This window comes from Nuphar pumila, chromosome 10 (genome assembly GCF_984573655.1).
Source record: "Nuphar pumila chromosome 10, dmNupPumi1.hap1.1, whole genome shotgun sequence".
In the NCBI taxonomy this organism is placed as follows: domain Eukaryota; kingdom Viridiplantae; phylum Streptophyta; class Magnoliopsida; order Nymphaeales; family Nymphaeaceae; genus Nuphar; species Nuphar pumila.
Window position 1 is genome coordinate 116,773,156 of NC_143258.1, and position 60,948 is coordinate 116,834,103.

At 35.4% G+C, this 60,948-nt stretch overlaps 2 protein-coding genes across 2 annotated transcripts; one reads left to right on the plus strand and one right to left on the minus strand.

Moving 5' to 3' along the window:
* Positions 1-12,104: 12,104 nt before the first annotated feature.
* LOC149828036 (NAC domain-containing protein 17-like) lies at positions 12,105-15,670 on the plus strand. Its single transcript, XM_090019826.1, has 6 exons — positions 12,105-12,279; positions 12,427-12,897; positions 13,002-13,279; positions 13,370-13,729; positions 14,421-14,979; positions 15,118-15,670. The coding sequence occupies exons 2-6, from the start codon at positions 12,684-12,686 to the stop codon at positions 15,546-15,548; spliced, it is 1,842 nt and encodes a 613-aa protein (XP_089875952.1). The 5' UTR covers positions 12,105-12,279; positions 12,427-12,683; the 3' UTR covers positions 15,549-15,670.
* Positions 15,671-44,128: 28,458 nt separating this feature from the next.
* On the minus strand, positions 44,129-45,236 carry LOC149828037 (uncharacterized). Its single transcript, XM_090018324.1, has 2 exons — positions 45,012-45,236; positions 44,129-44,591 (listed from the first exon to the last, which is right to left on the minus strand). Exons 1-2 carry the CDS (start codon positions 45,171-45,173, stop codon positions 44,460-44,462), a joined length of 294 nt encoding a protein of 97 aa, XP_089874450.1. The 5' UTR covers positions 45,174-45,236; the 3' UTR covers positions 44,129-44,459.
* Positions 45,237-60,948: the final 15,712 nt, after the last annotated feature.

The following is a 60,948-nucleotide window of genomic DNA, read 5'->3' on the forward strand; positions in this document are numbered from 1 at the left end:
GTGTATGCAAATCTCGAACTACGTAGGAGTTATGTATGTTGAGGTTTAATTGCTTTGTATTATGAAATGTGCATGTTCACGTATGCATGCATAGAACTCATGTTTTGTTTATGCATGCTTCGAGGTTCAATTTACGAAGTGCAATGTTCTTTGTGGCGATGATATGATGCGTAGGATAATATGCTTTTGTATGATATGATTTAAATGTCACGTGAAATGAAATTATGAATGCATGCGATAAATGTTTAAGTTCAATAGTGAATTTTGGTTTATGAAGCCTTATTGGTTAAATATGTGATTTTATAATTTTAATGCCAAATGAAGTGATGTATGATGTGATGCTTTGATTGTATACATGATTATGCTCATGTTGATGGCTATCGACCCTGAGAGTGACCAATTGTATTGATGCATGTATCACAATAGTTTTCACTGGATATGGTACTTGTTGAGGAACTGTTCCCAAAGGATTCTCTGTGAGGGTGTGCATGACTAGATCAGGTAATCAGGCTAGAGCGGTAAGTTTCTGTGAGGAAGTGCATTATCCAAGAGTGGGTAGCCCACAAAGATGGTATATTCCTGTAAGGAAGTGCATTGTCCAAGACCTGGTAGACCATCCGTCTAGGGTGGTAACTCTTTGTGAGGTCGTACATTTCCCAAACCAGGTGATCCGGCGTGGATTTTGTAAATCTTTATTATGAATAAATAAAATGTTATGATAAAGTGTGATGATCTTCTGAGTTGATTGAGATAGCCAGTTATGAATCTATAGATTTGACTTTTCTATTATAGCATGATTATATATTGAACTCAGATATGATAATCAGATCCTTATTGATTTTAAATCTTGATATGAGGTTATGATTGTGACGCTTATATTAGCGTATAGGTGAATAACACATCACACCTACAAATGACTAGTTTTGACTTATTAGGTGAATGATACATCATGCTTACATAGTTTTATTGCAAATGATTGCATTATGATTGTCTGAGTAAATATATCACACCTATGTATCATGATTGATGTGTATCATGAATATCTAACTAAATTACTTATAAGGTATGTATGTGTGTTTCACGTTGGAATGGTCAAATGTGATTTGACTTATTGTTTATAAGAATTATGAATGCATATGAAAATGATACAATGATCTGAATGTCTTATATATATATATTTATATATTTATGCGATGACTTGTATAACTTGAATGCATATAGATATTGCTTTATTACGTGAGTTAAGGTTGAATAGAATATTAAGTGATGAAATGCTTTTAAATGCTTTATGTTCGAATGCTTGAAATGAATGACTCATAGGATGTTGTTCCCTTGTCTATCACTTGACGATGGATGAATAATATATCTTTACCTTTAAATGCTTGATATGTTTTCTTTAAGTTTGAGTTTGGGTTGCTTTATCAGACTTTAGAGAGTCTGGCCTTATTTTATGGGGAACAAGTAATGCAAGTAAAGTATGATGAGTAGTTGGAGCGAAGGGTTGGTCGAGCTGCATCCTCGAGGGTCCACTCTTACCTTACGATCTTGGTATTCATGATCTTTTTGTTTTAAGTACTTGATCATGTAGAGACTAAAGTATTTTTTCATACTTTGATTTGAAATGAAATTAAAACTCTTCATATTTCAGTCTTATATTGTACGTGGTTTGAAATGTATATATCCCGTACATTTTTATTTGATTCTTATCTTTAGTGTAACCACGCCCAAAGTCTTAACCGTTTTTAAAAATTGATTCCGCATTATAAGATTTGATTTACTTATACTTATTAAAAAAAATTGGTCTCAAAATTTCAATATTTGAACTATAATTAAGGTTAAAATTTTTTGGGCGTTACAATTATAGTCCCACATCCGAGCTCAATTAACTTTCTATTATGTGTACATGCATATTCATTTCACAACTTTGTACACTTTTAACACCCAATGGGTTCTCTCAACCTCATGTTCATTTATAAGCAATCTCATGTGCATGTGTGCTTTTCACCCCTTATAGCACATCAACGTAATCATATGCAACATATCATATTCGTGCACTTATAGTACCATATTGATTTCTTAAACCACAAGCTCGTTAATCAACATCAATAAGTGCATGCATTCATGCATTTCATGTCTTATAGCACTACATACAATATATAACATCATGTTGCATATCAAGATATCATTATGAATATCAATATGATAACTACATATTAATTGCATGCTTACCATCAAGATAACATATTAATTTCATGACAACATATCAATTTCATTCTTAACATCATGACAACATATTAACATCATGATAACATATCAATTTCATGTTTAACATCATGACAATATGTTAACATTATGCTTAACATCATGATAATATATTAATATCATGTTTACATTAATTCATCACATGCATGATATTTAAAACAATTTTTTATGCACATAACTTCAACACAATCATGATATTTAGAACCAATTTTCTATGTACATAATCCCTTGACATATATCTTGCTAAAATCAAATTTTTTGGGTAACACAAGCATAACACAAACACATATATGTAATCAGATTTTTTATGCCTCAAAACCATAACACAAAAACGTATATAATCAGATTTTCTATGCATAAAAATATACCACAAAAACAATTTTTTTTTGTATACATAAGCACACCATAAAACATAATTTTCTATTTACATAAGAACAACATTAAAACATAAATTTTTGTGCATATAGGCACTCAATTAAGACAAATTTCTACACACATAGCACTCTATTAAAACAAAATTTTATGTGCATGTATGCAACCCATTGAAACAAAATTTTCTTTGCATATGAACACCCCATGTGTATAACTGTTCAGTTATACTCTGTCGGTCCCAAGCCTGGATAAAGAAGGAGGGTTGCGGTAGGCCAGTGACAACCAACATAAAAACTTAGTCATACCCTATGAATATGAACCAATATGAGAATTTCGTTGGGGCGTTCCCTACTAAGCAATGTGTTGTACTCTATAGGCCCGAAAGCAGTGATAAATGGGCAAGGGTTGCTAGGTCGTCGCCCAGAAGCGACGCATCACACCGGCGCCCGGGTGTGGTGTCAAACAGGCAAGGGTTCCCTCACTTTGTTGGACAGGTGAGGGTAAAGAAGTTAGTCCAAGACCATAAAATTAGGTTAGCCACTTGGAACATAGGGTCTTTAACTAGTAAGTTGGTAGAGTTAGTAGATGTTATGTGTAGGAGAAAGATTGATATTTTATGTCTACAAGAGACCAAATGGGTAGGTGAGAAAGCAAAAGTGATAGAACCTTGGGGATATAAGATTTGGTATACAGGAATAGGAATGGAGTAGGGATTGTTATGAGTCGTGAGTTTATAAATAATGTAGTTGAGGTTTGTAGGAAGGGTGATAGGATTTTACTTATTAAATTAGTATTAGGTACGGATATTATTAATATTATTAGTGTTTATGCACCTCAAGTAGGTTTAGATGATTCCATTAAGCATCAATTTTGGGAAGATTTAGATGGAGTAGTACAAGGGATATCTTATGGAGAAAAGCTTTTCATCGGCGGTGACCTTAATGGACATGTAGGCATTAGTAGGGATGGATTTGAGAGTATCCATGGAGGCTATGGTACAGGAGAAAGAAACGAAAGTGGAAAAAGGATTTTAGATTTTGGTTTGTCCTATGATATGATCTTAGCAAATACTTGGTTTAGGAAGAGGGAGTCTCACCTAGTAACATTTAAAAGTGTGGTTAATACGAGTCATATAGATTTTTTCCTACTTATAAAGAGAGATAGGGGTTGTTGCATCGATTGTAAGGTTATACCAGGAGAAAGTGTAGCTACACAATATATAGTCTTAATTTTATATCTTAGAATTAGACAATGTCACAAAAGGGATAGACATAGGATAGATCCTAGAATTAAGTTGTGGGCACTGAAATGAGCTAAACAAGAAATGTTTGTACAACAGTTAGTTAAGGAAGTTGATTGGTGTCTCGAGGAGGATTCAGAATCAATGTAGAATAAGATAGCGGGAGGCATGCGAAAGGTGGCTAAGGAGGTATTGGGTGAGTCTAAAGGCGGTGCACCGCTAGGTAAGGATACATCATGATGGAACAAGAATGTTAAATTAGCTATTAAGGTTAAAAGAGAGTGTTATAGAAATCTAAGTAAGAGTCATGATAATGAAAATTTGGAGAAGTATATGATAGCAAAGAAGGAAGCTCAAAAAGTAGTTTGAAACATGAGGGATAAGGTATATAAGGAGGTTTATGACAAGTTGGATACCAAAGAGGGCGAGAAGGATATTTATAGGCTTGCAAAGATGAGAGATAGGAAATTGAGGGATCTGGGTATAGTTAGATGTATCAAAGATGAAACACAAAGGGTTTTAGTCAAAGATGAGGAGATTAAGGAGAGATGGAAAGATTATTTTGATAAGCTATTTAATGGAAGTCATGCTCAGGATCATGGAGACTTCTTCATTCATTTTCATGAGATGAATCGTGACTTCATGCGCAAGATTCAAAAGAAAGAAATTGTAGAGGCTTTGAAGAAAATGAAATAAAAAAGGGTAGTTGGCCCAGATGGTATACCTATCGAGACTTGGAAATGCTTGGGAGAGAAAGATTTAAAATGGTTGATAAATCTTTTTAACAAGATTTGGCGGACAAATAAGATGCCTAATGAGTGAAGGAAGAGTACTTTGGTGATATACAAGATTGCACAAACTATCATGGTATAAAACTCATGAGTCATACTATGAAACTTTGGGAGAGTGTGATTGAGTCTAGGTTGATGAAGGTTGTCATGATATCGGAGAATCAATTTGGTTTTATGCCTGGAAGATCAACTATGGAAGCTATATATCTTCTTAGACAACTTATTGAGAGAAATAGAGAGAGGAACAAAGATTTACATATGGTTTTTATTGATTTGGAGAAGGCATACGATAGAGTACCTAGGGACGTTCTCTGGTGGACAATGATGAAGAAAGGTGTTTCTCTCAAGACATTAGTATAATGAAAGATATGTATGAAGGAGTAGTAACCAATGTCCGTACTTGTGGAGGGGTGACAACCAATTTTCCTATAACGGTTGGGTTACATCAAAGATCTGCTTTAAGCCCTTTCCTATTTGCTATAGTGATGGATGAGCTTACGAGATCAATTCAAGAAAATGTGTTGTGGTGTATGTTGTTTGCTGATGATATTGTTTTGATTGATGAGTCTAGAGATGGGGTTAATGCTAAGTTAAAATTATGGAGACAAACATTTGAAACAAGATTTTTAAGTTGAGTAAGAGTAAGACAGAATATATGAAATGTCGGTTTAGTAAGCAACGAAGTAGTGATGGGAGTTTAGTGAAGCTTGGTGAGCAAGAAATACCGATGGATGATTGTTTCAAATAATTGGGATCTATCATTCAAAAGTATGGAGAAATTGATGGAGATGTAAATCATAGGATAAAGGTTGGGTGGATGAAATGGAAAAATATAACTGGAGTATTGTGCGATCGTAGAATGTCATTGCAGTTGAAGGGAAAGTTTTATAGGACGACTATTAGGCTCGCTTTACTATATGGTACAGAATGTTGGGCTGCCAAGAGACATCATATTCAAAAAATGAGTGTTGCTGAGATGTGTATGCTTAGATGGATGTGTAGAAATACAATAAAAGATAAGATTCAAAACGAGGAGATACGTAAGAAGGTAGGCATTGCACCCATTGAAAATAAGATGAGAGAGAATCGTTTACGGTGGTTTGGACATATTCGGTGAAGGCCTAATGATGCTCCAGTTAGAAGGATGGAGAAATGGAAAAATGTATTAGTTAAAAGAGGTTGGGGTAGGCCTAGGAAGACATGGATGGAGATGATAGGAAAGGATATGAATGCTTTGAACCTCGCCGACGACATGCCTTTGGATAAAAATGATTGGAGGAGAAGGATTCATGTGGAAGACCCGAAATGATTTTCTTTTTTGGTTCATATCGCCGACCCCAATTGTTTTGGGATGAAGGCGTAGTTGTTGTTGTATATGATCCCTCCATTAAAATTAAAAATTTTGTGCATATATGCAACCCATTGAAACAAATTTTTCTTTAGATATGAAAATTCCATTAAAACTAAATTTCTATGCACATATGCAACTCATTAAAACAATTTTTTTTTTGCATATAAACACTCCATTAAAACTGAAATTTATGTGCACATATGCAACCTATTGAAACAAAATTTTATTTGCATATGAACACTCCATTGAAACTAAAATTTCAGTGCACATATCAACTCAATGAAACCCAATTTTCTTTATATATAAACACTCTATTAAAAAAATTTTGTGCACATATGCAACTCATTGAAATATAAATTTTTTTACATATAAATTATTCAGTTAAAATTAAAATTTTCATGCACATATGCACACCATTCATATTAAAAAATTTATGCATATATGTGCACTAGTCAAACTGAATTTTTTGTGCACATAATTGAAACTAAAATTTTAGTGAACATATGTACACTATTAAATTTGAATTTTTTGTGCATATATGCACATCCTCAAATATGAATTTTTTGTCCAGATAAACACATCCTCAAATCTGGAATTTTTGTGCACGTAAGTACACCATTAAATTTAAAATCTTTGTTTACATATGTACACTATTAAATATGAAAATTATGTGTATATATATATATATATATGTACATTTGCAAAACTGAATTTATGTGCACCAAAACACTTTATAAAATCAAATTTCATGTGCACTTAAACCTTTGTACAAACACTTTATAAAATCATATTTCATGTGCACATAAACCTATACACAAACACTTTATGTGCACATAAATGTCATGTTCAACACCCACAACTTTTCATATTTAAATAACATAAATTCAACATAATTATAAATTTAGATTTGCATGAATCACAAATCCAACACATACATATATATTCTAGATTTGAGAAAAACTTAAATCCAATGATAATATAAATCCAGATTTGCATAAATCACAATTTCAACACATGAATAAATTTTAGATTTGAGAAAAATTGAAATCTAACAACAATATAAATTCAGATTTGCATGAAATATCATTTCAACACGTGAATAAATTATAGATTTGAGAAAATCTCAAATATAACAATAATATAAATTCAGATTTGCATGGAACATCAATCCAACATATAAATAAATTTCAGATTTGATAAAAACTCAAATTTAACAACAATATAAATTCAGATTTGCATGAAATAGCATTCTAACACATGAATAAATTTCAGATTTGCGTAAAACATCAATTCTAATCACTTAAATAAATTTTAGATTTGAGAAAAACTCAAATCTACATAACCTAATTTCAAATTTTGGTATTTTAACACTATACTTACACACAATAGTTATAATGTACCCTACCTCACAAAAATCATTGAAATAAAGAATGCTTTAAAACGTTGAAAATAAGGTTTTACCAAAATCGTTGGAGATAGAGCTCTCACCAAAATCGTTAATGGAGTCCTTTAAAATCGCTAAACTTGAGTTTCTCAAAATTGTTGGAGATGAGGATGAATGAGAGATGTGAATTGAGGGAGTGAGAAGGGTGTTAAAGAGAGAGGGGAAATGGAAGAGAGATTAGAGGAATTGAGGGAGGTGAGAATATGTGAAAGGGAGGAGATAGAGAGAGAGAGGGGCAGCTAGAGAGGGATGCATTCACACATAACTTTCTTTCATTTTATAGGGTTGCCCTAGGCATGAGTCTCACTTTTTTTTTATTTTCACTTAAAGTCCCTTCTCATATTGGATATTCATTTTCAATAGATAAAATCCAAATCCAAATGGGCGTCTCATGCTTGGAGTTCTAGTAACAAGGTGATCTTGTAGGAGACCTACAAACATGAAGACTCAATCGAATTTGATATTTAAATAGTTGACTCGATAACCCTCAAAATGTAGATTATCGTAATGGTCTTTAATTTAATTGTATGTGTAAAACCTGTAAATTTTGGATATTATTAATAAATAAATAATTTATCTTTATCTTTGAGTTAGAAATGTGTTTCTATCATTTAAATCTTGTTTATTGGTGTTTAAATTCTCAATTACTCATTTCTGGCTAACAAGGGTAAAATTGGTATTTTTAAAATTATTTTAGATATTTAACAATCAATTATATTACTTTTGATCAAAAACATATTTTTAAGAGTTTTATAAAATATTTGTGTGATATCATTGAATTTTGAAATTTACTAGATGAATTTAACAAGTTAAAAATCTTAAATTTTAATTAAGCGGTATTTTGGTCATTTTAATTAAAGTACTATTTAAAAATTTAATCTATATTTTATAGCAACCAAATTTGGTGAGATGGAGATGTTGGTGTATGCAGTATTTTTTGCTTAGCAGTTAATATTTATTGGTGGTTCACCCTATCTTTCTAGATTTTTTGAGATTTCATATTTTTAGAGCTTTTGGCATTTTTGATCGCGCACCAAGTGTTTGGTGCATCGTTGCTTGAGCGGTCTTTACGAATTTTAAAACCCCTCAATCTTTTGGGTTTCGATTTGTTGTTCTTCACATTGTTAAAGTAAGTTTCCTTAACTGAACTTGTAGAGAACATGTTTATGCACTAATTGCATAAGCATAATATTGTGCTAAATACTTCACTGAATTACAAGTACAAGTTATGCACACACACCGCACAAGGTTGTGGGTATCTAGGGGTGCTATGGTTGCCTATATGTTTAACTGATTTGAGTCCAGGATATACTAAAAATGTTATACTTATGCTAAGTATCAAAATAATCATAAGCTAATGTAAATTGAATGTAATGTAATACGAAATACAAATCGGGTAAATGCTTGTGGTAAGTATGTGGTGCAAATGCATCACCCAATAAATTTATTTTTATTGTATGCAACACTTTTTTGCTCACACACATCATTTAGTTGTAGATATTTAGGACTGTTGCGATTGTAGTTCGGAGATCATGCTAAGCATGATTTGAATATATAGGAATATAAGTGATTTTCTTGTCGTAGTTTCAGAGATCATGCTTGTCAAGATTTTAGATAGCGAAATATGGAGTGTGTTTGTTGCAGGTACATGTTTGAGCATGCATTTATGTGAATGAATGTTGTATAAATTGATGTGTTTAACATGACCATATTGAATGGTAGTGTGAAATAATAATTATATAATCAAGCATGAAAGCATGAGCGATAGAATCATGTTCATGATAGGATTGTGCAAATATTGTTATGCATGGACTAATATGTATCGTGCTTTCATGAATGAACCATAATTTGTGTGAATGCTATTAATATATATATATATATATATTATTTATGAGACACATTATGCATGAAATGCTTACTTTGCATATTGATTCATGTGGTGAAACAATGCATATATAACTTAAATCCTGTGTGCATAACTCGAACTACGTAAGAGTTACATATGTTGAGATTTAGTTGATTCATATTATGAAATGCACATGTTCATGTATGCATGCATAGAACTCATGTTTTGTTTATGCATGCTTCGAGATTCAATTTACGAAATGCAATGTTTCTTGTGGCGATAATATGATGTGTAGGATAATATACTTCTGTATGATATAATTTAAATGCCACGTGATATGAAATTATAAATACATACGATAAATGTTTAAGTTCAATAGTAAACTATGGTTCATGGAACCATATTGGTTAAATGTGTAATTTTATGATTTAAGTGCCATATGAAATGATGTGATGCATATTAATTGTATACATGTTTGTGCCCGTGTTAGTGGCTATCGACTCTGTAAATGGTCAATTATATTGATGCATGTATGACAATAGTTTTCACTGGATATGGTACCCGTTAAGGAACTGTTCCCAAAGAATTCTCTGTGAGGGTGTGCATGACCAAATTAGGTAATCCGACTATAACGGTAAGACTCTGTGAGAAAGTGCATTGTCCAAAAGCAGGTAGCCTGCGAACACAATATATTCCTGTGAGAAAGTGCATTGTCTAAGACCAGACAGATCATCTGTTTAGGGCAGTAACTCCTTATGAGGTTATACATTTTTCAGATCAGACGATCTGGCGTGGATCTTGTGAATATTTATATGATTAAATGAAATGTTATGATGAATTATGATGATCTGCTGAGTTGATTAAGATAGCCAATTATGAATCTATAGATTTGGTTTTTCTGTTATAACATGATTATATACTGAACTCACATGTGAGAATCATATCCTTATTGATTTTAGATATTGATATGAGGTTATGATTGTGACGCATATGTTAGCGTATAGGTGAATGATTAATTTTGACTTATTAGGTGAATAATACATCATGCCTACATAGTTTCATTGCAAATGATTGCATTATGATTATCTGAATGAATATATCACACCTTTGTATCATGATTGATGTATATCATGAATATCTAACTAAATTACTTAGAAGGTTTATCCGTGTGTTTTACGCTAGAATGGTCAAATGTGATTTAACTTATTGTTTATAAGAATTATGAATGCATATAAAAATGATGCAATGATTTGAATGTCTTAAATGCAAATATATATTTATGTGATGACTTGTATGACTTGAATGCATATAGATTATGCTTTATTATGTGAGTTAAGGTTGAATAAAATATTAAATGATGAAATACTTTTAAATGTTTTATATTTGAATGATTGAAATGAATGACTCATAGGATGTTGTTCACTTGTCTATCACCTGATGGTTGACGATTGATGAATAATATATCATGTCTTTACCTTTAAATGCTTGATGTTTTTTTTTAAGTTTGAGTTTGGGTTGCTTGATGTTTTTTTTTAAGTTTGAGTTTGGGTTGCTTTACCAAACTTTAGCGAGTCTGAACTCATTTTATGTCCACTCTTACCTTGCGATCTTGGTATACATGATCTTTTCGTTTTAAGTACTTAATTATGTAGAGACTGAACTATTATTTTTATACTTTGATTTAAAATGAAATTAAAACTCTTCATATTTCAATCTTATATTGTACGTGGTTTGAAATGTGTATATCCCATACATTTTGATTTGACTATTATTTTTAGTGTAACCTCGTTCAAAGTCTTAACTATTTTTTAAAATCATTTCTATATTATAAGATCTGATTTACTTATACTTATAAAAAAGAAATGATCTCAAATTTTTAATATTTGAACAATAATTAATGTTAAAATTTTGAAGGCATTACAGTACACACACAGATCAACCGAAAAAAATAGTCGACGCTGAAAAATACTGATTTTTGGCTTATAATTAGGCATGAACTTTGATCGATGATAGAATGCTCAAATCACCACCAATTTGGGCGTATAGGTAGTCGATCCCAATGCCCTTGAGATAAGGAACGTCAAGATCAACTACGATTTAATCGGTGAGCCACCAATCGATCAGAATGTTTGTTAGAACAATAATAACGATATTTAGGGCTTCCTATATCAAATCTTATTTATTTTAATTCCCCAAAAAAGTGTTGAGCTCACCCTTCATTTGAGCTTGGTTCCATTAGGTCCCGTTAACATATTTAGACTCAAATTAAAATTAAAATTTAAATATAAATTAAAATTTTAAAATCATATTGAACATATATTTTATTTTTTATTTATTTAATAATTATAAAAAAATTATATGTATTACACTTAGGGTTAAAAAAACAAATATATATATAAGAGATTTAAATGTTATTTTATAAAATATTAAAAAGATATTAATAATTTTACTAATATGGATCAAAGGCTGGTCAGTGTGAAGTGTGAGCAAGTCTAACCCTACTCCATCCACACGGGCTTTGATTTTCACCTCATCCTCGGTTCATTCTCCGTCCGGCTCCAAATTGGACGGAGTCACGGCTCCCGTGGATCCCCGGTCCGCTGCCATCCCTGGTTTTCGTCATAAAATTAAATAAAAAAAAGGCAGCTCAACTGCCACGAAGGGCGAGTCAGAGAAGCTACCTTGAAACTTCATGCTGAAGTTTAACCATGGTGGGTGGTAAGACTTGGGGTTAGGGTCTAGGGGCCTTACACTTTGAGCCTCTGGCTGTTATGTCCTGTTAACCATGGTTAAGAGGAGGCTTGGTCCTCAAGGAAGGGCATAAGGGGAGGGAGGCGCAGCCGCGCAAAGCAGACGAGGTGGCGGCGAGCGAGGTGGTGGTGCTGCTGCTGCTGCTGCTGGCCGTGGCTGTTGGGTTTTGCAGAGGGTGGGACGGGGGAGGCGATCTACCAACTGCTCCGGTCTTCAGGAAAGGTGCATACATCTTCTTCATCCTCTGCTTTTTCTTCGGGTTGTCTTTGTAATCGGGAGTCAGCCTGAGCGTAGTTCTCTTTTTCCGCTTCGGTTACAGCAAATAAGTCGTCTTCTGATTCGAGTTGTTTTTCGGTGTTTCCTGTGCAGGGGTTGGGTTACTTGGTTGGTTTCTATTTCCTTCCCCACACCTTTCTTGTTGTTGAGAGAGGAGGGGAACTGGGGATGGAAAAGTAGGGAGGATTTTTTAAAGCGAAGGGGATCTTCTCTCTGCGGTAGAGCAATCGGCCAGATTTAATCTTCCGATTTTTGGATCAACGCTCGACATCGATCGCCTTTCCCACTTGATTGATCTTCTCCGTGATTGGTTGGTGTCTTGCTTCCATCGGTTATCTGAATCGAGAGAGATGGTGATGCAAGTGAAAGAGTGCATCAGGGAGAGGGCGTCTTGGAATCGAATCGTGATGGACCCGGCTGAGTGGCCTCCTGGCTTCCGGTTCCATCCGACGGACGAGGAGCTCGTCCAGTACTATCTCAAGAGAAAGATCTGCAACCGGCGACTCAAGCTTGACGTTATCGCCGAGATCGATGTCTACAAATCTGAACCTTGGGACCTGCCTGGTAACATCTCCCACCAACTCTCCCCTTCTTCTTTCCCTGTTCCCTTTATTTTGAATGCTATTGTTTCTTTGTTGTGAATCGTTTCCCGCTTCTCGATCTCACAGATAAATGTCTGATAAGAAATGGCGACAGGCAGTGGTATTTCTTTAGCCCTAGGGACAGGAAGTATCCAAACGGTGCGAGATCAAACCGGGCCACAAAATCTGGCTACTGGAAGGCCACTGGGAAAGATCGGGTCATCTCTTTCAACTCTCGAACGGTTGGTATGAAGAAAACTCTGATTTACTATATTGGTCGTGCTCCCAAGGGCGAGCGCACCGACTGGGTGATGCATGAGTACACCATGGACGAGGAGGAGCTCAAGAACTGCAAGGCCGTTCAGGTAGTTTCTTTCTTTGCTTGGGATTCACCTGGCAGTGTTCTTTCGCATCTCAATGTGAATCTGACTAGTGTTTCTCCTTTCCTGTTGCAGCATTCTTTTGCTCTCTATAAGATTTACAGGAAGAGCGGTCCTGGACCTAAAAATGGGGAACAATATGGGGCGCCATTTAAAGAGGAAGAATGGCCAGAAGCGGAGGATGACAACATCAATGACACTGTTGAGCAATTGGGCGTGCTGGAGTGCAAATCTCCTGTTGTTACTGCTGCTGGTGGTCGTGGTGATGGTGGTGCTGAAAATTTCTGCCCTGTAGTAATACAGCAAAATTCATCAAATGGCATCTCTCCTGAAGACCAAGGTTGTGGTGACATTCTGCAGGACCTTCTGTGGTCGATGCTTGATGTACCTGACTTTGACAGTCAGAATCCTGCGGATAATTCTGTTCAATTGCAGGTATAATTAACTGTTTTTAAGCTTTGAATGGCTTGTGATCGTGCTTAGTTCTAGAAAGATGCATGTGTTTCTTTTGCGCTTTATCTAGCCTTCAATTCATTTTCCATCATCTGTTACAAGCAGATTGTGAACTCTGATGTTTTACGTTCAATTAAAAGTGATACGGATCATAAGATCATTTATTTTTAGGAGCAAGCAGCAAGCAATGTGCCTTGTATAATGGCCTAGATGGTTTCTTGTACCTTTTTCTTATCAGTTCTTTTCATCAATTCTTTAGCTTTTGTTTCTTCATAATAAGTATTGGTGGCTGTTTGATGCTTCGCTTCTTTGAATAGCCAGGCATCGAATAACGAACTCTTATCTGGAAGCAGTTTGTTTTTTCCCTACTAGCAACTTCCCTCAACCTTGATTATGTGTTTCATTGCTCTGTCTTGGTGAGACTGGTAAAAAAGGAAGAGGAACCAATTGAAACTAATTAGTGTGCTGGGTGTCATGCAAATCTTTTTGGCCGTTCTGAATGAAAACTAGATCGGTTGGTGAATGGGGGTCCTTCTGCCTCTTTCAGACTTCCAAGCTTTTTTGACGTTTGTGTTTGTGTGTGTGTTTTATGTTGAGGGGGTTATTCCCCGTCTTTGATGTTGTCGTCTTTCCTGGTATCTTGTTTATATTATGATTCCATCTCCATTTTCAGGTTGCTGCTGAAGAGAAGACTCATAGCTTTCCAATAGAGCAATCTTCTGTGGATGAGTCAGTTCAACCAAAGCCATGGCTTTTCAATGATCCAGGGAATGGTGCAGAGATTACTAGCTTCCATGTCAAAAATTCAGCTGCACAAAATCAGCAATTTTTGCAGAACCTGCCTGATGAACAGGATGACAAGGATTTCTTGGAACTGAATGATTTCATCGACGAACTGTGCTTGCCTCCCATTCCGAGTATTTTAGATGCTAACAATGATTATGTGCATGTTGGCGGGTTGGATGATGCTGATCTTTACTTTGATGCATCAGCATTTCTCAATGAAAATGGGTATTCTGATGATTCTCAGTTGGCGATCCCTCCTCCTGATCTCACAAGGGCAACCTATGCGTTAGAATCCTACGGGGGTGCCATCAACCATCAAATGGTTGGCGGGGTAGGCTATTGCGCTTCAGCCTCATTTGCTGGTGAAGGTCAGCAAGTTATGGATCAACAATTCAGCATGATGGCGCCACATGAGCAGAGTCATGTGGTTATGGCTCCTCCATCAGGTAGGCAGTGGGTTGCTTGATACCTTCCTTGTGATGCTTTTGAAACGCTGGGCACCTTGCCAAGTTCTGTTTCCACTTCCCATGGCGAGGACTTCTGTTCCCATTTCTCATGGCTGTCTTCTAAAAACTGATGTACAGGTTTAGTGTATGCTACTGCTACAATAATCAATCAAAACCAAGATACGGAGCCAGGAGGAGGCATGACCCCTAGTTCCACAGAATCATGGTACGACTCTGTTCTTTTAGGTTTGTTAGACTCAATCCCCACTCTCCCCGCGTCTGCATCGGAGCATCCCTTGCTGAAGCGTATGTCAAGCTTTCGGGCATCAAGCACTGCAGGAGCTGCTGCGTCATGTAGATGCATGGTGGATCCCTCGCTGAACTGCAGATGCTCGTGTGGTGGTGGTGCTGGGGGTGCTGTTGGTAGGCCTTTGTATCCTGGTGGCGGGCGAAGAGGCCTTTTCTTTATTTCCTTTTTGGTGGCCATGGCGGCCATAGTATGGATATTCGTGATAGGTGCTGGCCTGAAGCTGTTTAAGCTAGTCTTCAACAGGTTCGTGACACCCTAGTTAATTCTTGCTGCTGCTGGTATTTCTTCTTCCTGTAATCTATGAAAGAGCTCTGTATATTTATTGAAGAACGTAAGAGTGACCTCTCGTTTTCTCTATTCAATAAAAAATTTCCTTGGGAATGCCCATTTTGTACAGCTTGTAGAACTAGATTATTGGCGCATGAACATGTATTGATATGTCAGGTGTCAATCTTTAGGAATATATGAAATCAGATTTTCTTGTAGTTGCTCTCTCTCTCTCTCTCTCTCTCTCTCTCTCGTGACACCATACTTAGCTGGGTCTTGGATAGAGTTTCAACATATAAACTCGATTCTTATTGTACAATTTGTGAACTATTGATTCTTAAATGTTATTAAAACAGAAAATAGTGTTACTGTAAACGATGAGATTTTTTTAGAAATCCCTACAAATTTTGAAATCCACCTAAATTCACATTTTCGGCTTTTAAAAGACTTTTTACCTTTTGTACGGGTGATCTTTTTTTTAGATATGTGAATTTCCTCTCAAATATCTACATATGTTTTTTTTTTTAAATATATTAATTTTCTTCTACACATATGTGGATGTCCTTTTGCTCGTGGCCCTTGTGGGATTTTATTAAAACTAGGCTTGCATATTTTGGGAACATTCACAACCATGAGTTGCGAAGGTTCTCAAAATGTATGCATCTTTTTTAACTAAATACTCACATTTGCAAATGTCTTGAGCTTTGCACACTAATGTCTTCACACATTTGCTAAAGGGTTTTATGTATGATATTTGCAAAAGTATCGTTAAAAGTAAAAAAAGCTTTTAATGATGCTTTAAAAGTGTTGTTAAAACCTTTGAGAGAAAATTCATATATTTAAGAAAAAATTCATATATTCACATATTTGAAAAAAAAATCACATATTTGGATATTTGAGAGGAAGTTTACATATCAGAAAGAAATTAGCATGAGCGTAAAAAGGTTATTTTACAGTAAAAAATTTGCTAATTTAAACATCCAGCAAATTTCGAACATTATAGAGCATATTGGGAGCATCATTTTGGCATACAATACTTACATCTGTAAGGTCTGATCTATGAAGAATACGACAGATTGTTAGAAACCTAGACCTCACAAATGTAAACTGAGCATTCGAATTGGATCGAGTGTTTTTTACTTTACAAACCATGGCGAACACTATTACAAGGACTAAGCAAAATCTGCAACAACGATATACTATTAAAAGGGTAAGGTGCATTAGAGGGGGTGCCAATCGTTGGGACTGATGAAACCGTTCAGAAGGTGTTGGGGCTTGGCTCATTTACCTTTAGACCCAGCTGGGGACGAGAACCTAAACGATCCCAAGCCGGCTCGTGCAGAATTTTGCATTGTTTTGTTAGGACGGAAAATTCGAAGACTTTTGTGTTTTCATTTTGAGAAGATTACAAAGAGCCGCTTAACTTTTTACTTATTTACAAAGACCTGCCTAACTTTTTTTATTTTACAAGTGAGCACCTAAATTAAGTAAATAATTCACAAAAAGCTGCCTGAGCTAACTCTGACCTTTTCACAATGGTCAGACCTTAGTTTGCTCAAGGTGAAAAAATAATCTTGTTATTTTCCAAGCCCTTTTTACCTTTTTTCTTTATTTTTTTATGAAGGGCGAGGAAACCACTCTTTGAAATCAAAGTCCTATTTGCGTGTGCCTTAATTATGATAGCTGTCCAGACTGTGTAACCCCGTGTCGCACTCTTTGCCCACAAAGATTTGTTGAGGAAGTGCTTATATCCATTGCCTTAGTTTTAGTACTCTGTAAGATCCTTTTTGTAGTATTAGAGGGTGGAAATGAGTTCATGAGTAAATTTTTTTTTTTTTAAATTTAAATTTGGATTCAATTAAGTATTTGAACTCGCATTACAAATATAAGTTTATGAATACAAAAAGGTAGGATTAGTTGCCCTTGGACTCAAGGGTAGGGCGATTTCATAATGGCGTGGAGTTAAGCAAAGTTGATACAATAAAGGCAAGGCTCCACTCTTGAAATCAAAGACCTGTTTGTGTGTGCCTTAATTATGATCTTGAAATCAAAGCGCTTCGGCAAAGGTTCCTCATCATAAAAAAAACGTCATAAAATTTACACAAATGCCTCAGCATTGCCCTTTAAATGCACAGAATTTTGTTGTGGAAATATATTTTTTTGGACAAAAATATTTCATTTGAATTTTCACATTTTTGTTAGCCTTTGCCTATAATTATTTATAATTTATAATTGTTTATTTTTTTCTAGATTTTCTTGATAAAATATTTTAAAGTTTCACTAGAAATTGAAGAGCAAGCAATGGCCGTTTCAAGCGATTGTCTATATGTAGCCCTAACTAAGACAGCTAGATGTTCTTGAACTCATCACAATTGGATCTTGTGGCAAGCATTCACAAGTTAGTCTTGCTTGTTCATGTGCATTTGTCAATGTTGATACCTTAGGATAGGTTTGATGGTTTGTTTAGGGTTGGACAAAATGAACAAATGATCCATCTCTCTCAAGTATTTGATTGTTTGTATATAGCATATACTTTTTAAAGTAGTATCTTGCTTTAGTTCTTGATTGAGCCTTTTTTGGACACTTCGGTGTTCACCCGCTCATCTCCTAACTATCATTGGATATATATGTTCAAATACGCAGTATATGCGTTCTTCAAAATGGTATCTCGCTTTAGTTCTTGGTTGAGCTCTTTAGAACACTTTGGTGTTCACCCGCTCGCCTCGTAACTATCGTTGGATGCAGATCTAGGTGTATATCTGCTGATTCTGCCGACGCGTCCTATATCGCACAAGCTATGTAATTTATCTTTGCCGTCGCGTCGTATGATGCCAAGGCTCCCTGCTTTCTGCAATTTCCGATTAATGCACTTCCGATTATACATTTACTTACGTCGTCGTGTTGAATAACACCAAGGCTCCTGCTTTCTGCAAATATATATGTAGAATATTTCATTCGGTTAAACACCCTGAACAATAGTATGTGCATTTCTTTATGTCGTCGTTGTATAAAGCACAAACTTCTGCTTATACTACTTATATGGCGCGTAAATGAGCGTTCAAATGGAGATCAACTCCAAATCGCCAATGTGATTCTCTTACCGCTCCTCGTTCAAGATTCTGCTTAACGAATGAATCCTTTATTGGAAAGGCTTCGCTTTTTGGCAAAATGCTCTTTACGTAAAGACTAAGTCAATTACGTATGGTCTGGCTATGGCCCAGGGTTCCTGCAACCTTGATGGATGCAAAGTACGCACAACGGTACGCATCCATTTCTCGAGTTAAGCGTAGCAATTTTCCGCTAAAGAAGAGAGATGCAGAAGAAATAGATAAAAGAAACACACGCTTTCTCCGTAAAAGAGAGGAAGTGCTGCTGAAATTTCTAAAGAAGCTAAGAATAGCTCAGAAAGAACGTAGCAGGATAATCTGTCATACAGTAGAGTGCTACCCAGTTCCTGGAATGCCTTCTACAACGTAGAAGGGTTCGTCCCACCGTTGTCGATAAAGCATGGGAGGTGCTGACGAAATGGTTGGCAGAAGAGCTATCGGAACCAGTGGAACGGCATAATGATGTCCGTTGATGGAACGATGTCAGAACGGCTCGTATCCCTGTGCCTACAAGAGCACCTTGCTCGTAAGGGCCGCTGAGCCGGAGTAGAGGTTGCGCCTTGGATAGGTTTGGACTCGTTGCGTGAAAATACGCCGAATAGCTGATCTATTTAGATTGAGTCATATGCATGCTCATTAAGAACGGTTACGCAACCAGACTCATAAGGGCCGAAGAGCCAGAGTGTGTTGTTTTCACCCAAAGAGGTGTGATGCTCGCGGTGGCCGCAGTGCCAAGAGTGATGTTCTGCATGCATATGAATAAGACTTAAGGTCGCACTTACCTCGCGGTTGAAAATCGTGTTAGGGGTACCCCCTCAGTTAATGACTGAGTTGGGGCGGACTGAATGGGGTCGGGTACATACTCCCGTAGTGCTGAAGCATGGGCTGCCTGAATGGCATGCTTATATCTGTCCAAGTAATTGTAAGACTGATAGACCCCTTCAGGAATTATGCTCACTGTGGAATGACAGTGATGGTACAGCCTTGAGTGACACGTACACGGACAACTTGAATAGTCATGGATAATGGGTTGGATTACTTCGTTTTGGATCGTATGACCCGATCTGACCAACCATATGAGTGTTCTAACATGTTTATTATGGATTTTAACTTCGTATATAGATATCGGATTGGATATAAAACCTAAAAAATGTTTTAAATTTAGGTAATGCAAAAAAATAAATCATAAAAGAATGAAAAACAATTTTTTCGACTCCTTGGAGATTAAAAAACTATGACATCAAAATAAAGAGTAAGTTTGATCCCCTATTTGTTGATATTTAGCTCTTGTAAAAGAGAGAAATTTTAAGAAATCCTCATAAATCACTATTCTTTACAAATAGTCTCTCTTCGCAACTATGAACTAGAAATAACAGATTTCTTCTCCACATTGCTCCCAAAACAACAAATCCAGAATACTTACAAAAAAATTCGGAAAGAAAATTTTTGCAAATCTCTACGTGAAACGGGATCTATGTGTTCTAGAGATAAAATTACCTATTTCTTTTTTTCAACCAAAACAATAGACCAGATTTTCCAAAAATCAGACAAGGCGAGCCACAGAAAACACAAAAAATCAGGATAATCTCAGATCCAGACCTGAAATCCCGATATCATATCCGAAGATGAGACCACATGTGGCAGCCACAATACACGTGAAGATGATGAACATAGTCAATTTTCGGCGTAGTTCTTCACCTCGCTGATGTTGACGAACCCACCACCGGCCATTTTCTATCCCTATGAGGAACTTTTCAGAAAAGCAAAACGGGAGAGAAAACGAAGCACAAAAAAGAAAAGAGTTCAATAAAGCAGAAAGAAGTAAGAACATGTCTAAGGGAGACTGCCTGAAGAGACGAGGAGAAAGAGAAGAGTGTTGAGGCGGGAAGAGGAGAGTGTTGCCTGAAGTCGAACGACCTGGCCACCCTCACCTCCGCCCCTTTGCCTGACCACCCTCACCTCCACCAGTCGCCCCTTTGGCCACATCATAGGAGAGAGAGTCAGGTGCGTCCATCAATGCATTTTTTTTATTTGTTCCCCTCGTCAGAGTTCGTTTTATAACAGGGGTCAAACAAAAATAACACATTTTTATGGATGCGGTGGATGGCATTCCGTGCATCCGCCACGTCCAACATTTGTTAAAATTAAAGTTCTTTTTGTGATTTTTGTCTTGCCCGACATATGAACATCAATTGCTGAACCAAGCAGGAGGTTGGGCGTGAGCGGAACCAGTTGTTGCTCCGACATTATGGCACCTTTTTTAACATGTGGCTAGGTGTGAATAGAACCACCATTGTACCAGCCCGTGTTCTGCATTCGCAGTTGAAATCGTGTGGGAGGCAAAGTTATACCATATACATTTTCTAAATCTGTCCATTGTTGCATGTTAAAATTTTAGTGCACCTTTTGTTAAAATCGTGTTGCTTGGAAATCTGTTCAAACTGAAATTGCTTGGACTATTTAACTCTAATATTTATAATTTTGTTCAGGAATTTGAGCAATAGAAATTTTTGTTGTGAGAAGTTGTTGTTGGATCATAAAAACTAAAACAGGATCAATAGCATGCTCTCAATAAACCGTTGAAATCAAAAACAAAAATCAAACTTAAAGCGGAAGCTATACCTGAATCCATAGCGTTATACTTGATCGTTGACGGGTATGATCTTTCAGAACCTATATATTTGGCTTTTTTTCCTTTTTCTAAACCTGATGAGAGGGACTGAATCTCTTTCTGACAATGGAGCGTCTAAGAAGGGAGAGAATCTGAGAAGGGAGGGCCTTAATATAAGGTTTGAAGACCATAACCTAATGTATTTAGAACTCTGTCTCAACTCAACCCATTATAGAGTTATAGACAGGGTAGGTCTCTCCACATAGTGTTTCATACCATTTGAGATACCACAGGGCCCATCCGGATTAGACCACATGAACCAGGCCTGAACCTAAGACAAACTTACGATGTGTGGCTCAACATATGTAGGCCCACACGATTTTCTAACAATCTCTCACTTGGGCCACATACATAACCTTATAATCACACATTGTAACCTTATGAGCTCAAAAACACTGTATTATCAATTGATATCTCTACCAATCTGGTTCACTGATCATGTCAACATAAAACCAAAGCGGTTTTCATTGCAAATAACGTAATTGGACCCATCAATGATCACGTATATTGACATAACCAGATGACATGGATCAAGTATGGATGTGAAGCATGGAAATTACATGCAATATGATCAAACATGCCTATTTCCAATTGGTCCTACTGAAAACTTTAGTGAGATCACAACATAATGAGTACAAAATGAAACTGAACCTTTAACTCTATGCCAAATTGGTAAAAAAAACTTTATTATATCATAGAATGTCCAAATATAAACTCCTACTAAACCAGCATATCATAAAATGATAAAACACCCATGCGACTAGTATGCTTGTGAAAGACCATGGGTGGCAAACCTTTAGTAAGCGGATCCACAATCATGGAGTTTGTGTCAATATGTTTTATCGATATCTAACCATTCTGTACTCATTCTTTAACAACAAGGAACTTAATGTCAATATGCTTTGACTTGGACGAGCTCCTGTTGTTATTGAAATATAACATTGTTGAATTATTGTCACAAAATAACTTTAGCGGTCTTTCAACATTATTCAAAATCCACAGCCCTGTGACAAAATTATGTAGCCATATCCCATGGTTGGATGCCTCATAACAAGCTACAAATTTTGTTGCCATGGTGGAAGAAGAAATGAGTGTATGCTTGGCACTCTTTAGGAAATAGCTCTTTCAGCTAACAGAAAAACATAGCCTGACGTGGATCTGTGACTGTCTTGGCATCCTGCAAAGTCAGAATCAAAATACCCAATGAACTCCAACTGATCTGACTTCCTGTATGTGAGCATGTAACCTTTTGTTATTTGTAAATACTGCATAACCCATTTGGTTGCTTTCCAATGATCCATACATGGGTTACTAATATATCTGCCTAATATCTCAACAATGTATGCTAAATCTGGACACGTACACACCTGAGCATACATGAGACTCCCCACAGTAGATGCATAGGGAATCTGTTTCATAGCCTTAGACTAGTGTTTGGGGCACTCAGCGAGACTAAACTTGTCTCCTTTAGCAACAGGAGTATCCCCTGGTTTATAATCCTTCATGCCATACCTTTTCAGAACCCTTTCGATATAGTTCTTTTGTGATAATCCAAGAATACCCCAAGAACGATCTCAATATATTTGAATCCTAATATAAAAGAGGCATCCCCAAGATCTTTCATTTTAAATTTCTTTGTCATAAATCTCCTGATTTCGTACAGTATGCCTATATCATTACTGGCAAGCAATATGTCATCCACATACAAAACCAGGAAAATAAATTTACTCCCATTAAACTTATAGTATATGCATTCATCAATCACATTCATCTCAAAACCAAACGAGAGGATAACTTGATGAAATTTATAATATCACTGACGGGAAGCTTGCTTAAGTCCGTAGATGGATTTCTTTAGTTTGCAAACCATCTTCTTGGCATCGCCTGAGATAAAATATTCTGGTTGGATCATGTATATTGTTTCATCGATGTCCTCATTAAGAAATACAATTTTAACATTCATCTGGTATAGCTCTAAGTCATAATGAGTCACAAGTGCCATCATAATCCTAAAAGCGTCTTTCATAGAAATCAAAGAGAAAGTCTTTGTTTAGTCAATGCCTTCTCTTTGAGTAAACCTGTTTGCAACAAGACGGGCCTTATATCTTTCCACATTACCCTTTGAATCCCTTTTGGTTTTAAATATCCTTTTGCAACTAATGAGTTTCACACCTTCAGGTAATGGGACAAGATCTCACACATCATTGTCATTCATGGATTTAATTTCTTCATGCATTCCTTTAATCCACTTTTGAAAGTTAGAACTTTGTGTGGCTTGATGGAGGTTGATTGGATCATCTTCCATTAGGCCAGTATCACCCTCATGTTCTTGTAGAAAGACAATATAATCACTCAAAAGTGTCCTTTTTTCTCTAGTGGATTTTCTTAATGGCACTGGTTCTTGAGGTGTTTCTTGAGGTTGTTGAGTTTGAACTTCAAAAGTAAAAGCTTGATTTTGCACAGAGAGATTTGAAACATTACCTTGATCCAAATTTGTGGAAACAATGTCAGGAATGAGAATCTGATCATTGCCATCCATAATTGTAGGAAGAGAAAGAGACTCTTCTTTAAAGGCAATGTCTTTTACTTTATCACTCCCCCCCAACTTAGTAGCCTCAAAGAAACAAGCATTTCCTGTTTCGAAAAAGGGCTTATTCGCAGGGTTATAAAACTTATATCCCCTGTACCTTTCAGAATACCCAACAAAATAGCAACTAACCGTTCTGGAATCCAGCTTCTTTTCATATGGCATGTACGGCCTAGCATCAACTGGACATCCCTAAATATGAAAATATTTTAAACTAGGCTTTCAGTCTGTCCATAATTTACATGGGGTCTTGATTACTGCTTTAGAGGGTACCCTGTTCAAAACATAGGTTGCAGTCTTTAATGCTTCACCCCAGAGAGACTCTGGTAGGGTAGAATGAAAAATCATACTCCTTACCATATCCTTAAGAGTCATGTTTCATCTTTCAGCAACACCATTCATTCTAGGAGTGCCTGACAAGGTATACAGAGAGACAATCCCACATTCCTCTAAGAATTTAGCAAAAGGCCCTGGACGTTGTTCACCTGATCCATCATATCTGTCATAGTACTCACCACCACGGTCAGATATGACGGCCTTAATTCTTTTCTCAAGTTGGTTTTCAACTTCGGCCTTATATGATTTGAATGCATCTAGGGACTGAGACTTTTCATGAATTAAATATAGGTACCCATAACGAGAATAGTCATCTATGAATGTAATAAAATATTATTGACCATTCTAAAAAGTTGTAAGGAAGGGTCCACAAATATCTGTATAAATTAGTTCTAAGACATTTGTTCTCCTTTCGGTACCTAATTTTCTTATGTTTGTTCGTTTATCTTTTATACACTCAACATAAACCTGAAAGTCAGTGAAATCAAGGGAACCAAGAATCTCATTTGACACAAGCCTTTCAATTCTTTGTTTAGAAATATGACCTAAGCATTTATGCCATAACAAAGCAGAATTCTCATTTGTTAATTTTTGTTTTGTACCACGAGAACCTCATTGTAAGGTTTCATTAAATGAGACAATAGTATCAAGCATATAAAGGTTATCAATTTTAGATAAAGAGCAGGTCCCAATAAGATTTGAATCAATAAACAACTTAAATTCATTATTTTCAAATAGACAAGAATAATCGTATTTGTCCAAAATGGAAATAGAAACTAAATTCCGCTTAAAAGATGGCATAATAAATGTTTCTTTCAAATTTAAAAAAATTTCAGTCTTTAATGACAACCTAAATGTCCCTATTGTCTCGACTTCAACTGTTTTGTCATCGCCCACATAGATAAATCTTTCAGTATCAATTGACAGTCGACAACTTAGGCAACCCTGTAAGGACACACTTATGTGAGTGGTAGCACCAGAATCCATGAACCAAGTGTGTTCGGACACAAAAGTCAAATTAACTTCAGAATAAACCAAAGTGAGGAGTGTACATTTCTTCTCACGCCAAGCATGATACTTGGTATAATCCTTCTTCATATGACCCTCTCCTTTGCAAAAGAAACAACTAGACTTTGGGTCCTGGTGTCTTTCTTGTTTCTTCTGTGATTGAGGGTCAACTGCAACTTCCTTAGTCCTTTCCTTTTCTTAAATTTGTTCTTAGAGGTTACTGTCAGATGAGCACTTCAGTCTTTTCTTTCTTCATCCTATCCTTTTCTTACACACAGTGTGAAATGAGCTCATTAAGAGTTCATTTTTTCTTCTGGCAGTTATAACTGACCTTAAACTGACTATATTGTGCAAAAAGAGATATCAAAACCAAGTGCACGAGTAAGTCCTCAGACGACTCTAACTTTAGTACCTTGAGTTTTGAAGCAAGATGAGACATCTCCATGGTGTACTCTTGAATGTTTCATTTACCCTTATACCTCATTGAAACAAGACTCGAAAGAAGAGTACTAGTCTCAGCCTTATCATTTTTCGCAAAACATTTTCCAATTTCTTCAAAGAAATATTTGGCATTGGCCTCTTCAAACATGGTGCCCTTGAAGGATTCTAGAATCACATATTTCATGATCATAAGACTCATGCAATTAGATCGATCTCACCGCTCAGAGTTCTTTTTATCCTCAGCAGAACTCTTATCCGTAAGAGCAGGTGATTGATCTTCTTGTAGTGCAAGATCCAAATTCATACAACCAAGCACAATCATTATATTTTCTTTTCAGTTCTTGAAATTTGAACCGCTCAAAATAGGGATAGAATTAATGTTGGCCGATCTCATAGAAGCAGGTATATTAACTCAATAAAGAACAAACAAGCTCACGATCAACATTCATATTCATATGCAATAACATAAAATGTACACATTTAAACAATGGTGAACCCCATCACAAGATACTCAGCACAACATTGATACATAGTCTTTGGACAGAAGTGTCAACTTGTAAGTGATACTCTCAATACAGTAATCAAAATATGGACAGTCAGTCCTGTCAAACAACAAACCTTTCTTTGGACCGACACGTTATTCACATGGAAAACCAAATGATTATCCTATATTTATTACTGAAAATATACATTTGGGTTCAAATAGTAATCTTCCTTTGGGCCGATCATTATTCGCATGAACCACAAACATATAAATATCATAATATTTCAAAATGAACTAACCTACACAACAGAGGTTACTTTGGCTAGTGCATGGTTCTGGCTAAATCCGGGTATAAGCTTGCACCGCTGGGTCGAGTTTGACCATACCCGACCCACATAATGGTGCATCTTGAGCTGATTCAGTCCCCTAAAACAAAATGGGAATTGAACCGGTTAACCTCCCCATGATCGAACAGGACTGAGCCGGTTCGACCTAACTGGTCATCTAACTCGGTTTGGGTCACATTAGAGGCCAGAGTCCAATAATGGGCATGACTGAACTAGTCCTACACAGTGTCCTGGTAAAAAGTTGTTGATCTGTCCCATGTCTAATGGCTGAACTGGCCTGGGACGGACAATCAAACCGGCAAAGAAAACAAACAGGCTGTCAAACCGGTTCCAACTAGAACATCTTAATGGGCACTGAACCGCCCTGTTCCAACTAAAGTTACTTGGAACTGAACCGGTCCCAGCAATGGTCGAGTCTACCAAATTTTTTTTTTTTTGAACCAAGCCAAAACACCTGAACCATTAACCGGACCGGCTCATCACCCTGTCCCATGCCTAATGGCTGAACCGGCCTGGGACGAGCAGCCTAACCGGTTTTCATAACATACAAAATCGATGGTGCACTGAACCATCCCCAAACGACGACACGCCTGGATCACTGTGATCCCTTAGGACTAAACCAGTTCGCTCACCTGATTCAACCACTCAAGGTCTAGAATGGACCCCGATACACACCGGTGAATGGCAGAACGTAATGCCAAAGAACAACCACCGGCGAAGGGATCGAAACCAGAACCTCACTGCCGCCGATAGAGGGTGAAAGTAAAACCCAATGATACCAAAAATGGCCTGAACGACCGACGAGCCAAGCATATCTGGCAATGGTCAAAATCGACCCTGGATGCCAGTGAACCCGAGTCTAAATAGGTATCCAACCTTTCACCGTCCGGCGACCTTGGCAGCGTGGTTCCGATCCGGCAGTGAGGTCGGATGAAACCCTTCTGGCAAAATCGGACAGGTGACACCCCATTCGGCTAACCCAAAAAAAATGGAGGAGGAGCCTCAACTGTCGTTAGTCAGATGATGAACCGGATGGCGGGACCTTCTCGACAAAGCAAGAAGAAGACGGGGAAGGGTCGATCCGCCCTCCCGTCGGGCCTTACGGAGAGAAAGGGCCCAACGACTTTGCCTCTGTCTGGTCAAACAAAAGAGGAAGGGCCTTTCGGCCCTTCCCATCCGATAAAGAAAAAAAAACCTTTTTTTATTGTCGAAAAAAGCCGAATAGCCCTACTGTTTGATTGGCAGTCATACGAAGGGCTTGATGGCCCTTCCTGCCTAGAAAACTAAATGAGATAGAGCCCTATGTCGCTTGGCGATGATCCACAATCATAATGGATCATCGTCGAGAAAATAAGGAAAAATACAAAACATATTAAATAATATATTTTCAACGATTCAACGAGAACATGCGCTCTAATACCATTTGTTGGATCATAAATCCACTAAAAACTAAAACAGGATTGATAGCATGCTCTCGACAAACCGTTGAAATAAAAAACAGAAATCAAACTTAAAGTGAAAGCTATACCTAAATTCATAGCGCTCTGGTTGATCGTTGACGGGTATGATCTTCCAGAACCTATATATTTGGCTTTTTTCTTTTCTCTAAACCTGATGAGAGAAACTAAATCTCTTTCTGACAATGGAGAGTCTGAGGAGGGAGAGCCTTAATATAAGGTTTGAAGACCATAACCTAATGTATTTAGAACTCTGTCTCAACTCAACCCATTATAGAGTTGTCGCCACGTAGTGTTCCATACCATTTGAGATACCACAGGGCCCATCCAAATTAGACCACATGAACCGGGCCTGAACTTAAGACAGACTTACAATGTGTGGCTCAGCATATATAGGCCCACACGATTTTCTAACAGTTGTTTAGTTTCTTGTGTGAGTCCTCCTCATGGGACACAAACTGCATTTGCGTACTTTCAAATTTGTGAGGCTGCATGTATTAGATTATTGGAACTGATTTCCTCATGAAGATTGGAATCCTTGAGAAGAATTTGATTTCATGCCTATTCAATGTTAAATCATGTGATTGTTCTGCGTTAGACCAGAATCATGTTCATTAGCCTAAACTAAATTTATTGTTCAGCGTATTACACATGTTTGCGTTAATGTGTTTCTTGAACCACTGAATCTGTAATTGCTAACATCTTATTGAGTGAATGATTGAATCAACTTGTGATTTCCTGTTTCCAAAAAAAACTGAAATTTGTTCTAAATTGACGGTTTCTATTTTCCTGTCAGCATTTCTTTGTCTGGTCTGAACCGAAACAGAACTCACTATTGCCCTGTTTATTTTGTTGTTAAACTATTTGTAGTTTCTGTTGTAGTCGTTGCATCCATAGTGTGTGAAGGAATGTTGTTTTTGCTGACAAAATGAATTTCAAAGCGCGAAAAATAGTTAAGTGGGAGACGCCCGAGCTGAATTCCAAGTAGTGTGGACTGTCATTTGTAGGTGTCAAAAGACTCAAAACCAACTTGTTAAGTTGCTCAAAACCGGAACCAACACCTACCGATATCGATATAGGTATGAAATTGGGTGTTAGTATCATTTATCGGGTCCCTTGGTGTCATGTATATAGACAACTATATATATATATATATATATATATGTTGATATACGTATATAGGTCCTAGTGAGTCCAGCATAGTTAGTGTTTTATTTTTCAATAAAAACAACAAAAATACTCTTCAAATTTTATTTTCCATTTAGGGTTAGTCGCTTCCACATAATACACTTGGCGTGTACGTGCATTCGCGAGACCAACATCACGTAGTCGGGTCAGGTCTTCACCAAAGAGCAATGGCTCCACGTGCGTCTGCATGCCCACACAAACACAGGATGTGTGGACACTAATCTGGTGCATCTTGCGGATGTAGAAACAATGTCTACCACTATTTTGTAAGAACAAAAAGTTTTGCACTGCCTTGTCCACTATTGTCTATGATACAAACACCCCTTTAGGGTTTGTTTGAATGACAACACCCAAAACCTAGTTAAAAACTCAGTTTTGGGTAAAAACGTGGTTAGTTTTTTAAAACAAAGAATAATCATATTTTATGAAAAAATTGATGTGTTTTCTAAAAACCCCACAATTTGCCAAAATCTGCCCGATGATCAAAACCACAAATGTTTGGTGTTTAAATAACCATTTTAACCTTTGCATGTGTGGACCTCCTGAGGATATGTGAATTTCCTCTGTAACTGATTTTACTATTGATTTTCAACTAAGACATTTAAGGATTCTATAAAAACACAAAAAAAAACTCGGCAAAAATATTTTTCCAACGATATTTGAATCGCTAGAAAAAGATGAACAAGCGCTATGAAACATCCCTGAGAGTGTTTTGAAAAAAGAAGAACATGCGTGGTTCCGCCAAGCCTGAATATTCTATGATATTTTCTGGCCAACTGTACCGAAAATCCAGAAAAAACAATAAAAATGACAGACAGATCAGCGTGTTAGTTTTTCAACGTCAGTAAGATCGCCTTGATCTCATGTGCATTTTGAGAGAAACGTCCTCTAGAAGATAAACTTTCGGATGTATCGCACTCTATAACTAAAAGGTAGATTCATACGCTTTTTTTTGCGGACCTCACCAAGTCCGCATAAAATATAATATCGTGTAGTTTTTTATGATTTTTAAAATCGGTAAATATAATTTTATATTATATATTTAATTAAAATGATAAAAATCATAAAAAAATATATTATTTTATAGGTGACGACAACTGGGTCTGGGTGTGGCCCAGAGCTTACTAACAAGACCTAATTAAGCCAATTATGATTTGAAATTTTTTTTTAACCTTTAAATTCAAGCAAAATTTAGGTTAAATTCAGGAAAAAATCGTAGTCGAAAATCAGGTATGTATATTGTTCAATGCACCTCATAATTCTGAGCATGTTGGTAACCTATTTTTTTGAAATCGGGTTACAATTGGCCCAAAAATCACATTTTTCAAAAATGACTTGCCTATATTTTTACCTTTTTTTGGATTGGATCGGACTGGATTTACTCTATTTGATCCAAGTTAATATGGATCTAGACCTAGTCCATGATCCATATTAACTATAATCTGGTCCAGATTAGATCCATATAGATTTGGATATGGATTTGAATCTTGGATGCAGATCTGAATCTGAAATCCATTCATGACAAATTTAAAACTTTACAATCAATTTAAAATTTAAATTGGGTAGGTAGAGTTCTACTTGGAGTAGAACTCTACTATAGGGAGACTTCCAGAGGGGGGCAACACCCTCTGAAATATTCTCAGAATATTATATCAAATAAAATATTAATTAATTAATAAAAAAAGAATAATCTAGGAGTTGATGTAGAGTTCTACAATGAGTAAACTCTACTTAAGAAAGGCTTTATCTAGAAGGAACATCTCCCTCTAGATTAATCCAAATAAAAATAAAATAAAAATAAAATAATAAAAAAATAAAATAGGAAGATAAGATATAAAAGGGGATAGTCTCCCCCTGTCTCTAGAAAATCATATTCTAGAGAGAGAGAGGGAAAGAGTTAGAGAGAACCCCAAACTTGTGTGGGGGAAGAGAGAAAGAAAAGAGAGAAAAAAAGAAAGAAAAGAGAGAAAAAGAGAAGAAATTTAGTTTTTTCATACATCTATAATTTCTTTCCGGTCTTTTTCTATGCTAGGATTAAGGTATGGGTTTTTCTCTAAATTCTTACAAGAAAAAGTAGGTATAAATCTAATTTTATGTGTAAGTTTAGATGAAAAGGGAAATCTAATTAAAAATATATATGTATACATATACAAAGTGATGATTTCATATAGGTATAGATATATATGATTATTTCTAAAGATTTTGATTCCCTTAGACTATGAAATCCTAAAATATCTATATTATTTATCCCCATAGATGCTGATTTTCTTGATTTAAGCATGCCATCGATTTTATTTATATGCATATTACCAAGTTCCTTGGTTCATGCATCAAAACTATGATCATGCAATAATTTTGGCTGATGCATCTGAAAATTTGCACTCAATATACATGTGTTGATGTTTTTGTTATCTTCAGTGATACATAGAAACTTAATTTTCATGTATTTGCCTGTCATTGAACTAAATTTTTGATGTTGTTATCAGATCTACCGCATAGCTATATGTATATGCAGATTTGGTACATATATGTAGCATACATATATGTATATGCAAATCTGGTATAGATCTATAGAATATATGTATATATGTAAAGATCTGGCCCAGATATGCTGATTTCTCTTATTAATTCAGATTTTTTATGGAGTCATGTACACTCACATAAGAATGTATTATTTTCTGATAAGATCGGCCAATATGTTATGTGTGAGCAGTCTGATCAGAACTGTCGATATGTTATGCGTGAGTAGTCTCATTAGACTTTCCAATATATTATGTGTGTGTGCAATCTGATCAAACTTGCCTTTTGATTGCGTGCGTACAATCTGATCAGACTTGCCTACATTTTGTGTGCGTACATTCTGATTAAACTTGCCTGTATGTATTGTGTGTGCAATCTGATCAGATTTGCCAATGTGTGTGCATGTGCAATCTGATCAGCATTGTCAAAATTTTGTGTAGGTGCAATCTGATCAGACTGTCGATAAGTTATGCATGTGCAATCTAATCAGACTGCTGATATGTTGTGTATGTAATCTGATTAAATTTGCCAATATTTTATAAAATGTGCAATCTGATCAAAGTATCGATATGTTGTGTATGCAATATGATCAGATTTGCCAATGTGTGTGCATGTGCAATCTGATAAGATTTGCTAATATTTTGTGTGTGTGCAGTCTGATCAGATTATCGATATATTGTGTGTGAGCAATCAGATCAAATTGGCAGATGTATAGTGTTCTTGCAATCTGATTAAATTTGCCAATGTTCTGTGAGTGAGCAATCTGATCAGATTTGTCGATGTCTATGTGCGTGCAATCTGATCAGATTTGATAATGTGTTTTATGTGTGCAATCTGATCAGATTTGTCAATGTGTGTATATATGTGCAATCTTATCATAGTCAATGTGTGCTTTGTTTTCAATCTGATCAGATTTGCTAGTGTGTTGGGTTTGCAATCTGATCAAATTTGCTAAGTGTATTGGGTTTGCTATATGATCAGATTTGCTAGTGGGTTATGTGCTTACAATCTGATCAGATTTGCTAGTGTGTTGGGTTTGCAATATGATCATATTTGATAGTGTGTTGTCTGTGAGCAATCTGATCAGATTTGCTGATAGAGTGTGTATGCAATCTGATATAACTGGAAAAGTTTCGCTTGTGTGCAAATCTGATCAGATATGTTAAATCCTAGATATTTATAAAGCTGACCATATTTGCTGAATTTCATGCTATGTAAATCTGAACAGGTTTATCACGTGCAGGTTGACATTCATGTTGGCTGCAAGCATATGTATTTGATTACATATTTGATTGGTTATGCATGCTCATGCAGTCAAATGACATGTTGCAAATGTGCATATCACACACATGAATTTAAAGTTTATTTTAATGTTTGCATAAATATGATCATATGCATGTTTGGGTGTTTATGCATAGAATTGATCATGATAATATGTATTGCAAGCATCTGTTCACATGTGTGTGTTGGGCTTTATATGCATTCATGTTGTGTATTTTAATGTACATTATGAACATGTTTTGAAACAATGAGTGTGTTGCATGTTCACTAAAATTTTGTAAATGATGTATAAGTCACTTTTGAGATGTGTTGGTGGTCAGATGTGAACCACTGCGGGCCGTGTAGGCTAGGAGAATGTGTTGCTCCAATTATTGTTGATTTTATTTATGCATTACAATATTTATTTCTGAAAATTATTGGTTTTTCAAAAGTTAATTGCTCTATTAAATTTGTTTGGGTCAGAGCCTGAAGTTAGTTTTGCATATGGATTTGCAAAAAGGTTCTTGTGTAAAAAAACTTGAAATTGTTTAAAAGATAAAAGACACCAAATAGTGTAATTAATATCTTCCTTAATGTTCTTTTCATAATGTGGGAATCTTGGATAGCGGTCCTAGGGGACCATGAGGATACTAAAACTCTGTGTGCGATTGTGCCCCTGAACCTGATTTTGTGGTTCACCTCTCGACCATAATTTTAGAGAGATTTCAACCACTTTGCCTGGAGAGTAGTGTTGTTGACTCAGCTATAGTTTTGGTATACCAGGAAAGTATCGCCAATGGTTGAGGATTTTCATTGATGTTTCAGCATTGAGGATTCTTAATGTTCCGATGGAAGGTGAGAATTTCTGATATCGGTCGAGGAACGTGTGAAACTTACCAATAAAATACAAATTATATGTTAAGTTACAACTGAGAACCTAACTTGGACTTTAGGAATTTGTGCCCGTTTTGAGTATCCACGGGTTTAAGAAAAGGTAAAAACTAAATTTGTGTGCATTTAATAGGGACATGCATGCAAAAGCAACTCTGATAAATAACTTAATAAGTTATTCATGTATGTATATTGAATCGTGCACATTTATTGTTCAACATTAATTCATGCATTCATGCTTATCCTGTTTTGCATGAAATTTGTTATTGCATGATATTTTCTTAAATGCTTGAATGATAATTTGTTTATGGTGAATTGTTATCATAATATTTCTTTGAAATTTATGCATGAATTTGGTTTATACTATTTCCTTTACTGTTTGGATTTTTTGAGAAATTCATACAAAGAACTTTGGTTCTTACCCGTTTCATAAAATTATTTTACAGCTCTGTATGCTCAGTGATGTCTTGGCTTGCTAGTTGGAGACAACGAACTTTATGACCGATGTTTGGTATTCTGATAGGATGGCTCTTATGTGATAGACAATTTTTGTTATGAGTCTATTGGACATTTATTTATTACTTAATAAAGTTTGATTTATTCTTTACATCAATGCACAGTTTAGTTTGTGGTTTGGTATATTAAATTTGTAAGACCTCGGATCATTGGGTTTGTTTTCATAATTGTTTAAAAAAAAGTCACTATTTTTACGAGGGTCAGATGGGGTCGTTACATAAACTATAAAAAATGACCACTATTTGTGAGGTTGAGGAAGTCGGCATATATTTTATGTGAGGATGAGAAAGTTCATGTATATTTTTTGCAAGCTTCGCGAGTTCTTCCTCATAAAATATATGTGGACTTCCTCATCTCGCCTATATTTTATGCAAACTTCCTCATCCTCACAAATATATATGATTCGGAACTCTGCAAAAAAAAAACTCACATAGTATTCATCCCAAACATATTCGATGTATCAAAAAAATTGCATATTTGTCAAAAAATCCACACGTATATAGAGATGAATGCATATATATCGTAAATTCACAAATATTTAGCTAGTATTTATGATGTTGTGACCTTCAATTTATGTAGAGGGTCACATATTTTTATGTGAATTCATGAAGTATATAAAGAATAAGTAGAAAATTTGTGATGGTGCGACATTCGGTCTAAGTGTAGGTTTGCACATATGTTTACGTGAATTCATGAAGTATATGTGGATTAGTAGGATATTTGTGATGATAGTGGTTTCAGTCGTCTAACCGAATGTGTGCAAATAAATTTATGTGATGTTCATACTATATATGTGACTTAGGTAGGATATTTGTGAGGTCTCTATAAGAAAACGTGATTGTACATTTAAGTGGGAGTTTTCTCTAGCCGATGAGTGGAGCAATATATCGCAAAACTCCATCATTCACACATGTGAAGGGTAAAAAGGTTCTCACAAATTTGGGTATTTGCTATTTTGGACATGGGAAGATTAGCAAAAATTTTGAGGCATTTGAGAAAGCGTGTCAATTTTCCCATATAGTCATTTTTCATTTCTAAAACTAGGTTTAGTGATCTGTTTTAGGTCCACCAAACCCAAGTTTTACAAAACCCCAATTTTTGCAAAACTATGTTTTAATATACCTCTTTATGTTGTTTACTATGCAAATTGCATTATTCAAAAATATCTAGTTAAAAGATTACCTTTGAATAGAAGCCACCCACCTTAATTATTAGTGAAGAATCATGGGCAAGAGATCTATGCTTCGGGCATGAGGGACTCATGAAAAATAAGCATTGGTGCATTGTTGGGTGTCCTCAGCTTGGTGGGCCATTTGGTGTGAGAGGAACTTCCACATATTTAATGAGAAAAAAATATGATGTGGCAATAGTACATTGAGTCACTAACAATAAACCCCTTTACTGATGCAACAATTGCACCAGTAAAAGCCTCACTGGTAAAGCTTTTACTAGCACAATTTATATTCGGCAATGAAAAACACTTTCGCTGGCGTAGCTTTTGTTCAAGTGAAACCAGTTTTCACTGGCTCAAAGTGAGAGCCAGTGAAACCTTTTTACTGGCGCAATATAAGCGCCTGTAAAAACTTTTTGTTGGTGCATTTTTAGCACCAGTAAAACATTTTCACTGGCTCAAATATGACGCCAGTGAAAACATTGTTTTCATGTGTGTAAGTTCTTCACTGGTGCTAGACTTGTGCGAATGAAAACATTTCATTGGAGCAAATTCAGCGCTAGTGAAATGTGTTTTATTGGTGCAATTCCTATGCCACTAAAGTTTACTTTCACTGATGCAGCTCTTGCACCAATGAAAAGTGCTAGCATGCCTGGAATAATTGTAGATCCAATGTATGATAGTCCTTCAATGTTTGACGAAGCACTTAAAGCAGAATGTGAGAAAACTCTAGAAGTGATGGAATGAACAGGAGGATCGCTCCTTAATCCTAGTGCAACTCTAAAGCCAAATTATCTAAGATAATTTATGAAAGCATAAAATAACAAAAAATAAAAGAAACTAGAAATAAACTGAAATTAATATCAAATATTTTGGAATCTTTATAACCTTACAAACTCATTAGACTTGTACTCCCCTTTATTATTTGACCTCAAGTATTTTTTTTGTTTGTTTCTACTTCTGCCTTCCACTGCTTGAATTTCAAGAATGTTTCTGCTTTGTTCTTTATGAAGTAGACCAAAACTTTTCTTGAGTAGTCATCTAAGAAAGTAATGAAATATTCAGCCCCACCATTAAATTTAACTGTTGCAGCCCCCTTATATATCTATATGCACAGTCTATGATGTCACATCTCGTATAATTTGCAATTTTGAAAGTCACCCTATAATGCTTTCTCAATACACAATATCTGTAGAAATCTAATTTGCATGACTTAAGACCATTTAACAAGTTTCTTTTATGAAGTTTCATCGTACCCCTTTCACTCATATGCCTGTCACATATGACAAAGAGTGGTCTAATATGCACTAACCTCTTTATTAATGGTCATAGCTTCACCTAAAACTGTGTTTCCTATCAACCTTTATAAGTTTTCTTTCATATGGCCTTTTATGACTATCAAAGCTCCTTTCATCACTTTAAGAACTTCATATGTTTCTACAATTTTGCAACCAATTTCATCTAAAACACCTAAAGAGATTAAACTTTTCTTACGTGTAAGCACATATCTTGCATCAATCAAGGTTCTTATCTTCCCATCAAACATCTCGATTTTTATTTTTCATATTCCTTTGATCTTACACACAACATCGTTACACATAAAAACACAGTCATCATCATAATCCCGATAGGTATCGAACCAATCACTGTGCGTGCATGTATGGTATGAACATCTAAAATCCAAAATCTAGTGCTATGATAATTGATTCATACCTTCATAAGCTGAAAGAAGATCTGCACCATCACCTTCATTTACGTTGGTTGCCAGACTTTGTTATGAGCTCTTACCTTTCTTCTTGATGTCCTCTTTGTGCTTCTTGCAGTCCATCTTCAACTGTCCCTCTTTCTTGCAGTAATAGCAACTAAATGTGTTTTTCTTTTTTACTTCGACTAGTTCCTAATTTCAAGACCACGTGACTTCGATCTCCTCTTTCTTGACCTGAATCACTTTTTGCTAAAAGCCCTTTTCCTTGAGGTCAGTCAGTGCCAGTTTTTTTTATCTCATTCGATAAAAGAGTTGCAGTAACCTCGTCCAACTCAATAGTCTCCTTGAATAAGAAAATAGTCACCATGTGATCATAGGATGGAGGAAGAGACACTAAAAATAACAAAACTCGATCTTTTTCTTCAATCTTTACATCAAGACTCAACAACCAAGTCAAGATCCTATTAAAGCCATTCAAGTGATCCTGCAAATTTGAGTCTTTCACCATATAAAGAGCATATATTTGCCTTTTCAAATAAAACCTATTAGTCAATGATTTCGTCATGTATAAACTCTCTAATTTCAAACATAACTTCGGGGTAGAATCTATTTTCATGACATTATATAAGACATTATCCGCAAGATTAAGTTGAATAGCACTAATCGCTCTTTCATATATGTGGTCTCAACATCATCACACATATCTTTGAGTTTGTTATCTTTCACATAAGGGGCTTTAACTAGCCCTTGTTGGGTTAAGAGATCTTTCACATTATGTTGTCATAACCCAAAATTCATTTCAATTTCTCAAATGTCATTCGTGCATCGCTTTCACCCACCTTTATTTTACCCATGTCATCATTGTATTTGTCATCTCTCATCGGTATGATATATTAATTATCATCAATATCATCTTATTCTCCACTACTATCACTAATTGATTGTTCATTTGCACAAACTAAGTCAAGATTCATCATAACTATCGCTTTCAACATATCCATGCATTCAACATTCTTACATTTCCAACATTCAAGATTAAACAATTATGCAAAAATACAATAATTGTACATGTATCACAAGCATAAATTAAAACTTACGCCTAACTTTATCACTGGCGTTGGCTTGCCAATATGGTTCTCTATCCTCTGCAGTGATCCTTTGATCGTGCACAACATCAATTGTTTGTTCTTCATTGTTTATACATCAAAGATCCATATTTTCTAAAGGACTAAGCTCGATCGATGGTGCTTGAAATACATATATGTCCTCCAAATGGTCTTCATCATTTCATTCATTAACTGTTACTTGTTCAACTCCCAAAGCAATAACTTTTTCTTCAATTTTGTAAGAAACTACGTAAACATCGTCACTAAATAATATGGATTATACATCATCGTCATCCACGACACTCATCCATAAATGTTTGCAATCTAATTTGGCATCTCTCTTATACTTAAGGATAATTGACTTTTTCATATATCTGATTTTAAAAAACATCAAAGCTACAAATTTCTTATAACTAAGATTTTTGGAGACTAGTATAGATCTTCAAGTAAGGTGATCATTTCTACAGTAATATAGTTTAACCCTTTCAGAGGTCATTGTTATATGTCTATAACAACTACACAACATATATCATTTATCTTCATGAACTAGCATGTGAGAAAAAGGATATTCATATATATATATATAACCATAAACATAGTAAAGCTTAAATGGCAAAAACAAAAAATATATACATATAAACATCTACACAACATGTCATTGTTAAATGGTGTTTCAAAAAATTTGTGTTTAAAAAATAATAGTTGGTTCAATAGTTAAATATGTGCTTACCAGAAAAAAAACACCATCGAAGATTCTGGAATACTTGATGATGAAGTCATGCTGAAATAGTTGCCAGAAAAGTCGCTGCAAGGAAGCGTGATGGAGACCACTGGTTGGAGACCGTTGGTTGGAGACAACAAATAACCCTAAAAATTTTGGGTTAGAGTGTTTTAGTTTATATACTAATGACATTCACACATAAATTATCTGCAAACTTTGTGAAATATGTGTGATGTTCTGAAGCTTGAGTTTGCATATAAAATTATTTGTGAACTTCATGACATATGTACAAACTTCGTAACATATGTGCGATGTTTCAAAGTTCAAGATTAATAGAAAGTTCGCACCACAAATAAATTTTATATGACCATAATGTTCATAAGAAAAAACATGTGAAACACCTTTTAAGTAGAAGAGTGAAGCGATATATCTAGCAAAGTTTGTGTGTTTCGTGCATGCGAGGGTTAAAAAGGTCATAGTAAAGTTGGGTATTTGTAATTTTGGACATCAGGAGAATAGCAAAAATTGTAAGGCATTTATAAAAATAAGTCATATTTTCAATATAGTATGATCATTTTCTGGGATTTAATCTCCGACCCTCGAAGGGAGAAAGTTCCAAAGCTAAAGGAAGATTTTATCGTGGAATTTAAGAGGCTTTGCGAAGGCATCTGCCCAAGCTTTAAAAACTTCATTCCTACTCATAGACTGGAGATGATGTTTATTATAGAGCCTTTGATCTCGTTCAACATATTTTATTCTTTCAAGCATAGGTATGTGAATTTTAATATTGTGCATGATACTTTAAATGAAGATGAGTGCATGTATATCATGTGTTTTTGGGACACGAAGACAGTTGAGTGTTCTCATATGCATGTGAACGATGGCTTTATTTGGTGTTCGGTGAGAGACAAGATTAAACATATCTCCTTCTTGGTGGCCAGTGTTTATTTGAGCAACTATTATGGAGTTCATCTGGTCCAATTTAATGTCCTGGTTGCTATTATGGAAGCTCATGTTCAGCCCTAGGTTATGATTGGAGATTTTAATTTTGTATGGAATGCTTCTGAAAAATCTGGAGATTTTAATTGTGTATTGAATGCTTCTGAAAAATCTGGTTTGCCTCTGAATTTTCATACAAGTGTGGCTGAGGTAAAGACTCGAACAAACTTCAAAATGCTGGCAGCTTGAGCACTAAACCATTGCAACAAGCAATTCTCTTCTTTCACCATACCATGCCAATTTGGACAAATTGGATCATGGGCCCAAGTTTGGCCCAATTATCTATCCAGTCAAGCTGAGCCATGCAGAAACGGGTTCAAGACCAATGACTGAGCCCAAGCCCTAGCAAAAGGAAAGAGGTCAGCATTTTAAGAGATTTAATTAGATCTTAATGGGCTTATTCCAAAAGTACTGCCGGACCACTAGACTTGCAAACTTGGTCATCATATGAGTCATCCCGGAATCGATTCTTGTTGAAGGCCATCAGCAGGCTTTGACAAAGAAAAGGATTCGGATCCATTGCAGATGCCATTAAAGTTACTTTTTCAAACAACAGCCAAAGGAAAATTTACAAATGCAGTAAGATCGAAATCCATATCCAATGTGACAACGGGACCTCTAGACTTGCGAACTCACCATCCATACAAGAGGTCTTGGATTCAAGTCTCATTGAAGGCATCACCTGGTTTCAAAAAGAAAAGGATCCCGATCCATTCTGGATGCCAGTTCACTGTAGGTATATTTTTAAACAGCAACAGCAAAAGGAAAAAAATCTGATCCTGGTTCACGAATTTGAATCCCGTGGCTCTATGTACTTCTAAGGGGTGTTTGATTGCATAGACAGGACTGTGTAGAACAAGCCTCACTGGACACTGCAGGTCGGACAAGGAGGTGTTCTGGACAAGAGTTTTCCTTTCCACTCCTTTTTTTTTTCTTTTTTTAGTTTTGGTCCCAAGTGCCCCAGACAACATTGCTTCAGGGGAAGGGGACACCTAAAAGGTGCCCCGCTAGTGTTCCAAGTGTCCCACACATCTACCATTTATGTCGGGTACGTGGAGCATGGACAGCAGTGACAGATGGTGCTGCTCTGTATAATCAAACACCCCCTACGCGTCAAGTTTGACATCATTTCCTCAAGGCCTGTTTGTTTCATATAGTTTTCATGGGAACTAGTTGAGTTGGCATCCCTTTACTTCAAAAGTGACAAGATGGCCAAATAGGCACCATTTTTCACACCACCTTTCTCTCTTTCTTTCTTTCTTTTTTTAAAGGGAAGCTGGGGTTAGGCAGACCCCACAGTCCCACCAGTTATTCAACTTACCACTGGGTTTTGAACCTGCAATTTCCCACCACAAGGAGATGTGCACTGACAGCTCCTACCAACAACGCAGAGCACCCGTCGGTACCACCTTCCTCTTTTCATGTATAAATCAAGTCATACCTCCCCGAAAAGACTTTCGCAGGACAGCTGAGCTGGCAAGAGTTTTTAGAAACATGTGCCCTTTTGCTTTGGTTTGAAAGACCATTTCCTTTGATGGAGTGATGGAATATATTGGCTGATGCAGATTCTGAAATTCTTAATCCTATATGAAAAATATAAAAAGTTGAAACATGTGTTTTATCTCTAAGGATGACAGATATAAAGAGGTTCTTGTCAGATCATAAATGACCCCACTAACATTCAACCATTCATATTCAGATGAAATTGAATCTTAGTGTCAACCGATCGTGGAATCCAAATTATGCGTTCATGTGCTAGACTCTCACCATACAAATCAAATATGATGGCATTAGGTGGAATCTGTGGGATCAGACTGATATCCAAGCAGAATAGCATGATCCCATTCTGGTCCAAATCAAATATGATCGAGGGCGAGCTCCATAAAACTTGGCTGATTTCTTGGTGACATCGATGGCACTTATCAGAAAAAAGATATACTGAAGAAATGTCAAACGCAGAGAGTGAAGAAAGGGACATCTTTAACTTGACCATGGGTTTTAAAACTCTTAAAAATACCTGAAAATGCCATGAAGATGACAATTAGACTCCACAAAATACTTCTTTGCTACCAAAGGGGGCTCTGCTTGTCTGGTAAGAGCAGCTAGTGCACTGTCACCTTGTGTTGGGGTGTTGCAGGTTCAAAACCCAATGGTACAGTTGTATAACTGGTAGGGGTCTGCCTATCCCCAGCTTGCCTTTCAAAAAAAAAACTTTGCTATCTTTAGTTGATTTAGGACTCTTTAACGTCTACAATCTACTTCCCTGTTTTAGTCCTCAAATCTAAGACTAAAAATTAATGAATCGAAAATTGGTACGCACTGTTTTTCTATATTTTCGTTTTAAAACATTCCATCAGTAATTCGCTCTTCCTCATTCTTCTCCAGAGTCAACTTCCATTTGCAAAGAATACACACTTCAAACAACTGACAGAATTTTACCTTTCTCTAATTATTTCTCATCTTGCATATATACCCAATCCACTGCAGCTAAGCCACCAAATTTCCTATATTGATGAAGAAGGTGAATGTTTAGAAGTTTCCGTGAGGACCAAAGTCCATGTTCGCTCATTAATCAAATCCCACATTTAGTATTCTTGCTAAATTTTTCTGATAAATACTCGAATGTGATTTTTCATACTAGAATACAATCTCATAAGTTTGCTAGATAAGTTGCTTGTCTTATTCCATAACAGTGAGAATATGTTCACAAATCATGATGCTTTTCCCATATTTGACCATAACATACTTGAGTTGAGTGTCATGTTCTTACCTTCGTGGCAAGACAGCTTTCTACTTCGCATACTTGCCTAACTTCTCGAATGACTTTTTCAAATTGTAACTTCTTTAATGCTTTATTTTTACGAACTCTTTAATAATGTTTACACAAAGCAAATCTGTGATATCAAAAACTATTTTTATGTTCAAAACCTTAATTTTCAGAAATTGTTTGCCTAATTCTTGTGAAAAATCTTGAAGAAAATTCGCAAGCCTTTGAATCACGAGATCAATAGGAAAAAAGATCACTTCACCGAGTAATTTTTATCTCCACAGAAAATTGGTATTGCCAACGAAGTCACTTGTCTATTGCACATTGTTAAATTCTTAGTAAGTATGGTTTCAGCACAAGTAGCTTCCAGTCCCTCTACGGTTCCATCTAAAATTTCAGCCCCAATTGTATTTCTCAAACAATTCATTATTCAAAATCTTGAAAGAAGAAAAATGTGCTAGTGGCTTGAAAATTGCAGAATAGTCTGTATTAAAGGTAGGCTAGACTGCATTATCTTCCCCATCTCATTACACAGAATGGAAAGAACATTTTTTTTTGGTGTCCAGAGTATGTCGGAATGTGAACATACAAATGTGAAATTCATGCTAACAATCAAGACCAGAATGTGCCACATTACCAGGAACAGAGAACAAGCGATTTTAAATCTTTCAATGTTAAAGTTGCAGAGTTCACTAACTGATAACCGAGAAAAATCAAAATGGATAAATATATTTTTGGAATTCAATGGTAGCAAGGTTTTATATCCATTCCCACCTTTTCTGGGTAAGTGTGTGTGTCCAAACACAGGATTGCATTCTGCAACAGATAGGTCTGACCAAAACACCCATTGGTTAACTCGGAGATGAACGTGATAAAGAAACAATATGTCTTGATTAATTAGAACCTGGAGACAAATTTCAAATCCACTGTTGCAGGTAAATGTATGCCCAAACCGATCCCACATGAGAATATCTCATGACATCAATGAGCAGAACGTGGCAACGGCTAGAACAGGGCATTAAACTTGGATAGAAATCATAGACCAAATAACTGCACAACGATGGGGATTAGATATGCCCTAATTGCCAGATGTTTGGCATTAAATGTAATAAGCATGATAAGGAATGTAGCTTCAACACAGCATAAGATGATCTTATCCATCGCATTCTATCATGCAAAGAAGGAGACGTGAGAAAGAATGCCCAAATCACAAACATAACCGGGAATGTGGATTCAACACAGCCTGAGATGATCCTACACATATTTTAACATGCAAAGAAAAAGATGTGAGAAAGGAATGTTCAAAACACATGGAATTTCATGCTATTATGTCACTAACAACGTGCCAATGTTTTATCAACATGCTCAAAGACAATTACCAACAAAGGGAATTAAAAAGGGATTAAAGTTCTGAATTCTCCACCATGAAAGAGTATTCACATTAGTTTTTCATGCACAGAATTACCCCTCATGCATCACTTGCAAATTCTGGATTAAAAAAAACAGCAAAGATAGAACATGATTTCTAAAGAAGCAATTCCACAACTATGATACAAAGTTCTGAGAGAAACAAAAACTCGGTAACAACAGAATCACCAGATTTAGATGCGTCGTTTGAACCTTAGTTCGTCTTAGGACCGGTGGTTGCCAGTGCTTCTGCTGTGGGAGGGACGTAAATCAAAGCCTTTTTCAATATCTCAGCAACAACCCAACGCTTTCTCTTGCTCAAAGGCCTTGAAGGATCAAGCCTTACCTGAAAAGCGTGATAAGAATAAAGAATACTCGTTTCTCACTTGATAGAACAGCCCAACAACAACAACAAAAGGAAAACCGCAAAGACCAAAAAAAAAAGAAATTCCGTTTGCTTCAATTCCTCTAGCACGGAAATGATGGCATCAGTGACTATTAACATGATGGTGACACCGCATTGTCAACGACTAAAGGAAAGAAACCAATTCCCGTCATATGAGGAAACCCCAGAAGCAAAAACAAGTACGTCCTAAAACTAAAACGATCAATTTTCTTCAATCATAGTAAAACAAGAACGGGGGTTGATTTTGGCGACGGTGGTCGCGATCAGAAGTAAATCAAATGCCCAAATTTTCCTTGTTAACCCATAAATTGCACATCTAAAACCTGAAGAAATCTCTATAAGAGAGAGTGTAATAACTACCCGATCGCCGATGTTGCAATCGTTGTTCTCGTCGTGGGCCATGAATTTGGAGGTCCGCTTGACGTATCTGTTGTAGAGCTTGTGGTGGAAGAGGTGATCCACCGCCACCACCACCGACTTCTGCATCTTGTTCGACATCACCACCCCCACCACCGGCTTCATTCTGGCCTCTCTCTCTCTCTCACTCTCTCTCTGAGAAGATGAGGAGGAAGAATGGAAGCTTGGAATTGCTCCAGTTTGGGGAAGAGGAGGACCAGAAGGGTTTAGGGTTTTGACAGGGGCCAAAGTGGGGTCCCGGATCCCAGTTAGGGGGGTGACTATGGGCTTACGGATCGGAGACTCGGATCCTATGGTATGGAGTAGATCCAAGGTAATCTAAACCGGTTTACATTGTGCCTACCTAAAAAGAACCGGGTTTGTGCCACTTTGACAAGGCACGGCTTTGTCCAGAATTTGAAGTTCTTTTTTTTATCTTGGATCCAAATCCGAATATAGATCTACTTCATGGCAATCAATCATTGAAGCAGACTAATGATGGATCCACTTCTTCGAATACGAGCATCCGCCAGTGAATCTTTCTTTAGCCCTACAGGTGTACTCAAACTTGGAGGAGCCTTTCCTCGGGAAGCTCCCCAAATTCAAGGCTCGTTTTGGTAGCGCATAAAAGTTATTGTTTCCATGGAAACATCTTTTCCATGAGCCTCGTAGATTCTCATGAAAGCATGGGAATATTCTTCCGCTAATAATGAGCTTACTTGTTGGAAAACAGGTAGGTCAGGATACTAAAGAATAACTTTTAAACGAATAAAGTTTATATATTATTATTTTATCAGTTTTCGATGAAAAACAATCACATCTCTTTTTTTATTATTTTATAAAAAATAATTAGATTTATGATAGACTTTACAGGCTCGTGTGACATCAAAAGTGAAATCTTTACCCTCAAATCAATATTTTAAATTAATATAAGAGATTATTTGTAATGCCTCAAAATCTGGAATTCTTAAATTTTAAGAAAAATTTAAAATTTTAACCACCAATTCTTTTTCAGAGTTAAAAATGATAGTTCAATGAAAATAATGTTTAGAAAAAATAAGTCGATGAACCTTGGGTGGATTACAGTCAAAATTTTCATCCAATAAATTGGGTTTCCAAATGTCATGGATTTAGGTCCGCATTTTCATACATCCATTCAAAACCATGAAGATTCAAAACGAGATTTTAGATAGAAAGAGTTTATACAAAAGTCATTATACAAAATTAGAAAACGAGCTCAAGAGGGAACAACAGAGAGAGTGGATTCTTAATATCATCATGTCATAGCCTGCAGCATCCGTCTATTCGCCACCTGTATCTCATAAAATGGGTCAGACTCATTAAATCTTGATAGGTGCATCAATGTCAGTTAACAGAATAAGACTAATATATGTATTATCATATTTCACAATATTTAGTTTCAAGAGAAGTAAAGTTAACATCATAATGTTGTTTTGATAATTAACGACTTTTGGGTACTCACAAGACAAACGTAGAAACAATAAGATCATTCGGGGGTTTATTATTTCATGAATTTTGATACCCTAAATGATTAGTTGAATATGCTTTAAAGGGAACAATATAATGAACGAAAGAGAATTTCTCTGAGGTCACTTGTAAACGGAAGATGCATCCAAACTTCTGCAAAAGTTATAAGATCTACCACCTAGGATAATACTTGGTACCCAGTCTCCTAACTTCGATGACTAAAGATGTCGAGCCATTGTCACTCGATGAGCATAGTTATTAACAACTTATCCATCGAAGCTTGTACCTCCTATCATTGCTCTTGACAGAACCAAATGATGAATGAGTGTGTTAGGTCTTATTTTATCTGACAACTTATTCAATAAAATCTAGTCTTTTAAACCAAATCGAGCATTTTGCACGTGAATACGATCATCTTTATTTACATAGTTTTCTTATAAAATGGTGTATTATTACACAATAAATTTTGTCATAAACCTTCAATCCATTCATCGTTGTATGAGCATGTCGTGCATGTTTGATAGTACTACAATGATGAGAATGGCATTAGTTTCTCATAAAGAACCCCCAATCACAATACTGAAAATCATGATTTTCCACGCCTTAGGTTGAGGAAATATTCAAGTCATTTCGGATACATAAAAAAAGGACCTCACGTGCGTACGATCGAAGGTTGCGTAGTTGAAGTCTTTGCGTTAAATTGGTTCAAAGAGAATACTCAGTTGTGAATGTCTGAGTCATGTCAATCTCTACTTATGTTAAAGTTTGAACTAGGTTGAAAAGGTATTTTTGGAGAACACTTTAACGTTTGGGAATATGTTCGCTAAGAATGGATGCAACAACCTTGATGCATGCGAGCATGGGAGCCTTATTCTGTTAATAGTATAAGCGGCATGTATATGTTTAATATCACGAACATGTGAGCGTAAAATACTTGTTTTATTTTATGAGACATCAGGACATGTGAACTTGAAAACTCGCATGAAGATTCTTTTAAAATTAAGTTAAAGCACGGATGCACAAATCTACGTCTTTAAATAAATATTGATGTAATTTAAAGTAGTAAGGAGTACACAAAATTGCGTACTATGAATAAATGCACATGTAATTGAAATAGAGCAAAAGTATGCAAAATTGTATACTCTGAATAATTATATATATATAAGATCTATATATATTAAAGGAGAAGCTTGTGCACATAATAGTGTAGATCAGGGTCTCATATGTGAAACCACGGATCATGCTAAGTAATTTGTGTAAGTAGAGCCTGGTTTATGAAACTATACATTAGGCTAAGTAAATCGCATAAAGTAGGAGTTTGTGTATATTACAACGCGATGATAAAATAAATAACATAATTTAAATGGGACAAGAATATACATATTTAGGTCCTTAAGTTAAAAGCGCGCACGCACACACACACACACACACACACACACACACACATATATATATATATATATATATATGACGTAAATATAATACATATATATCGTAAATGTTCTATCCTTGTCATTGGGTATAACTTTTTCCCTTACCTCAAAGATGGTCTGAATCTCTGACGATTCTGAGCATAGGTTATCAATATGTTTGTGTCTCGATATGCATGTCAAAGGTATAAGTATCCCCCCATTGCATTGATGTGGTGCGCTCAAAACATTTTATTGTGTTGCATAAGGAACAAGGTTAAATCTCTTATACCAGTGGATGAGGCGATGATTGTATCGCATGGGTCGAACCTCAACCTAGTTCGAGCCGATCGGACTAAGCCTGGTAGACAAGACATAAAAAGAGTCGGTTATGTTTGGTAACAAACCGTGTTGACTAGGTTTCACCGAATCAAACTTGGTTTGACCAAGCTGAGCTCGGTACCAAAAATGGATCGAGCTAAGTTCCACCTTTGCCGAAATCAACTTGGCCAAGCCAAGAAATAGGCAGCCTCGTGTTGCCGCTTGACCGAGCTGGGCTCAGTTTAAGAAGACCGGGTCAGGCTTAGGCCAAGGGTGAAAGATATGACCGAGCGGGGCTCGGCTTACTAACCGAGCTGGCTCGATTATGAAAATATCGACCGAGCGAAGCTCGGTTCCAGCCGAACTTAGCTCGGTAGAGCCAAACATGCAACAACAATAGTTATTTATGATGCTCATGCAAACAAGGTGGGCTTAGTGGCCAGGTTGACTGGGTCTGGCCCTCAATAAGACAAGACTAAGCTTGGGCTCAGTCCTCCTATAGAGGTAACCAAGTTGGGCTTGGTTTAAATCGAGCTCAGCTCAGTAAGCCCAGGGGAAGGGGGTGAGGCCACTGCCGTAGGCAATGGTCAACCAAGGTTCCTTGCCCTCCTCTGCCGGCACAGTAGGGAGAAATGAGAGAGACAGGAGGGTGGCACCCTCCTGCCAAAAATAGTGAGAGATGAGAGGAAGAAGAAAGTGATGGTCAACCTTTCACTTGTTGAGGGTTGACATCAGTGAATTTTGTTTTAACTTTTAAATTTGAACAAAATTGGAGTTAAAATCAAGTCAAATTTAAACAAAATTTAAGAGTTTAAATTAAACTAGGACTCTAGTTAGGTCTGTTGTGAGCCGTAGATTTTGTAGGAGATCATATTTAGTGATTTTGGTTATGGGTAGCTTTAAAAAATATGTTTTTTAAAATTAATTGGGATCTATTTTGTGTTTTTCAACTTGGATAAAGTTCAAATTTTGGTTATTTAAAATTGATCAGACTGTATTTTGAATCTAACCCAATTAGGTTGGATATAATATATGACATTTGGATCTAATTAGGAATGAATTGGGTTGGATATAACTCATGATATTTGGATTCAATTTCATTAGATTGGACTCATAGGGTGGGACGCTCATAATAATGTTATTATTGTTTTGACAAAAAAATGGCTAATCAAATGCTTCACCTATTAAATCAAACTCAACCTCGACGTTTCTCATTTTGAGAGCATCGAAATCGACTATTTACACACCCAAATTGGTATAGATTTGAGCATTTTATCATCGACCGAAGTTCATGCCCAATTGTAGGTCAAAAATTAATGTTTTTCAACATCAACTAAATTTTCTTGATGATCCATGTGCGTACGATTAAATCTAAGACCATCACACTGATTTATGTTTCAAAGGCTATCAAATCGACTATTTAAACGTTAAATTCTATTCAGTCTTTGGGTCTTTATAGCTCCCGAAAGGTTACCATGTCACTAGAGCCCAAGGCAGAATAAAAAGTCCCCACATTTCTTCACTAGCTTAATCATTTTCAGAATTTAATAAGTTAGGACCCATAACTTATTTACTTATTTTATTAATAAAAAAATTAATAGATATTAATCTTTTATATTAGAGATGAGACTCTTGCCTAAGCTCATCTATAAATAGAGGTCATCATGATAGGGATGTGCATCTCTCCTTCTTTCTCATATATCCTTCCTCTAAGCCATTAGGAAAGTCTAGACCTCTATTAGAGACCTGCAACCACCTTGGTGAAAGTCTAGAATGAGCTACGAGTGGAGAAAAAAGCGACGATGTTGTTGTGAGAAGCACATTTTTGGTAGAAAATCTCTAGTTTTATGATGTTCGGTTTCGAGATGTATTAGCATACTTTTTTTTCTACAAGGCTTGGATCTTCATATAATCTATACTTGGAACATCTATGACTATTAGATTTACATGAAAAAGATTTTTGAAAACCCAAAACGGTGTTTTGAAAGAACGATTTTGAGAAAATGATTTAAAAAAGACTAGTTTTGAAACCCTAAAAAGCAAAAGTCATGTGAATAGTTAGATCTGTATTTTATTATATTTTTTAGCATATATAATGAATATAGAAGGATGTTGTTGAGTATTTTTCCATAGATTTTGATGTTATAAATATGTCTCTTGCATATTTCTTGGATAAAAATATGCGAAAATTATTTCGAAGAAGGTTTTGCCAAAAACAATTTAGGGTTTTGCTATTTTATGATAAAGAAAGTTAATCCAAAAATATATGGTGAATTAGAACATATATAGCATGATTATACAGTATGTTATTGCATAAATAATTCATGATTCTATGTTTTTTTATGTCTCTTGTGATTCTTGCATAGATGAATTCGTATTTGAGATATTTCATGAAGGTTTTGTGATTTTTAGATTATGTTTCTTAATATTTTAGTAAGATTAGCCTAAATATGATCAAAGATGTATTGTATAATATTGTAAACGTGTTTAAAGCATCCAAAATTTATGATTATATGAGTTTCACCATGTTTCTTGTTTTTGCTTAATAGATCTTGCATGAGTTTCGATCTTGGTTATTTTGTCCTAATTTTTTGTTCTGATCAGTCTTATAAAAAAATTAATATGTCTATAAAAATGAGGTCAATAAATAAAAATAAAAATACTAGAGTATTCTACACATTTAGGGCTTGAATTTAGAATCGTATTTCATCCCGTTTGGTTCTGTTTTGATGCCAAAACATCAATTGCAATAGAGCACAGGTTTTCTGCTCTGTCAGCATGAGTGTTCCAACCAATGATTTTGAAAGTTCTAAAACCTCAATCAAAACTTATCAAAGTAAATTGTGTAAAATCTGGGTGAAAGCTAACATGCATAATATGATTCTATAAAAAGGACATTTTCAAAATATTTTTCTGTAAATCTTCATAAATTTTGCAAACTGAAATAAATTTCTACAATTGACAGGATTTGTCTAATATTTTTTCTGAATAGGGTTCAGTCCCTGAATTTTCCTGATTTTATTATAACAAATTTTGCAATTATGTTTTATAGACTATGTTCTTAAGATGATGGAACAATTCCAGTAAACTTTTGAGAGTTAAATTCAGTTCTTGTGATTTTTGGTGGGTTTTTCAAATTTAGGTTAATAGAGATATGAACTGCATCGTATGGCATGTGTTGATGTGAGGTTGTATTTTATTTTGTGCAGCATGTTATTGATGTTTAAATGAGATATTTAACTGATATACACGTTAACTGAATGCATTTCATTATTGATTTTATTAGGCATGCATAAATATAAATGATTAGCCTACCTTGACTGTGTACGTGCATATTGATTATATTATTGTATTAATTTTATGGTAGAGACTAATAGAAAGCATGCATTGAGTGCCATAAATATTATTGCATATAAACCATTAATGTGGTTGCATGTTTGCATTGACACTATTAACAAAGGAGTTAATTAAGAAATCAAAAATAAAATTAATTCTCTTGCGGCTTATTAAGAGAGTAAGCTTGGTACGGACAGTTCTGTGAAATATTCGCTTAGCACGGAAGGTTATTTTTATCCCCCATCTACAGGATCCGTAACTGGGGGAACTATCATGATTTATCCGCAGTGTGGTAAGTAAGACTCATAAGAAAAATCTGATATATCGGGTTGCAAAAGTTGAGAGCTCTCTCTATAAAATTGTATTCTCTCTCTGAAGTAGTCACAGTTGGGGCATCACGCAGGTTAATAAGACAAAATTGCTTGAAAACACAAACTTGGGTTCTACCACCATATAAGAGAGTCTGTGTTGTACCCACAGACCGATATTTGCAAGTGAAACATGAGTGTGAATTGCATATAGATAGAACATGACATGCATTATTTAAGGAAAAAAACAATAACTGAAGATAAAAAGTTATTCATGCAGGAAGGACTCACAATACTGAAATGGTAAGTTCAAGCATATTGTATATGTTTATGCATTTGGTAAATATTCATACATGTGTATAATTTATTGTATTGATGCAAATCTTAACATAAATGAATGTATATTAAATTGACTTGCTAGCATGATTTTATGTTTATTGTCTGCTAAGATATGTGTTACATGTATATGAGGTCATGTTTGAATATATTATGATATCGTGCATTTATTGCAAGTATGTTATTTTCTACCAAACTTTCATGACTCTGACCCATTTTATGGGGTTTTAACTAGATTATGATGAGCAACTGCGGAGCGGATGCAGAATGCTTAGGCGGCATCAAGAGCCAGTCTTTTTCTTTACCGAGGATAGTTTTGGAAAATTAATTATTGTCATCAAAATACTCTGATATATATTTTAAATTATTGAGACTGAATTAAATCTCAATGTTCATATTTTAATTCAGTTATGATAATTGATTATACTGTAACCCACCCAGAATATTTAACCCAAAGAAAGCGGTTGTTTCCGTTATTTTAAAAAGAAAAAAATCTCTAAAGTTTAAGGGTTAAAATTTTGGGGTGTTACAACTACAACAAGGATCATATGGTAGTGACGGTGGTTCTGACCACTATCGTTGGTCAGCAAACATGGAAGGGGGGCACAGGGGTTACCCGACTATGGGTGGCCATGCGGCTCACAGCAAAAAGGGATAGTCGATTGGCTGGTAGTGGCACCATCCACCTACGTTTGTAGTAAAAAAGAGGTAGAAGGGGAGGAGGCAGGGAAGTAGTACTTCCTTGCAGGAAAATAACTAAGAGAGAGAGAGAGAGAGAGAGAGAGAGAGAGAGAGCTTACCTGTGGAGGCCAACGTCTGGTGTGGCTCGTCGAAAGGTGGGCATGGAGAGAGGAGAGAGAGCGATATCAGAGACAGGAAGCGTGAGAGTTCGGAGAGAAGGAGTAACATAAAAAGACCCCCCCCCCCTAGGGGAGCTTTTAAATAGGAGATAAGACAGGGGATGTTGATAGGGGGTGTCGGCATTCGTTTTTGGATCTAGATTGAATCTGGTTGGATCTAACTTGGATCTGCCCCAAAAGACCTCCAATTCATTCATTGTCGTAGTACTACAAAGATAAAAATGATATTGGTTTCTCAGAAAGGACCCCCAATCATAATAACAAAAATCATGTTTTTTTATGCCTTAGGCTGGGGGAATATCTGAGTCATTTCAGATATAGAAAAGAAGGACCTGACGTACGTACGATTGAAGGATATATAATAAATTGGTTCAAAGAGAAGACTCAGTTGTGAATGCCCGAGTCATGTCAATCTTCACTTATGTTAAAATTTGAACCAGGTTGGAAAGGTGTTTTCGAAGAACACGCTAACATTTGGGAATATGTCTGATAAGAACAGACGCAACAACCTTAATGCACGCAAGCATGAGAGCCTTATTTTATTCATAGTATAAGTGGTGTCTATATACGCTGAATATCACAAACATGCGAGCATAAAATACTTGTTTTATTTTATGAGACATCAGAGCATGTGAACTTAAAAACTCTTATGAATATCCTTTTAAAATTGAGTTAAAGCAAGGATGCATGAATATGCATCTTTAAATAAATAGTGGCATAATTTAAAGTAGGCAGGAGTATGCAAAACGGTGTACTCTAAATAAATACGCATGTAATTGAAATAGAGCAAAAGTACAAAAAATTGTGTACTATGAGTAATTATATATGCATATATGATCAATATATATTAAAGCATAATCATGTGCATATAACAGTACGACAACAAAGTAAATAGCATAAAATATGACCAGATGTGTGAAACCATGCATTGGGCTAAGTAAATTGTGTAAGCAGGGCCTGGTGTATGACACCACGCATCAGGCTAAGTAAATTGCGTAAAGCAGAAGTCTGTACATATTACAATGTGACGACAATGTAAATAACATAATTTAAATGGGATAAGAATACGCAAAATTATGTCCTTGAGTTAAAAGTGTACATATATATATTTGATCGCCATAGCCATCGGGTGCAACTTTTTCCTACCTCGGAGATAGACCAAATCTTTGATGATTTTGAGTGTAGGTTATCAATTTGTTTGTGCCTCGATATGCATGTCAAAGGTTAAGAGTCTTGCTTGTTGTGTCAATGTGGTATGTTAAAACGATTTTATCATGCTGCATAAGGAACGAGGTTAAATCTCTTATACTTGTGGATGAAGCAACGATCATGTCGTAGGGGTTGAACCTGAACCTAGTTTGGGCAGACCAGACCGAGTCGGGCAGACGACATCAAGAGAATCAATTAGGTTTGGTAACGAATTGTGTTGACTAGGTTTGACCAAGCCATACTTGGTTTTATCGAGTTGGGCTTGGTACCAAAAATATATTGAGTTGAGTTCGGCTTTTGTCGAACCTAGCTTGGTTGATCCAAGAAAGAGGCAGCCTATTATTGCCTCTTGACCGAGCTGGACTCGGTTTAAGAAGATCGAGTCAGGCTTAGGCCAAAGGTGAAAGACATGATTGAGTTGGGCTCGACTTACTAGCTGAGTTGGCTTAATTATGAAAACATGGACCAAGCAAATCTCAGTTCCAGCCGAGCTCTGCTCGGCAAAGCCAAGCATACAGCCTAGTTGGAGGTTGGCATGGCTTGCCAGGAGGTGAGCAGGGAGAGAGAGGGAGCAACATAAAAAGAAACCCCCCTGTAGGCGAGGTTTTTATAGGGGAGAAGAAAGGGGATGTTGACAGGGGGGTGTCAATGATCATGCATATATTTTGTGTTTTATTCATACGATTTTATGCATGATCCAATGAAAAATCGTATTAAATACTCATTATTATCGGTGTTTTTGAGAAATTGCTTTAAAATTAAAAATATTGGTAAAATCTCATATTTCAAGTTCTTCCTTGCATTTTTTTAGAGTTTTAGTTAGTTTAAAATTTTCTAATGCGTAGTCTAACTAGATTAGGAGTGTATTGATTAGTTTTAATTTGTTTGGAATAGTATTTTTCTTGAAAACATGTTTTTCTTGAGGTGTTGTTTTGAAAATTCTAAAAATTAATTGGGCTTTTAGAAAATACATTTTCTAACCTAATTTTTAGTATAAATAGGATTGTTTCAACCATATGGGATGTTTTTGCCTCTTGAAAAATCACTGGCCTCTTCTCTTCCTCCTCCTCGTTCCCAATTGGTTCTCCCTCGTTCTCTTCCTTTCTCCCCCTATTTCATCTTGCTTCTAATCATTGCTTTCACCGACTTCTTCTTGTCCCCATCGTCAACGCTACGTGAAGCCCGGAGAAAGACCACATTTTTCTTCTCAACCCTCCATCAAAAATGGATCGTGAGGTTTGTTTCTTGTCCCTCATTTCTCCATAGTTTATTATATAGATTAGTTTCTTTTTTTTTGTAGAATACATGCATCATGGCATATAGCATAGTTTAATCTCTCTTCACGTGTTGCATTTAGTTTTGATTACTTGCTTTTTATTCATTTCAAAAGAAAAAAGTAAAATAACTTAATTTCGTTTAGCCAATTTTCTTTATTTTTATGTAGATTAATATTATTTTATTCAAATCGATGGATTTAGCATAGAGTATTTTTTATATTTTAGTGATTTTTAATTCAGTTCATGTTAGAACTAAGTTAGATTTAGTTTAGATTAAGTTTTAAATTTTTGGTATTAATTAGATTTAATTTATTTATATTTCTAAATTAATTGATTTAGGGGTTTTATAATCTTTTTAATTTTCACAATAAGATCTAAGTATTTTCTGGTTATTTTCAGTATTAGGTTAGTTTATTCAATGTCTAATTCATGTTCTTGATTTTTATTAATAGCTTTAGTTAGTTTTATTTAATTATTAGATTAAAGTAGATTAATTGATAGAGAATAATTAGTTCTTTTAGTTTTTTTAATTCAGTTGAATAGCATAGATTTAATTTCTGTTTCTTGTTATCAATTAGATAGTTATTCTTTTAATTGTAGAAATTTTTAATCTATTAATTCAATTAGAATTAGTTGTTTAAAATCACCAATTATCGTTTTTAGATAGATTCGGTTATGAGCCGATTAAATAGCTATAGTTAATTTTATTTTACACTTTTTAATTCACATCAGATTTTATTCTCACAACAATTAGATTAATGTAGTTTTGACTTAATGATATTAGTTTAGATTAGAATAATTCATAATTAGTTTAATTGTAAATTAATAGTAGCCGAATTATGGCTTTGTTTGAATTATCATTTTTTAGAATAAAATAGTTAGTTATTGTTGTTTGCCTTCAATCATATTAGCTACATATTAGTTTAGTTTATGTTATTAGTTAGCTTAGTTTTAACTTAATTTATGTCAGTTTATTATTAGAATAGTTTTAGTGTTTACCCTGTTTAGATTAATTAATTAACATCAGCTTGTTCTTGTTCTATTCTTTTTAATTAATTATAGTTTAGTTAGTCGTTATTTTGTTTCGTATTTTGTTAATCAGTTTAAAGTATTGTACAACATCTTTGTTATTGGTTTGTTAGTGAGCATGGCAAGTTTAATTTTTATTCTTGTTAGTCGGTTGTATTTTTTTGTCTTCTAATTAGTTCGTGAGTTATCAAAGTAGCATTTAATTGATTCTTGTTATTTCAACTAGTATTCGTTTGATTAGTTTAGATTATATGGTTTAGTTAGTTTTGTTCCAGATTTTGTTAATTAATTAGTTAGACATTGTACAACATGTTGTTAGCTAATTAGTTTAGTCAATGTGTTAGTTTTAATTGATTCTTGATATTCAGTTAGTTTGTCTTCTTGCTTAGTTAGTTAGATTGTTAATTTAGTTTTTATATGTAGTTCTTTATTATTATTTAGTTAGTTGGTTTATCATCTTGTCATTTAGTGATTTAGTGTGTTACAAGTTAGTTTAATGTTTGTTACATGATAGTTAGTTTGTTAGGTTAGTTTCTTATTTTTCTTGTTTGAAATATTAGTTTTCGATATCGTTTATTTTCATTGTTTTGCTCAATTTGTATTTTTTTTTTTGCAGAAAAGTGGTCGGACGTACGATAGGCCCGCAAAAGTACTATCGAAGAGCCCTCTGAGGTCCCCAAAAGGCCCTTTGAGTCCTCAAAAGAGCCCCTCAGAAGAACCCTTCAAAAGGCCCTAAATCAATAAAATGTGAGAACAATAAGCAAAAGAGGGAAGTAGTGAAGATAAAAGGGACTAAAGCTCAAGCAACTAAAGACCCTTTTTTCTCTTTTCTTTTATATTAAGTTTATTTAATTCATTAATTTGGGTTTGTAATAAAATCATTTATTATTCTTTTTGAGCCCTCTGCAAGAGGGTAACAAATTGTAATAGTTAGTTATTTTCATTTATTTTTATTTTAAAGGCAATAAAGCTTGTTATTGTGTGGAATACAAAGTTTTTGCCCGTTCCCTAAATTTGACCAAAATCTCACCCTATGGTGAGTCAATTTTTATTATTTGGTGTCTGGTTTTCACAAAATTGTTTTGTAAACACTTCAAATTTTTCACTTTTGCTCAAAACCTTTTTCTCTTGCCACTGAGACCCGCTCTCTAAATCCCTCAGGGAACCAATTGGTCGACATCTGAGTCAGGGCTATTCAGAGCTCGAATTTTGCCCCAAATTTAAATATTTCAAAATTCAATCTCCATTTTGGCTCCATTTCAGTTATCAATTTTCATCCTCGAACATGAATGTTTAATTATCTGTTTCTCTCAGGGGCCCGGGACTTCGAATCCATCATCTAGAGTTTACATTTTGTAATCTTTATATATCGTTTCATATCATTTCATGTCATTTTATTATATTTCAGGTTATTTCATCGCATTGCATCACATTCTTGAGATCCAGCACTCTGTTTTTTCATAATCTTTAATCCATATTCGATTTTAAAGCCTCTTTTTCAAAATTAATTTCAAATACATATGTTTTAGATCGATATTTTACCATTTGTCAACCCCCAGGATCTTTATTTCAAAATATTTTCCTTAGAAAGCGATCTGGATTTGTTTTAAAATCAATCTTTAATTGATCTCAATCCTCAGATGAGACCCATCTATGTGTTGTTGCTTTTGGATCCCTTCTTTTATCCAGATTACTCAGATTTAAGAGTTCTAGTCAGATTAGGACTCTATCTTTTTACATTTTAAACCATTTTCAAAATTTTATTTTAATTTTAAATCAGAGGTAGTCTTATTCCTTATCCATTTTCTTCATTTTGGCCAAAATCTCAGGGTTTCAGTCGGACTAGGACTCTATCCCAGAGTTTCAGTCGGATCAGGACTCTATCCTGATTTCATCATTCATTCCTGTTTTTCACTTATTTTCAGAAACCTTCTCATCTGAATTTCAAAAAGACACAAAATTTAGAGTTTCAGTCGGATTAGAACTCTATTTTTTCATTGCTATTTTCACCTATTTTCAAGAAAATCTTTCAAAACCTTTCAAAATAAGTCAAAATCCTAGAGTTTTAGTCAAATCAGAACTCTGTCCCAGAGTTTCAGTTGGATTATGACTCTAAACCTTACTTCAATTTTGAAAGAATTTTTCAAAAAAAAATCTATTTATCTTTTCAGAAACCAAATTTCAAAATTTTAGGACTTTATTGTAGAGTTTCAAAATTTTAGGACTCTGTCCCAGAGTTTTAGTCGGTCCAGAACTCTACTCTGATTTCATATTTTTACTTTTATTTTACTTATTTTTTGAAAACAGATTCAATTCTAAGAGTTTCAAAATTTTGGGACTCTATTCTAGAGTCCCAGTTGATTAAGACTCTAACCTCGGTTTCATCTTTTTGTTCATTTTTGCTAGTCTCTAAGACGATCTTTCGAAATCTCTTCGTTTGTCTTTCAAAAACCAAAATTTAAGAATTTTAAAATTTTAGGACTCTAATCGGGAGTTTTAGTTGGTTTAGGACTCTAATTTTCTTGAAATTGTTCATTGCTTTCATTTCCATCTGTTTTAAAAAATTATTTTCATGTTTATTTTAACCTATTAAAAAACTCAAATGTGGGTCCCACATACCTGACACCACATTCAAGAGTTTTTTAATTTATCTAGAACTCTATAGGATTTAGAATTTTGATTTTTACCTTTTGTTTAAAACCCTTTTTGAAAATCTTGTTTTTAACCCCTTTATTTTCAGGTTTTAAAAATCATTTTCTGAAAAATCAAATGGGGACCACAGTAGGTGGCACCACATTTGAAGAAGTCTAGGCTAGTTCAAATTCGGTTAGTGTCCTAATTGAGTTAGTATTTCAAAAAAATCAAAATTGATTTTAAAACATAACTTTTATTTTCACTTTTTAAAATCTTGTTTTAAACCTTAAAATAATAGCTTTTATAATCAAATGTGGGCCCACAATAGGTGGTGCCACATTTAGATTTGTTTTATAGTAATTAGAACACAATTAAATTAATTAATTAGTGCCTTGTTAGGTTAGGATATCTCCACCAAAATCGCCCCCCTTAATTAAGCTAATTAGGAAGAGTTTTGTGAAAGCAAAACTCTACCCTAATTAATAATTATAAAAGGGACCATAGGGGTCGACCCTCTCATGGTGTTCCTCCTTTTCTTCTTGCTTCTTCTCTCTCCTTCAGCAGCCTCTCCTTCCTCCATTGTTGCAGCTCCCCCAAGTTGAGATTTCTTCTAGTTTTTTTTTGTTATTTTTTTAGTTTTGATGTTTTATTTGCTATTTTAGCCATTGGCTCCCCATTTGAGATTGGGTTTTAGCTTTGTTTCTCCTCAAGAACCGTGAAGGCAAGTCAAGAAAATGATCTAATTTTGCGTGAGGGTGATTTTCATGTTTTTCATCCGTTAAAATAACTTGGAGTATTGCTTTTTACGTTTATGTCAAAGAAAGGATGATATTTAATCCCTCTATGGATCGAATCCCTCTTTGAAAGGCCAAACCAAATTTTTAATCATGCAACCCTAAAAAAAATGTATTTATTTTATCCTGGTCATGTTTATTTCAGTAACTTAAATATCAAACCATGATCCATGTGTCATTTGTGCATTTTTTATGATTTTGCATATTTAGATTAGGGTATTTCATGCATTTATCGATAATGCACATACCTTAATTCTGGCCACACAGGAACAATGCTATTTAATGTGTATTTGTCTGTCAATAAAATTCATTTTTTTTAGGGTTGAATCATGCATGTGTCAGTGACTTTCCACAAAAAAATTGGATTATTTTGGGTTCTGTAACTCTGCTAAAAACATCAAAAAACCGAATCCTGGTTCCTATACCGTGAAAATGTTATACCAAGTCAGGTACAGTTTGTCAAGGCTATATCTCCCTCATCGAAGATCCGATTGATGATCTATAATAAACATTAAGTTTGTCATGATGTCTAGTATTTCCTGTGAAATTTTCATATATTTCTATGATCGTTTGCTATTTTTCCGCTGTCAAAAATCAGAATCTATTTCACAGTAACCCTTATATATCGTTTAAGCCTTAATTCAACTTGCAGGATTCGTACCTCCCTAACCAAAGATCGTATTCATGATCCATAAGAATCCATAGATTCAGCTATATGTCTAGTTACATCAATGAAATTCTGCTAATTTTTTGACACTGTCTGCTGTTTTTAATTAAACCGAATCAGAACTATCAGTTTTTGAACCGTTATCCATTTGCCAGAATCAAGCGCATGTTGCCAGAATTGTATCTCCTTAACCGACAATCGTATTTCAGATATATAAAAACATAATTTTTTGT

Bases quoted from the DNA above. Each gene is read 5' to 3' on its own strand.
- LOC149828036 (XM_090019826.1), top strand. From the start codon at position 12,684: ATGGTGATGCAAGTGAAAGAGTGCATCAGGGAGAGGGCGTCTTGGAAT. The intron at 12,898-13,001 runs GTAACATCTCCC...TCGATCTCACAG, and splicing joins TGAACCTTGGGACCTGCCTG to ATAAATGTCTGATAAGAAAT. The intron at 13,280-13,369 runs GTAGTTTCTTTC...TTCCTGTTGCAG, and splicing joins AGAACTGCAAGGCCGTTCAG to CATTCTTTTGCTCTCTATAA.
- LOC149828037 (XM_090018324.1), bottom strand. From the start codon at position 45,173: ATGAAGCCGGTGGTGGGGGTGGTGATGTCGAACAAGATGCAGAAGTCG. The intron at 44,592-45,011 runs GTAGTTATTACA...CACGCTTTTCAG, and splicing joins ATTGCAACATCGGCGATCGG to GTAAGGCTTGATCCTTCAAG.